This window comes from Salvelinus alpinus, chromosome 4, assembly GCF_045679555.1.
Source record: "Salvelinus alpinus chromosome 4, SLU_Salpinus.1, whole genome shotgun sequence".
Classification (NCBI taxonomy): domain Eukaryota; kingdom Metazoa; phylum Chordata; class Actinopteri; order Salmoniformes; family Salmonidae; genus Salvelinus; species Salvelinus alpinus.
In genome coordinates this window covers 14,153,020-14,225,108 of record NC_092089.1, presented here as the reverse complement: position 1 = coordinate 14,225,108, position 72,089 = coordinate 14,153,020, and the positions used below count along the sequence as shown (strand labels likewise).

Below are 72,089 nucleotides of genomic sequence, written 5' to 3'. Positions count from 1 at the left end.
CCCAGGACACAACTAATGTCATCCCAGACCACAACTACAGTCATCCCAGGACACAACTACAGTCATCCCAGGACACAACTACAGTCATCCCAGGACACAACTACAGTCATCCCAGGACACTACTACAGTCATCCCAAGACACTACTACAGTCAGACCAGGACACAACTAAGCCACGTGTGACCCACGTGGCTCAGCTCTAGTCAATATTCATCTCTCTGTTGAAGAGGTTCCAGAATCATGGTTCCAGAATCCTCTGTCAAGTCATCATGGTTCCAGAATCCTCTGTCAAGTCATCATGGTTCCAGATTCCTCTGTCAAGTCATCATGGTTCCAGAAGCCTCTGTCAAGACATCATGGTTCCAGAATCCTCTGTCAAGTCACCATGGTTCCAGAATCCTCTGTCAAGTCATCATGGTTCCAGAATCCTCTGTCAAGTCATCATGGTTCCAGAATCCTCTATTCAAGTCATCATGGTTCCAGAATCCTCTGTCAAGTCATCATGGTTCCAGAATCCTCTGTCAAGACATCATGGTTCCAGAATCCTCTGTCAAGTCATCATGGTTCCAGAATCCTCTGTCAAGTCATCATGGTTCCAGAATCCTCTGTCAAGTCATCATGGTTCCAGAATCCTCTATTCAAGTCATCATGGTTCCAGAATCCTCTGTCAAGTCATCATGGTTCCAGAATCCTCTGTCAAGACATCATGGTTCCAGAATCCTCTGTCAAGTCATCATGGATCCAGAATCCTCTGTCAAGTCATCATGGTTCCAGAATCCTCTGTCAAGTCATCATGGTTCCAGAATCCTCTGTCAAGTCATCATGGTTCCAGAATCCTCTGTCAAGTCATCATGGTTCCAGAATCCTCTGTCAAGTCATCATGGTTCCAGAATCATCTGTCAAGTCATCATGGTTCCAGGATCCTCTGTCAAGTCATCATGGTTCCAGAATCCTCTGTCAAGTCATCATTGTTCCAGAATCCTCTGTCAAGTCATCATGGTTCCAGAATCCTCTGTCAAGTCATCATGGTTCCAGAATCCTCTGTCAAGTCATCATGGTTCCAGAATACTCTGTCAAGTCATCATGGTTCCAGAATCCTCTGTCAAGTCATCATGGTTCCAGAATCCTCTGTCAAGTCATCATGGTTCCAGAATCCTCTGTCAAGTCATCATGGTTCCAGAATCCTCTGTCAAGTCATCATGGTTCCAGAATCCTCTGTCAAGTCATCATGGTTCCAGAATCCTCTGTCAAGTCATCATGGTTCCAGAATCCTCTGTCAAGTCATCATGGTTCCAGAATACTCTGTCAAGTCATCATGGTTCCAGAATCCTCTGTCAAGTCATCATGGTTCCAGAATCCTCTGTCAAGTCATCATGGTTCCAGAATCCTCTGTCAAGTCATCATGGTTCCAGAATCCTCTGTCAAGTCATCATGGTTCCAGGATCCTCTGTCAAGTCATCATGGTTCCAGAATCCTCTGTCAAGTCATCATGGTTCCAGAATCCTCTGTCAAGTCATCATGGTTCCAGAATCCTCTGTCAAGTCATCATTGTTCCAGAATCCTCTGTCAAGTCATCATGGTTCCAGAATCCTCTGTCAAGTCATCATGGTTCCAGAATCCTCTGTCAAGTCATCATGGTTCCAGAATCCTCTGTCAAGTCATCATGGTTCCAGAATCCTCTGTCAAGTCATCATGGTTTCAGAATCCTCTGTCAAGACATCATGGTTCCAGAATCCTCTGTCAAGACATCATGGTTCCAGAGTCCTCTGTCAAGACATCATGGTTCCAGAATCCTCTGTCAAGTCAGACTGAAAACCTCTGTGTTTTATTTTTCCACCTAGATACGCTGGGAGCTACACTCCACAAAACACCTTCCTTATGAGGCAGAGACCTTTCAGATACAGAGACATAACAACCCTCTGTTATCACCTTCAATGAGACTCTATTAACCCAGACATTTCTCTAGATAGGCCTACTTCAGAGTCTTCACCCTTCATTGAACCCCCATTTCCCTTTGATTTAACCCCCTCTATTTCCCTTTGATTTAACCCCCACCATTTCCCTTTGATTTAACCCCCACCATTTCCCTTTGATTTAACCCCCACCATTTCCCTTTGATTTAACCCCCTCCATTTCCCTTTGATTTAACCCCCACCATTTCCTTTTGATTTAACCCCCTCCATTCCCCTTTGATTTAACCCCCTCCATTCCCCTTTGATTTAATCCCCACCATTTCCCTTTCATTTAACCCCCTCCGTTTCCCTTTCATTTAACCAGCTATGTTTTGCCAACCAGTCCGAACACATTTGTAAGGAGCAGCATTTTCCATGGAGTGTAAATTGGCCCCGCATAAACTTCTCCTCCTCCTCCTCTAGTTTATGTATGCTGTCTGGTGGTGTGGATGGAAGCTGTCTGGCTGTGTGGATGGAAGCTGTCTGGTGGTGTGGATGGAAGCTGTCTGGCTGTGTGGATGGAAGCTGTCTGGCGGTGTGGGTGGAAGCTGTCTGGTGGTGTGGATGGAAGCTGTCTGGCTGTGTGGATGGAGCTGTCTGGCTGTGTGGATGGAGCTGTCTGGCTGTGTGGATGGAAGCTGTCTGGCTGTGTGGATGGACCTTGTCTGGTGGTGTGGATGGAAGCTGTCTGGTGGTGTGGATGGAAGCTGTCTGGCGGTGTGGATGGAAGCTGTCTGGTGATGTGGATGGAAGCTGTCTGGCTGTGTGGATGGAAGCTGTCTGGCTGTGTGGATGGAAGCTGTCTGGTGGTGTGGATGGAAGCTGTCTGGCTGTGTGGATGGAAGCTGTCTGGCAGTGTGGATGGAAGCTGTCTGGCTGTGTGGATGGAAGCTGTCTGGTGGTGTGGATGGAAGCTGTCTGGTGGTGTGGATGGAAGCTGTTTGGCGGTGTGGATGGAAGCTGTTTGGCGGTGTGGATGGAAGCTGTTTGGCTGTGTGGATGGAAGCTGTCTGGTGGTGTGGATGGAAGCTGTCTGGCTGTGTGGATGGAAGCTGTCTGGCTGTGTGGATGGAAGCTGTCTGGCGGTGTGGATGGAAGCTGTTTGGCGGTGTGGATGGAAGCTGTTTGGCTGTGTGGATGGAAGCTGTCTGGTGGTGTGGATGGAAGCTGTCTGGCTGTGTGGATGGAAGCTGTCTGGCGGTGTGGATGGAAGCTGTCTGGCTGTGTGGATGGAAGCTGTCTGGCTGTGTGGATGGAAGCTGTCTGGTGGTGTGGATGGAAGCTGTCTGGTGGTGTGGATGGAGCTGTCTGGTGGTGTGGATGGAAGCTGTTTGGTGGTGTGGATGGAAGCTGTCTGGCTGTGTGGATGGAAGCTGTCTGGAGGTGTGGATGGAAGCTGTCTGGTGGTGTAGATGGACGCTGTCTGGTGGTGTGGATGGAAGCTGTCTGGTGGTGTGGATGGAAGCTGTCTGGTGGTGTGGATGGAAGCTGTCTGGCTGTGTGGATGGAAGCTGTCTGGCGGTGTGGATGGAAGCTGTCTGGCGGTGTGGATGGAAGCTGTCTGGCTGTGTGGATGGAAGCTGTCTGGCGGTGTGGATGGAAGCTGTCTGGCGGTGTGGATGGAAGCTGTCTGGCGGTGTGGATGGAAGCTGTCTGGCGGTGTGAAATCACTGGGGTGGGGCTCAAAGAGCACTTCCAGAAGCCATGCACCTGCCCCCTGCCTCCCTTCCTCTCTGGTACTGGGCTTTACAACAGTCCAACAGGCTGCTGAGAGGGTTCCAACACACACACACACACACACACACACACACACACACACACACACACACACACACGGACACCTGAGGACACACACGGACATATGAGGACACACACGGACATATGAGGACACACACGGACACAGACGGACACACACGGACACACACGGATACACCCGGACATACACAAGGACACACAAGGACACACACGGACACACACAGACACACACAGACACACACACGTGTTATTTGATCATTAGTAATTGTTTACACCGCATAGCAGTACAGTTATGTAGGAGTTGGTAGTGGCTTATTCTTGCGCTCTCTATTTCTCCCCCCCCTCTCTCTCTCTCTCTCTCTCTCTCTCTCTCTCTCTCTCTCTCTCTCTCTCTCTCTCTCTCTCTCTCTCTCCTTCTCTCGCTCCTTCTCTCTCTCTCTCTCTCTCCTTCTCTCGCTCCTTCTCTCTCTCTCTCCTTCTCTCTCTCTCTCTCCTTCTCTCTCTCTCTCTCCTTCTCTCTCTCTCTCTCCTTCTCTCTGGCTATAATTGCTCATTTATTTGATAGGCTTAGAGGCAGTAGTCCCATCATGATAAGAGGATCTCTGGGGCTTTCTAGACAACAAAAGCATCCGGGAGCCTCTCTCTCTTTGCACCCCTCCGTTACCTTGGTAGCCATGCAGGCAGGCAGCACACACACATGGCTGGCTGCTGGGCGACATCCACTCTTGGTTTTGGCCATTCTTCTCTAATTACAGGACTGTCTGCCAGGAGGCACCATTCTCTGAAGAGATGGGGTGTCTGCCTGTCTGTCTGACTGTCTGTCTTGCCTGCCGCCTTACAAACAAAGCCAAGGATTGTGTTGCTGTTCATTGTGGGCACATGCTTGTGTTTGTGTGCCTCGCGTTGCACCTGCCTCCCCCTGCCTCCCCCTGCCTCCACCTGCCTCCCCCTGCCTCCACCTGCCTCCCCCTGCCTCCCCCTGCCTCCACCTGCCTCCCCCTGCCTCCACCTGCCTCCCCCTGCCTCTTCAGTCCCATCAGAGGATTGGAGTCTCTTTTATGTTCTATACTGTCTCATCTAACACCTGCCTTTGGGTTTCAGGACTGGACTAGCTGGACTGGACTGACTGGGCTGGACTGGGCTGGACTGGGCTGGCTGGACTGGACTGGCTGGACTGGACTGGCTGGACTGGACTGGCTGGACTAGGCTGGACTGGGCTAGACTGGACTGGGCTGGCTGGACTGGACTGGCTGGACTGGCTGGACTGGACTGGACTGGCTGGACTGGACTGGCTGGACTGGCTGGACTGGACTGGCTGGACTAGGCTGGACTGGACTGGACTGGACTGGACTGGCTGGACTGGGCTGGACTAGGCTGGGCTGGACTAGGCTGGACTGGACTGGACTGGACTGGGCTGGACTAGGCTGGACTGGACTGGACTGGCTGGACTGGGCTGGACTGGACTGGACTAGGCTGGACTGGACTGGACTGGCTGGACTGGGCTGGACTGGACTGGACTGGACTGGACTGGGCTGGGCTGGACTGGCTGGACTGGCTGGACTAGGCCAGCCAGTCCAGCAGCTACATCATCCAGCAGCTACAGTAATCATCCAACAGGTACAGTAATCATCCAAGAGGTACAGTAATCATCCAGCAGCTACAGTAATCATCCAACAGCTACAGTAATCATCCAACAGCTGCAATAATCACCCAGCTACAGTAATCATCCAGCAGCTACAGTAATCATCCAACAGGTACAGTAATCACCCAACAGCTACTGTAATCATCCAGCAGCTACAGTAATCATCCAACAGCTACAGTAATCATCCAACAGCTACAATAATCATCCAGCAACTACAGTAATCATCCAGCAGCTACAGTAATCATCCAGCAGCTACAGTAATCATCCAGCAGCTACAGTAATCATCCAGCAGCTACAGTAATCACCCAGCAGCTACAGTAATCACCCAGCAGCTACAGTAATCATCCAACAGCTACAATAATCACCCAGCTACAGTAATCATCCAGCAGCTACAGTAATCATCCAACAGGTACAGTAATCACCCAACAGCTACTGTAATCATCCAGCAGCTACAGTAATCATCCAACAGCTACAGTAATCATCCAACAGCTACAATAATCATCCAGCAACTACAGTAATCATCCAGCAGCTACAGTAATCATCCAGCAGCTACAGTAATCATCCAACAGCTACAGTAATCATCCAGCAGCTACAGTAATCACCCAGCAGCTACAGTAATCATCCAGCAGCAACAGTAATCATCCAACAGGTACAGTAATCATCCAACAGGTACAGTAATCATCCAGCAGCTACAGTAATCATCCAACAGGTACAGTAATCATCCAGCAGCTACAGTAATCATCCAGCAACTACAGTAATCATCCAGCAGCTACAGTAATCATCCAGCAGCTACAGTAATCATCCAACAGGTACAGTAATCATCCAACAGGTACAGTAATCATCCAGCAGCTACAGTAATCATCCAGCAGCTACAGTAATCATCCAACAGCTACAGTAATCATCCAGCAGCTACAGTAATCACCCAGCAGCTACAGTAATCATCCAGCAGCAACAGTAATCATCCAACAGGTACAGTAATCATCCAACAGGTACAGTAATCATCCAGCAACTACAGTAATCATCCAGCAGCTACAGTAATCATCCAGCAGCTACAGTAATCATCCAGCAGCTACAGTAATCATCCAACAGGTACAGTAATCATCCAGCAGCTACAGTAATCATCCAACAGCTGCAGTAATCATCCAGCAGCTACAGTAATCATCCAACAGGTACAGTAATCATCCAGCAGCCAAAGTAATCATCCAACAGCTGCAGTAATCATCCAGCAGCTACAGTAATCATCCAGCAGCTACAGTAATCATCCAGCAGCTACAGTAATCATCCAACAGCTAAAGTAATAATCAAACAGCTACAGCAATCATCCAGCAGCTACAGTAATCATCCAACAGCTACAGTAATCATCCAGCAGCTAGCTTTAACAATAAAGTACAGGCTAAAGAAAAACTCCTTCCTGTTTGATTTATTGTTTTGGTCCTCTTTAATAACTAATGTTCTGCCCGGTAACGCCGGAGTGGAGCAGCCTATTAGATATCACCTCTATACATCATGACTGCGTCCCAAATGGCAGGCCCGTTCCCTAAATAGTGCATAGCTTTTGACCAGGGTCCAAAAGTAGTGCACTATATAGGGAATAGGGTGCCATTTGGGACGTCAAGTCAAGTCATAGTGCTGACAGATGACCAGTCAGAAATATCATTAGAATCGCTGAAATTAAAATGGGGTTGCTTAAGGTGTTAACCTGATTACTTCATATCCTGCAGGGCTTTTCTGTCTGTTATTCAATTATTACAAGACCGTTAGGAAAGCCTCTTGAAGGCTCTCGTAACCTGATTTGTGAAGGGCAAATAAAATATATAGCCTTCAGGGTAACAATCTTTTTCTATCATTAAGAAAGGGGGGAAATACATTATGCTTATATTACGTTTTAAAAAGCTGTTTTAAATTGTTAAGTTGCTATTTCGCTTAGCCAAGGGAATGTCCACAGCTCTGAACAGCGACTCTGTGAAATGACTGGATGGCTTGTGACATTTCACAGTGTTGACTTGGGGGGTGTCAATGCCGTTTTCATGTCAGTCAATTCAGGAAGTGAATAAATGATTTCCATTCACTTCTTTCTTCAATAAACTTTTCTGAATTGACTGAAATGAAACCTGCATTGACCCCCCCAAGTAAACCCCCCTCGGTCCTCATAAACGCAGCATCAACAAACCTCTCTTCAGATATTGACAGATACACTCTGTCCTCAGTGGTGCTCTCTTCCACCGGAGGTCTGAGAACGACAGACGGGATCAATATGTTGAAGAATGAACACAACATCAGAAGGTGATGTGAAGGATAACTTTCACATGTCATGTTGCTCCCATCTATCATCCTAATGCCATCTCTTATTGAACTGTCCGGGAAAGTCATTCACAAATACATCAGTTTGGCAGGGGATAGATGGTATTATGTGTAGTGGATGTGTACACTGCAATACGGACTCTGGCCACTAGGGGTCCCCATTGGTAATAGAAAGTTTAATGACAGTTCATCTACTCCATTCACCTACCCTGTTTAAACCTACCGAATTTGTGAGTGAAATGTGATTCAGAACCATAGAAATAGGAATGAGAATAGAAATTAGAATAGTATTTAGAATGATCAATTACAATAGTAATTAGAATTGTAATTAGATTTGTAATTAGAATAGTAATTTAATATGATCTCTATGTCTGGGTCAAGCACTAGAATAATAGTCGCCGTCTCCTTCACCCTGTCTGTCTCTGACCACTAGGCCTAGCAGATGGACCAAGAGAGGCCCTCTCCTTCATCCTGTCTGTCTCTGACCACTAGGCCTATCAGTTTATCAGATGGACCAAGAGAGGCCCTCTCCTTCACCCTGCCTGTCTCTGACCACTAGGCCTATCAGATGGACCAAGAGAGGCCCTCTCCTTCACCCTGCCTGTCTCTGACCACTAGGCCTATCAGATGGACCAAGAGAGGCCCTCTCCTTCACCCTGTCTGTCTCTGACCACTAGGCCTATCAGATGGACCAAGAGAGGCCCTCTCCTTCACCCTGCCTGTCTCTGACCACTAGGCCTATCAGATGGGAAGGATGGACCAAGAGAGGCTCTGAAATATTTTATGACTTACTACCCCTACAGCCATAATCAATCACATTCAAAGGTTAATTTCCACCACTATCATTTATATTGGATCAACAAGAAGATACAATATCTGCCTTCGTAATAAAATGTGATAATAAACCAATCCAGTGGTAGTTTGTTGTTCCTTCCCAATCTAAATGAGAGAGAGAGAGAGAGAGAGAGAGAGAGAGAGAGAGAGAGAGAGAGAGAGAGAGAGAGAGAGAGAGAGAGAGAGAGAGAGAGAGAGAGAGAGAGAGAGAGAGAGAGAGAGAGAGAGAGAGAGAGAGAGAGAGAGAGAGAGAGAGAGAGAGAGAGAGAGAGAGAGAGAGAGAGAGAGAGAGAGAGAGAGAGAGAGAGAGAGAGAGAGAGAGAGAGAGAGAGAGAGAGAGAGAGAGAGAGAGAGAGAGAGAGAGAGAGAGAGAGAGAGAGAGAGAGAGAGAGAGAGAGAGAGAGAGAAGAGAGAGAGAGAGAGAGAGAGAGAGAGAGAGAGAGAGAGAGAGAGAGAGAGAGAGAGAGAGAGAGAGAGAGAGAGAGAGATTACTGCCTTTATGAGGTAGCACAACTTGTACAGAGTCTGAGCTAACAGCATAACAGCCTCCTCACGTCCCCTGGTCTAATGAGATCTTCTTTTATCAGCAATTACAGGCCAGGGTGATTCTCCTACTAGCATTCTACACACGCTCACTGAGGACTTCCTGGTAGGAGTCTGCATACACTCACTGGGAACTTCCTGAAGGTGACCTTTCCAATGGCGGTAACCATAGAAACCATCCTCACCATTCCGGGGAGCAGCTTGTACACAGAGAGGGAGAGCAAGAGAGAGAGAGAGAAATTGAGAGAGAGAGAGAGAGAGAGAGAGAGAGAGAGAGAGAGAGAGAGAGAGAGAGAGAGAGAGAGAGAGAGAGAGAGAGAGAGAGAGAGAGAGAGAGAGATTACTGCCTTTATGAGGTAGCACAACTTGTACAGAGTCTGAGCTAACAGCATAACAGCCTCCTCACGTCCCCTGGTCTAATGAGATCTTCTTTTATCAGCAATTACAGGCCAGGGTGATTCTCCTACTAGCATTCTACACACGCTCACTGAGGACTTCCTGGTAGGAGTCTGCATACACTCACTGGGAACTTCCTGAAGGTGACCTTTCCAATGGCGGTAACCATAGAAACCATCCTCACCATTCCGGGGAGCAGCTTGTACACAGAGAGGGAGAGCAAGAGAGAGAGAGAGAGGGAGAGAGAGAGAGAAATTGAGAGAGAGAGAGAGAGAGAGAGAGAGAGAGAGAGAGAGAGAGAGAGAGAGAGAGAGAGAGAGAGAGAGAGATTACTGCCTTTATGAGGTAGCACAACTTGTACAGAGTCTGAGCTAACAGCATAACAGCCTCCTCACGTCCCCTGGTCTAATGAGATCTTCTTTTATCAGCAATTACAGGCCAGGGTGATTCTCCTACTAGCATTCTACACACGCTCACTGAGGACTTCCTGGTAGGAGTCTGCATACACTCACTGGGAACTTCCTGAAGGTGACCTTTCCAATGGCGGTAACCATAGAAACCATCCTCACCATTCCGGGGAGCAGCTTGTACACAGAGAGGGAGAGCAAGAGAGAGAGAGAGAGGGAGAGAGAGAGAGAAATTGAGAGAGAGAGAGAGAGAGAGAGAGAGAGAGAGAGAGAGAGAGAGAGAGAGAGAGACAGAGAGAGAGAGAGAGAGAGAGAGAGATTAATGCCTTTATGAGGTAGCACAACTTGTACAGAGTCTGAGCTAACAGCATAACAGCCTCCTCACGTCCCCTGGTCTAATGAGATCTTCTTTTATCAGCAATTACAGGCCAGGGTGATTCTCCTACTAGCATTCTACACACGCTCACTGAGGACTTCCTGGTAGGAGTCTGCATACACTCACTGGGAACTTCCTGAAGGTGACCTTTCCAATGGCGGTAACCATAGAAACCATCCTCACCATTCCGGGGAGCAGCTTGTACACAGAGAGGGAGAGCAAGAGAGAGAGAGAGAGGGAGAGAGAGAGAGAAATTGAGAGAGAGACAATATATAAAAATATATAAAACAATTAGAGAGTGTCATTTCCCCAAATTTGAAACCCTTATTCAAGGTTGCAAAGACCTCTCTGATGAGAATAGACTACCCATCCTGTTGGGGGAAGACGCAGAGAGCTGTGGGTTGGCAGCACACCACATTGCTGCCTGCCATAAAATGAGGGACAGTGTCTGACAGACCAACCAACCTGCAAATGTCCTCTATGCTTATTGTTGTTGTTATTGCTCAATGTATGGTCATTTTGACCCTTGATTGTTGTTGTTACTGATTGTCCCGTTGACAATAGTGTTTATTCTTATTTTATTTCTGTTAATATTGTACATTTATCAGTTCATCCCCAAAGTACACTTTGGCAATATGCACATTGTTACGTCATGCCAATAAATTCAACTGAGTAGAGAGAGAGAGAGAGAGAGAGAGAGAGAGAGAGAGAGAGAGAGAGACAGAGAGAGAGACAGAGATTACTGCCTTTATGAGGTAGCACAACTTGTACAGAGAGAATCTAGGGCTATGGTCAAAAGCAATTTCTCCAGCAAACAAACAAGCTAATGTATGGGTAAACAGCCAAGCGGGTAGGATTAGAGAGAGATGAGATTGACTACAGCTCAGCGTTCAACACAATAGTGCCCTCAAAGCTCATCACTAAGCTAAGGGACTAAACCCTGGGACTAAACACCTCACTTTGCTACTGGATCCTGGACTTCCTGACGGGCCGCCCCCAGGTGGTAAGGGTAGGTAACAACACATCCGCCATGCTGATCCTCAACACAGGGGCCCCTCAGGGGTGCGTGCTCAGTCCCCTCCTGTACTCCCTGTTCAGTCATGACTGCACGGCCAGGCACGACTCCAACACCATCATTAAGTTTGCTGATGACACAACAGTGGTAGGCCTGATCACCGACAACGATGAGAGCCTATAGGGAGGATTGACACCAGACAGACAATGTGTAGTGATAGTGAGGGTGTAGTGATAGTGAGGGTGTAGTGATAGTGAGGGTGTAGTGATAGTGGGGGTGTAGTGATAGTGAGGGTGTGGTGATAGTGAGGGTGTGGTGATAGTGAGGGTGTAGTGATAGTGGGGGTGTAGTGATAGTGAGGGTGTGGTGATAGTGAGGGTGTGGTGATAGTGAGGGTGTAGTGATAGTGAGGGTGTGGTGATAGTGAGGGTGTAGTGATAGTGAGGGTGTAGTGATAGTGAGGGTGTAGTGATAGTGAGGGTGTGGTGATAGTGAGGGTGTGGTGATAGTGAGGGTGTAGTGATAGTGAGGGTGTAGTGATAGTGAGGGTGTAGTGATAGTGAGGGTGTAGTGATAGTGAGGGTGTGGTGATAGTGAGGGTGTAGTGATAGTGAGGGTGTAGTGATAGTGAGGGTGTAGTGATAGTGAGGGTGTGGTGATAGTGAGGGTGGAGTGATAGTGAGGGTGTAGTGATAGTGAGGGTGTAGTGATAGTGAGGGTGTAGTGATAGTGAGGGTGTAGTGATAGTGAGGGTGTAGTGATAGTGAGGGTGTAGTGATAGTGAGGGTGGACAAGGCTGGTAGGATAGTATTGACCCCAGACAGACAATGTGTAGTGATAGTGAGGGTGGACCAGGCTGGTAGGATAGTATTGACCCCAGACAGACAATGTGTAGTGATAGTGAGGGTGGACAAGGCTGGTAGGATAGTATTGACCCCAGACAGACAATGTGTAGGGATAGTGAGGGTGGACCAGGCTTGTAGGATAGTATTGACCCCAGACAGACAATGTGTAGTGATAGTGAGGGTGGACAAGGCTGGTAGGATAGTATTGACCCCAGACAGACAATGTGTAGTGATAGTGAGGGTGGACAAGGCTGGTAGGATAGTATTGACCCTAGACAGACAATGTGTATTGATAGTGAGGGTGGACCAGGCTGGTAGGATAGTATTGACCCTAGACAGACAATGTGTATTGATAGTGAGGGTGGACCAGGCTGGTAGGATAGTATTGACCCTAGACAGACAATGTGTAGTGATAGTGAGGGTGTAGTGATAGTGAGGGTGGACCAGGCTGGTAGGATAGTATTGACCCCAGACAGATAAGGTGTAGTGATAGTGAGTGTGGACAAGGCTGGTAGGATAGTATTGACCCCAGACAGACAATGTGTAGTGATAGTGAGGGTGTGTGATAGTGAGGGTGTAGTGATAGTGAGGGTGGAAAAGGCTGGTAGGATAGTATTGACCCCAGACAGACAATGTGTAGTGATAGTGAGGGTGTAGTGATAGTGAGGGTGTAGTAATAGTGAGGGTGTAGTAATAGTGAGGGTGTAGTGATAGTGAGGTTGTAGTGATAGTGAGGGTGGACAAGGCTGGTAGGATAGTATTGACCCCAGACAGACAATGTGTAGTGATAGTGAGGGTGGACCAGGCTGGTAGTATAGTATTGACCCCAGACAGATAAGGTGTAGTGATAGTGAGTGTGGACAAGGCTGGTAGGATAGTATTGACCCCAGACAGACAATGTGTAGTGATAGTGAGGGTGTAGTGATAGTGAGGGTGTAGTGATAGTGAGGGTGGACAAGGCTGGTAGGATAGTATTGACCCCAGACAGACAATGTGTAGTGATAGTGAGGGTGGACCAGGCTGGTAGGATAATATTGACCCCAGACAGACAATGTGTAGTGATAGTGAGGGTGGACAAGGCTGGTAGGATAGTATTGACCCCAGACAGACAATGTGTAGTGATAGTGAGGGTGTGTGATAGTGAGGGTGTAGTGATAGTGAGGGTGGACAAGGCTGGTAGGATAGTATTGACCCCAGACAGACAATGTGTAGTGATAGTGAGGGTGTAGTGATAGTGAGGGTGTAGTAATAGTGAGGGTGTAGTAATAGTGAGGGTGTAGTGATAGTGAGGGTGTAGTGATAGTGAGGGTGGACAAGGCTGGTAGGATAGTATTGACCCCAGACAGACAATGTGTAGTGATAGTGAGGGTGTAGTGATAGTGAGGGTGTAGTGATAGTGAGGGTGGACAAGGCTGGTAGGATAATATTGACCCCAGACAGACAATGTGTAGTGATAGTGAGGGTGAACCAGGCTGGTAGGATAGTATTGACCCCAGACAGACAATGTGTAGTGATAGTGAGGGTGGACCAGGCTGGTAGGATAGTATTGACCCCAGACAGATAAGGTGTAGTGATAGTGAGTGTGGACAAGGCTGGTAGGATAGTATTGACCCCAGACAGACAATGTGTAGTGATAGTGAGGGTGTGTGATAGTGAGGGTGTAGTGATAGTGAGGGTGGACAAGGCTGGTAGGATAGTATTGACCCCAGACAGACAATGTGTAGTGATAGTGAGGGTGTAGTGATAGTGAGGGTGTAGTAATAGTGAGGGTGTAGTAATAGTGAGGGTGTAGTGATAGTGAGGTTGTAGTGATAGTGAGGGTGGACAAGGCTGGTAGGATAGTATTGACCCCAGACAGACAATGTGTAGTGATAGTGAGGGTGGACCAGGCTGGTAGGATAGTATTGACCCCAGACAGATAAGGTGTAGTGATAGTGAGTGTGGACAAGGCTGGTAGGATAGTATTGACCCCAGACAGACAATGTGTAGTGATAGTGAGGGTGTAGTGATAGTGAGGGTGTAGTGATAGTGAGGGTGGACAAGGCTGGTAGGATAGTATTGACCCCAGACAGACAATGTGTAGTGATAGTGAGGGTGGACCAGGCTGGTAGGATAATATTGACCCCAGACAGACAATGTGTAGTGATGGTGAGGGTGGACAAGGCTGGTAGGATAGTATTGACCCCAGACAGACAATGTGTAGTGATAGTGAGGGTGTGTGATAGTGAGGGTGTAGTGATAGTGAGGGTGGACAAGGCTGGTAGGATAGTATTGACCCCAGACAGACAATGTGTAGTGATAGTGAGGGTGTGTGATAGTGAGGGTGTAGTGATAGTGAGGGTGGACAAGGCTGGTAGGATAATATTGACCCCAGACAGACAATGTTTAGTGATAGTGAGGGTGGACAAGGCTGGTAGGATAGTATTGACCCCAGACAGACAATGTGTAGTGATAGTGAGGGTGGACAAGGCTGGTAGGATAATATTGACCCCAGACAGACAATGTTTAGTGATAGTGAGGGTGTGGTGATAGTGAGGGTGGACCAGGCTGGTAGGATAGTATTGACCCCAGACAGACAATGTGTAGTGATAGTGAGGGTGGACCAGGCTGGTAGGATAGTATTGACCCCAGACAGACAATGTGTAGTGATAGTGAGGGTGGACCAGGCTGGTAGGATAGTATTGACCCCAGACAGACAATGTGTAGTCATAGTGAGGGTGTAGTGATAGTGAGGGTGTAGTGATATTGAGGGTGGACCAGGCTGGTAGGATAGTATTGACCCCAGACAGACAATGTGTAGTGATAGTGAGGGTGGACCAGGCTGGTAGGATAGTATTGACCCCAGACAGATAAGGTGTAGTGATAGTGAGGGTGGACAAGGCTGGTAGGATAGTATTGACCATAGACAGACAATGTGTAGTGATAGTGAGGGTGGACCAGGCTGGTAGGATAGTATTGACCCCAGACAGACAATGTGTAGTGATAGTGAGGGTGTGGTGATAGTGAGGGTGGAGTGATAGTGAGGGTATAGTGATAGTGAGGGTGTAGTGATAGTGAGGGTATAGTGATAGTGAGGGTGTAGTGATAGTGAGGGTGGAGTGATAGTGAGGGTGGACCAGGCTGGTAGGATGGTATTGACCCCAGACAGACAATGTGTAGTGATAGTGAGGGTGTAGTGATAGTGAGGGTGTGGTGATAGTGAGGGTGTAGTGATAGTGAGGGTGTAGTGATAGTGAGGGTGTAGTGATAGTGAGGGTATAGGGTTAGTGAGGGTGTAGTGATAGTGAGGGTGGAGTGATAGTGAGGGTGTGGTGATAGTGAGGGTGTAGTGATAGTGAGGGTGTAGTGATAGTGAGGGTATAGTGATAGTGAGGGTGTAGTGATAGTGAGGGTGGACCAGGCTGGTAGGATGGTATTGACACCAGACAGACAATGTGTAGTGATAGTGAGGGTGTAGTGATAGTGAGGGTATAGTGATAGTGAGGGTGGAGTGATAGTGAGGGTGTAGTGATAGTGAGGGTATAGTGATAGTGAGGGTGTAGTGATAGTGAGGGTGTAGTGATAGTGAGGGTGGACCAGGCTGGTAGGATGGTATTGACACCAGACAGACAATGTGTAGTGATAGTGAGGGTGTAGTGATAGTGAGGGTATAGTGATAGTGAGGGTGGAGTGATAGTGAGGGTGTAGTGATAGTGAGGGTATAGTGATAGTGAGGGTGTAGTGATAGTGAGGGTGTAGTGATAGTGAGGGTGGACCAGGCTGGTAGGATGGTATTGACACCAGACAGACAATGTGTAGTGATAGTGAGGGTATAGTGATAGTGAGGGTGGACCAGGCTGTCTTAGATTTGAATGACTCATCTGTATGAGTCACACTGCATCTTGGTACACTTCCAGCTTCTGTTATTAACATGTAACACTGAACAACTCTGCTGCCAGGAAGACAACACAGGCCTTTACCCACAAGGGACACACGGTGGAATACAACATCTGTTCAGGAGTATGTTAACCGGATGATGCCAGGGTCCAACATACAGTGGTCCTGTTGTGGACTTAGTGTTTTATTACTGAAGGTAGGCCTTCCATCATTGGCCAGAGAACCCAGAATCAGAAACACAACGTGGACATTTATAAAGTGATTTGATGCGTACTGGAATCTGGTCACATATTTGCTAGACAGGTTGATTCATTACAGTAATTGATTGATTTAATTGATTAGGTGTTTGTAAAAAGGAATCCTGTTTTTGGTGTTTTGGCAGTGTTCTCCTCCCTCATCTGTTACCTCCGGTAAAAAGAGAGAAATGGGAACCAGTGACTAATGCCTAAATGCTCGCTTCACATTTCATTTATGAACATTTTGAACATCTTGGCCATGTTCTGTTATAATCTCCACCCGGCACAGCCAGAAGAGGACTGGCCACCCCTCATAGCCTGGTTCCTCTCTAGGTTTCTTCCTAGGTTTTGGCCTTTCTAGGGAGTTTTTCCTAGCCACCTTGCTTCTACACCTGCATTGCTTGCTGTTTGGAGTTTTAGGCTGGGTTTCTGTACAGCACTTTGAGACATCAGCTGATGTAAGAAGGGCTATATAAATACATTTGATTTGATTTGATTCACATGCTACGTAAATGTGTGGCAGCAGTGTTGTTCAGTCTTACATGTTAATAACAGAAGCTGGAAGTGTCCCATGATGTAGTGTGACTCACACAGATGACTCATTTCAGATCTAAGACAGCCTGGTCCGCCCTCACGACGGGCGACAGGTAGCCTAGCGGTTAGAGCGTTGGGCTAGTAACCCAAAAGGTTGTTTGATCGAATCCCTGAGCTGACAAGGTAAAAATCTGTTGTTCTGCACCCGGAACAAAGCAGTTAACCCATTGTTGCTAAGTCATCATTGTAAATACGAATATGTTCTTAACTGACTTGCAAAGTTACATTTTTTTAAATGGAGCTATAAATATGCTGACGGGAATTCAATTCAGGGGGATTGGTTCTAGAATCATTGTAAGATTTCAACCGCGTAGAACGTAAGGAAAGGTTGTTGTGTGTAAAATCTTACCCTCATCGGTGGTTTAATTCCAGTCCATTCTCCTTTATAGGAGTTGTATAATTCTTACATCATTATTAGAAACATGTCCAAGATCTTGTCCAAAACAGAGAGGTGTTGCAAAGGGGATCTCACAGCTTGTTCTGTCCTGTTTCTGGGCCTCATTTAACTGTTGATATCAGCCTGCTTGTCTCGTTGGGGAGGGTTGGCACTATTACATCCCTAGTTCCTATGGAAACACACATCCAGTCAGGGCTGGTTGTACCATCTACATATTATTACTGTAGAGCCATACAGGTATATTTAATGGAGGTGGTCATTACCGTAGAGCCATACAGGTATATTTAATGGAGGTGGTCATTACTGTAGAGCCATACAGGTATATTTAATGGAGGTGGTCATTACTGTAGAGCCATACATGTATATTTAATGGAGGTGGTCATTACTGTAGAGCCATACAGGTATATTTAATGGAGGTGGTCATTACTGTAGAGCCATACAGGTATATTTAATGGAGCTGAACTTTTATTTTTTATCATTAATTTCTATTAGGCTCAGAACAATCTGAAACACAGCCAAAACGAACTGTAAATGCATCCAACCCGTTTGTAAAGTCACCAGCTTGGTGTAGTCATTGCATGTCAGCAGTATGGGACCAAATACTAAACTTTTGTCCACTTTATTTATAAGAATCTTTAGCGGTGTCAATCATTTTGACCCCTACCTTTTTGGGGGAAAAAATATTACTTGTTAATCAAAATATCTTTCTCCTTAGCAATTGTATTAGTATAAAATAATATAATTCGTCACATTTTTGGAGCATACAATATAGCTCAGTCATTATTGCTGATCTGTATCAAGGGTAATAATTTCGGAGGGCACTGCATATGTAATGGACGTCGTTCAGTGAACCATGAGGAACATAACCTTGTGTTGCAATGCAAGTCAATACCAAGACTTCAGGTCTTCAGGTTATTACAGTCAGGATAAGGCTTCAGGTCTTCAGGTTATCACAGTCAGGATAAGGCTTCAGGTCTTCAGGTTATCACAGTCAGGATAAGGCTTCAGGTCTTCAGGTTATTACAGTCAGGATAAGGCTTCAGGTCTTCAGGTTATCACAGTCAGGATAAGGCTTCAGGTCTTCAGGTTATTACAGTCAGGATAAGGCTTCAGGTCTTCAGGTTATTACAGTCAGGATAAGGCTTCAGGTCTTCAGGTTATTACAGTCAGGATAAGACTTCAGGTCTTCAGGTTATTACAGTCAGGATAAGGCTTCAGGTCTTCAGGTTATTACAGTCAGGATAAGGCTTCAGGTCTTCAGGTTATTACAGTCAGGATTCAGGTCTTCAGGTTATCACAGTCAGGATGTAGGTCTTCAGGTTATCACAGTCAGGATAAGGCTTCAGGTCTTCAGGTTATCACAGTCAGGATAAGGCTTCAGGTCTTCAGGTTATTACAGTCAGGATAAGGCTTCAGGTCTTCAGGTTATTACAGTCAGGATAAGGCTTCAGGTCTTCAGGTTATTACAGTCAGGATAAGACTTCAGGTCTTCAGGTTATTACAGTCAGGATAAGGCTTCAGGTCTTCAGGTTATCACAGTCAGGATAAGGCTTCAGGTCTTCAGGTTATCACAGTCAGGATAAGGCTTCAGGTCTTCAGGTTATCACAGTCAGGATAAGGCTTCAGGTCTTCAGGTTATCACAGTCAGGATAAGGCTTCAGGTCTTCAGGTTATTACAGTCAGGATAAGGCTTCAGGTCTTCAGGTTATCACAGTCAGGATAAGACTTCAGGTCTTCAGGTTATTACAGTCAGGATAAGGCTTCAGGTCTTCAGGTTATTACAGTCAGGATAAGGCTTCAGGTCTTCAGGTTATTACAGTCAGGATAAGGCTTCAGGTCTTCAGGTTATCACAGTCAGGATAAGGCTTCAGGTCTTCAGGTTATTACAGTCAGGATAAGGCTTCAGGTCTTCAGGTTATCACAGTCAGGATAAGACTTCAGGTCTTCAGGTTATTACAGTCAGGATAAGGCTTCAGGTCTTCAGGTTATTACAGTCAGGATAAGGCTTCAGGTCTTCAGGTTATTACAGTCAGGATAAGACTTCAGGTCTTCAGGTTATTACAGTCAGGATAAGGCTTCAGGTCTTCAGGTTATTACAGTCAGGATAAGGCTTCAGGTCTTCAGGTTATCACAGTCAGGATAAGGCTTCAGGTCTTCAGGTTATTACAGTCAGGATAAGGCTTCAGGTCTTCAGGTTATCACAGTCAGGATAAGACTTCAGGTCTTCAGGTTATCACAGTCAGGATAAGGCTTCAGGTCTTCAGGTTATCACAGTCAGGATAAGGCTTCAGGTCTTCAGGTTATTACAGTCAGGATAAGGCTTCAGGTCTTCAGGTTATTACAGTCAGGATAAGGCTTCAGGTCTTCAGGTTATCACAGTCAGGATAAGGCTTCAGGTCTTCAGGTTATTACAGTCAGGATAAGGCTTCAGGTCTTCAGGTTATCACAGTCAGGATAAGGCTTCAGGTCTTCAGGTTATCACAGTCAGGATAAGGCTTCAGGTCTTCAGGTTATTACAGTCAGGATAAGGCTTCAGGTCTTCAGGTTATTACAGTCAGGATAAGACTTCAGGTCTTCAGGTTATTACAGTCAGGATGTAGGTCTTCAGGTTATTACAGTCAGGATAAGGCTTCAGGTCTTCAGGTTATTACAGTCAGGATAAGGCTTCAGGTCTTCAGGTTATTACAGTCAGGATAAGGCTTCAGGTCTTCAGGTTATTACAGTCAGGATAAGGCTTCAGGTCTTCAGGTTATCACAGTCAGGATAAGGCTTCAGGTCTTCAGGTTATCACAGTCAGGATAAGGCTTCAGGTCTTCAGGTTATTACAGTCAGGATAAGGCTTCAGGTCTTCAGGTTATTACAGTCAGGATAAGGCTTCAGGTCTTCAGGTTATTACAGTCAGGATAAGACTTCAGGTCTTCAGGTTATTACAGTCAGGATAAGGCTTCAGGTCTTCAGGTTATTACAGTCAGGATAAGGCTTCAGGTCTTCAGGTTATTACAGTCAGGATAAGGCTTCAGGTCTTCAGGTTATTACAGTCAGGATAAGACTTCAGGTCTTCAGGTTATTACAGTCAGGATAAGGCTTCAGGTCTTCAGGTTATCACAGTCAGGATAAGACTTCAGGTCTTCAGGTTATCACAGTCAGGATAAGGCTTCAGGTCTTCAGGTTATTACAGTCAGGATAAGGCTTCAGGTCTTCAGGTTATCACAGTCAGGATAAGACTTCAGGTCTTCAGGTTATTACAGTCAGGATAAGGCTTCAGGTCTTCAGGTTATCACAGTCAGGATAAGGCTTCAGGTCTTCAGGTTATTACAGTCAGGATAAGGCTTCAGGTCTTCAGGTTATCACAGTCAGGATAAGGCTTCAGGTCTTCAGGTTATCACAGTCAGGATAAGGCTTCAGGTCTTCAGGTTATTACAGTCAGGATAAGGCTTCAGGTCTTCAGGTTATTACAGTCAGGATAAGGCTTCAGGTCTTCAGGTTATCACAGTCAGGATAAGGCTTCAGGTCTTCAGGTTATCACAGTCAGGATAAGGCTTCAGGTCTTCAGGTTATCACAGTCAGGATAAGGCTTCAGGTCTTCAGGTTATTACAGTCAGGATAAGGCTTCAGGTCTTCAGGTTATTACAGTCAGGATAAGGCTTCAGGTCTTCAGGTTATCACAGTCAGGATAAGGCTTCAGGTCTTCAGGTTATTACAGTCAGGATAATGCTTTAGGTCTTCAGGTTATTACAGTCAGGATAATGCTTCAGGTCTTCAGGTTATCACAGTCAGGATAAGGCTTCAGGTCTTCAGGTTATTACAGTCAGGATAAGACTTCAGGTCTTCAGGTTATTACAGTCAGGATAAGGCTTCAGGTCTTCAGGTTATTACAGTCAGGATAAGACTTCAGGTCTTCAGGTTATTACAGTCAGGATAAGGCTTCAGGTCTTCAGGTTATTACAGTCAGGATAAGGCTTCAGGTCTTCAGGTTATTACAGTCAGGATAAGGCTTCAGGTCTTCAGGTTATTACAGTCAGGATAAGGCTTCAGGTCTTCAGGTTATTACAGTCAGGATAAGGCTTCAGGTCTTCAGGTTATCACAGTCAGGATAAGGCTTCAGGTCTTCAGGTTATTACAGTCAGGATAAGGCTTCAGGTCTTCAGGTTATCACAGTCAGGATAAGGCTTCAGGTCTTCAGGTTATTACAGTCAGGATAAGGCTTCAGGTCTTCAGGTTATCACAGTCAGGATAAGGCTTCAGGTCTTCAGGTTATCACAGTCAGGATAAGGCTTCAGGTCTTCAGGTTATTACAGTCAGCATAAGGCTTCAGGTCTTCAGGTTATCACAGTCAGGATAAGGCTTCAGGTCTTCAGGTTATCACAGTCAGGATAAGGCTTCAGGTCTTCAGGTTATCACAGTCAGCATAAGACTGTAGGTCTTCAGGTTATCACAGTCAGGATAAGGCTTCAGGTCTTCAGGTTATTACAGTCAGGATAAGACTTCAGGTCTTCAGGTTATTACAGTCAGGATAAGGCTTCAGGTCTTCAGGTTATCACAGTCAGCATAAGACTGTAGGTCTTCAGGTTATCACAGTCAGGATAAGGCTTCAGGTCTTCAGGTTATCACAGTCAGGATAAGGCTTCAGGTCTTCAGGTTATCACAGTCAGGATAAGGCTTCAGGTCTTCAGGTTATTACAGTCAGGCTAAGGCTTCAGGTCTTCAGGTTATTACAGTCAGGATAAGGCTTCAGGTCTTCAGGTTATCACAGTCAGGATAAGGCTTCAGGTCTTCAGGTTATTACAGTCAGGATAAGGCTTCAGGTCTTCAGGTTATTACAGTCAGGATGTAGGTCTTCAGGTTATTACAGTCAGGATAAGGCTTCAGGTCTTCAGGTTATTACAGTCAGGATAAGGCTTCAGGTCTTCAGGTTATTACAGTCAGGATAAGGCTTCAGGTCTTCAGGTTATCACAGTCAGGATAAGGCTTCAGGTCTTCAGGTTATTACAGTCAGGATAAGGCTTCAGGTCTTCAGGTTATTACAGTCAGGATAAGGCTTCAGGTCTTCAGGTTATTACAGTCAGGATAAGGCTTCAGGTCTTCAGGTTATTACAGTCAGGATAAGGCTTCAGGTCTTCAGGTTATCACAGTCAGGATAAGGCTTCAGGTCTTCAGGTTATTACAGTCAGGATAAGGCTTCAGGTCTTCAGGTTATTACAGTCAGGATAAGGCTTCAGGTCTTCAGGTTATCACAGTCAGGATAAGGCTTCAGGTCTTCAGGTTATCACAGTCAGGATAAGGCTTCAGGTCTTCAGGTTATCACAGTCAGGATAAGGCTTCAGGTCTTCAGGTTATCACAGTCAGGATAAGGCTTCAGGTCTTCAGGTTATTACAGTCAGGATAAGGCTTCAGGTCTTCAGGTTATTACAGTCAGGATAAGGCTTCAGGTCTTCAGGTTATTACAGTCAGGATGTAGGTCTTCAGGTTATTACAGTCAGGATAAGGCTTCAGGTCTTCAGGTTATCACAGTCAGGATAAGGCTTCAGGTCTTCAGGTTATCACAGTCAGGATAAGGCTTCAGGTCTTCAGGTTATTACAGTCAGGATAAGGCTTCAGGTCTTCAGGTTATTACAGTCAGGATAAGGCTTCAGGTCTTCAGGTTATCACAGTCAGGATAAGGCTTCAGGTCTTCAGGTTATCACAGTCAGGATAAGGCTTCAGGTCTTCAGGTTATCACAGTCAGGATAAGGCTTCAGGTCTTCAGGTTATTACAGTCAGGATAAGGCTTCAGGTCTTCAGGTTATTACAGTCAGGATAAGGCTTCAGGTTATTACAGTCAGGATAAGGCTTCAGGTCTTCAGGTTATCACAGTCAGGATAAGGCTTCAGGTCTTCAGGTTATTACAGTCAGGATAAGGCTTCAGGTCTTCAGGTTATTACAGTCAGGATAAGGCTTCAGGTCTTCAGGTTATTACAGTCAGGATAAAGCTTCAGGTCTTCAGGTTATTACAGTCAGGATACGGCTTCAGGTCTTCAGGTTATTACAGTCAGGATAAGGATGTAGGTCTTCAGGTTATCACAGTCAGGGTAAGGCTTCAGGTCTTCAGGTTATCACAGTCAGGATAAGGCTTCAGGTCTTCAGGTTATTACAGTCAGGATAAGGCTTCAGGTCTTCAGGTTATTACAGTCAGGATGTAGGTCTTCAGGTTATTACAGTCAGGGTAAGGCTTCAGGTCTTCAGGTTATTACAGTCAGGATGTAGGTCTTCAGGTTATCACAGTCAGGATAAGGCTTCAGGTCTTCAGGTTATTACAGTCAGGATAAGGCTTCAGGTTTTCAGGTTATTACAGTCAGGATAAGGCTTCAGGTCTTCAGGTTATTACAGTCAGGATAAGGCTTCAGGTCTTCAGGTTATTACAGTCAGGATAAGGCTTCAGGTCTTCAGGTTATTACAGTCAGGATAAGGCTTCAGGTTTTCAGGTTATTACAGTCAGGATAAGGCTTCAGGTCTTCAGGTTATTACAGTCAGGATAAGGCTTCAGGTCTTCAGGTTATTACAGTCAGGATAAGGCTTCAGGTCTTCAGGTTATCACAGTCAGGATAAGGCTTCAGGTCTTCAGGTTATTACAGTCAGGATAAGGCTTCAGGTCTTCAGGTTATTACAGTCAGGATAAGGCTTCAGGTCTTCAGGTTATTACAGTCAGGATAAGGCTTCAGGTCTTCAGGTTATTACAGTCAGGATAAGGCTTCAGGTCTTCAGGTTATTACAGTCAGGATAAGGCTTCAGGTCTTCAGGTTATTACAGTCAGGATAAGGCTTCAGGTCTTCAGGTTATTACAGTCAGGATAAGGCTTCAGGTCTTCAGGTTATTACAGTCAGGATAAGGCTTCAGGTCTTCAGGTTATTACAGTCAGGATAAGGCTTCAGGTCTTCAGGTTATCACAGTCAGGATAAGGCTTCAGGTCTTCAGGTTATTACAGTCAGGATAAGGCTTCAGGTCTTCAGGTTATTACAGTCAGGATAAGGCTTCAGGTCTTCAGGTTATTACAGTCAGGATAAGGCTTCAGGTCTTCAGGTTATTACAGTCAGGATAAGGATTTAGGTCTTCAGGTTATTACAGTCAGGATAAGGCTTCAGGTCTTCAGGTTATTACAGTCAGGATAAGGCTTCAGGTCTTCAGGTTATTACAGTCAGGATAAGGCTTCAGGTCTTCAGGTTATCACAGTCAGGATAAGGCTTCAGGTCTTCAGGTTATTACAGTCAGGATAAGGCTTCAGGTCTTCAGGTTATTACAGTCAGGATAAGGCTTCAGGTCTTCAGGTTATTACAGTCAGGATAAGGCTTCAGGTCTTCAGGTTATTACAGTCAGGATAAGGCTTCAGGTCTTCAGGTTATCACAGTCAGGATAAGGCTTCAGGTCTTCAGGTTATTACAGTCAGGATAAGGCTTCAGGTCTTCAGGTTATTACAGTCAGGATAAGGCTTCAGGTCTTCAGGTTATTACAGTCAGGATAAGGCTTCAGGTCTTCAGGTTATTACAGTCAGGATAAGGCTTCAGGTCTTCAGGTTATTACAGTCAGGATAAGGCTTCAGGTCTTCAGGTTATTACAGTCAGGATAAGGCTTCAGGTCTTCAGGTTATTACAGTCAGGATAAGGCTTCAGGTCTTCAGGTTATTACAGTCAGGATAAGGCTTCAGGTCTTCAGGTTATTACAGTCAGGATAAGGATTTAGGTCTTCAGGTTATCACAGTCAGGATAAGGCTTCAGGTCTTCAGGTTATTACAGTCAGGATAAGGCTTCAGGTCTTCAGGTTATTACAGTCAGGATAAGGCTTCAGGTCTTCAGGTTATTACAGTCAGGATAAGGCTTCAGGTCTTCAGGTTATTACAGTCAGGATAAGGCTTCAGGTCTTCAGGTTATTACAGTCAGGATAAGGCTTCAGGTCTTCAGGTTATTACAGTCAGGATAAGGCTTCAGGTCTTCAGGTTATTACAGTCAGGATAAGGCTTCAGGTCTTCAGGTTATTACAGTCAGGATAAGGCTTCAGGTCTTCAGGTTATTACAGTCAGGATAAGGCTTCAGGTCTTCAGGTTATTACAGTCAGGATAAGGCTTTAGGTCTTCAGGTTATCACAGTCAGGATAAGGATTTAGGTCTTCAGGTTATTTACAGTCAGGGTAAGGCTTCAGGTCTTCAGGTTATCACAGTCAGGATAAGGATTTAGGTCTTCAGGTTATTACAGTCAGGATAAGGCTTCAGGTCTTCAGGTTATTACAGTCAGGATAAGGATGTAGGTCTTCAGGTTATCACAGTCAGGATAAGGCTTTAGGTCTTCAGGTTATCACAGTCAGGATAAGGATTTAGGTCTTCAGGTTATTTACAGTCAGGGTAAGGCTTTAGGTATTCAGGTTATCCCAGTCAGGATAAGGCTGTAGGTCTTCAGGTTATCACAGTCAGGGTAAGGATTTAGGTCTTCAGGTTATCACAGTCAGGATAAGGCTTTAGGTCTTCAGGTTATCACAGTCAGGATGTAGATCTTCAGGTTATTTACAGTCAGGGTAAGATGTCAGGTCTTCAGGTTATCACAGTCAGGATAAGGCTTTAGGTATTCAGGTTTTCACAGTCAGGGTCCACCAGATACCCAGACCCAGTCACATACAATATTTGAATATCAATTTTAGATTTGCTCCATCGTCTTCCACGTATAAGATAAGGACTGAGCTCCATGTTCTGCTGTTCCTATGAACCAACTTTTTGTTTTATCTTAAATGTAATCACTGATATCATACACACGTTGCACGTGCTTCTGCCTCTGCATTGCTTGCTCTTTGGGCTTTTAGGCTGTGTTTCTGTCGACTGCTCAAAACATCAGAATTATGAGCCCAGACTACCTCCAGTCGCAACCAACCAATCATCACGCGGCCCCACCTCTACCTGCCACGGGGCTCACCAGCTTGCAGTCCTAAAACCAGGAAATGAGTTACCTCTAGAGAAGTTAATGGGGAAAGAATAGGGTTTTGGGATAAACGCTGGAAATAAGATCTGCTTAGGCTTAGAACATCTTATAAATTATATGAGGTAATATGAGTCATCTAACATGACCTTTATGACTTATGAAGCTAGGATTCCAGTATTTATGCTGCAGTAGTTTATGTGTCGGGGGGCTAGGGTCAGTTTGTTATATAATTATAATTATTAATATAATAATAATAATTAATAATATATATTATAATTTGATTTGATTTGTATGTGCTTTATATGTTGTTATTTTTGTATTACATAAATGGTTCAAAATTCACAAAAAGTGAAGAAAACTGACGAAAACTATCTCATAGAACAAAACATTTCAGATCTCCTAAGCCTGTGTTTACCACATACCTTAGTTTCAGCGTTTATCGAAAAAAAAAAAAAAAAAAAAACGTATTTCCCATAGACTTTATCCAACGAACCATGGCGGAGTTAGTGCCTACAAAATGACGCCATTATACTGTGACCCTCTTTGAGCATGTCGACAAGACATGGATCTGACGCCTGCGCAGAAGCCAGCGTGAGTCTGAATCATCGATAGGGAGACTGTCGGAGCTAAGAATCTAGAGTGATGGGACCTGAGTGAAGGAACAGCCGCGAGTGATCACTCTCCAAGCCGGTTATGACAGGTAGATTTCAGCCTTCTATGCATTCGGATATTGTTTTAACGGTTTTTTAAAACGGGTTCATAGTGGAAACGACTGTACTAGGCTATCTGATGTGGATTACATAATAGTGGTGGAAATATGATTCATTGTATGGCATTTCAACATCTGGAAGTAACATTTAAAATGAGAAAATGTCTTGATCTACTGTGTCAACATTTAGAGTGGGATTAACTGTCGAGTTATGTATTTATTTTTGAAAGAACTAGACAGAAGACGTGTTGTCAGACTCAGATCAATAGTGTTTGTAGTTTTGTAAATAGACAGTTGACTTCCCAATCTCAACTTTATTTAGCCTATAGCATGCGCCTGGTGTGGCTCTTAGAATCCAAAAGCAAATCCGTTTACTTTGACGATAACAGCTTGTAGCCTAATCGATTACATGGTTTGATGCTATTATCTTAGATAAAAAAGATGTCTCAAGGGGACTGTGAAGGCAAGACGAAGGAAGGACGTGTGTGTCAGAGCAGTATGGCGTCATGTCTTACGTCCCTGCCCTCCTTGGGTAGAGCGGATTCACATTCAGCACCATGGACAGCGACAGCTCTCTCTCTCTCGCTCTGGTAGTCGCAGCTATAAAAGAAGGTCGCATATTTACGCTACATGTTCACCGCCCCGCAAATAGCACTGTTTCCTTCGTGTTTCGGTTTAAATGTTCATTATTTGAGATTCTAGAATGGGTTGGGTTCCAATCGGTGAGAGAACACGATCAGGTGTATTGACCACTGGCTTCCACGTGACCTTATAATTGGTATGACAGAGGTTATTGTATCGGCTACGTTGTCGTTTCTGTTGTGTTTGTTTACTTGACAACTAGGTTTGTGTTTACATGGTTATATTACTCATCAAAGCATTGGATTGAAACAAAATGACGCTGTGGGCTCTTCAGAGACATATTTATTATGTATGATAGAGATTGTCAAGGAGTACACAAACTATACATATTGCATATCTCATTATTAGCATTTTGCATAATACTAAATGCTGAATATTTAAAGTCATTATTTTTGCCATATGCACATTCGATTTTATTTGACCTTTATTTTAAAGACCAAGGTCTCTTTCACAGACAAGTCCTGCATACACATAACTTACAAAATAACAACAAATACAACTACATCATTCAACACTGACTACATGTAGACAACATAACTGTTATTCATTCAGAGAGTCTACATAACATCCTTCAACACTGACTACATATAGACAACAGCAGTGTTATTCATTCAGAGAGTCTACATAACATCCTTCAACACTGACTATATGTAGACAACAGCAGTGTTATTCATTCAGATAGTCTACATAACATCCTTCAACACTGACTACATGTAGACAACAGCAGTGTTATTCATTCAGAGAGTCTACATAACATCCTTCAACACTGACTACATATAGACAACAGCAGTGTTATTCATTCAGATAGTCTACATAACATCCTTCAACACTGACTACATGTAGACAACAGCAGTGTTTTTAATTCAGAGAGTCTACATAATATCCTTCAACACTGACTACATGTAGACAACAGCAGTGTTATTCATTCAGATAGTCTACATAACATCCTTCAACACTGACTACATGTAGACAACATAACTGTTATTCATTCAGATAGTCTACATAACATCCTTCAACACTGACTACATATAGACAACAGCAGTGTTATTCATTCAGATAGTCTACATAACATCCTTCAACACTGATTACATGTAGACAACAGCAGTGTTATTCATTCAGATAGAGTCTACATAACATCCTTCAACACTGACTACATATAGACAACAGCAGTGTTATTCATTCAGATAGTCTACATAACATCCTTCAACACTGACTATATGTAGACAACAGCAGTGTTATTCATTCAGATAGTCTACATAACATCCTTCAACACTGACTACATATAGACAACAGCAGTGTTATTCATTCAGATAGTCTACATAACATCCTTCAACACTGACTACATGTAGACAACAGCAGTGTTATTCATTCAGATAGTCTACATAACATCCTTCAACACTGATTACATGTAGACAACAGCAGTGTTATTCATTCAGATAGAGTCTACAAAACATCCAGCAGGTAGTGTAGCAGGTTGCAGGTAGCAGATAGAAGGTAATAGGCAGCAGGTAGTAGGTAGCAGGCAGCAGGTAATAGGCAGCAGGTAGTAGGTAGCAGGCAGCAGGTAATAGGCAGCAGGAAGCAGGTAGCAGGTAATAGGCAGCAGGTAGAAGGTAGCAGGTAGCAGGCAGCAGGTAATAGGCAGCAGGTAGTAGGTAGCAGGCAGCAGGTAATAGGCAGCAGGAAGCAGGTAGCAGGTAATAGGCAGCAGGTAGAAGGTAGCAGGTAGCAGGCAGCAGGTAATAGGCAGCAGGAAGCAGGCAGCAGGTAATAGGCAGCAGGAAGCAGGTAGCAGGTAATAGGCAGCAGGAAGCAGGTAGCCGGTAATAGGCAGCAGGAAGCAGGTAGAAGGTAATAGGCAGCAGGAAGCAGGTAGCAGGTAATAGGCAGCAGGAAGCAGGTAGCAGGTAATAGGCAGCAGGAAGCAGGTAGCAGGTAATAGGCAGCAGGAAGCAGGTAGCAGGTAATAGGCAGCAGGAAGCAGGTAGGAGGTAATAGGCAGCAGGAAGCAGGTAGCAGGTAATAGGCAGCAGGAAGCAGGTAGCGGGTAATAGGCAGCAGGTAGAAGGTAGCAGGTAGAAGGCAGCAGGTAATAGGCAGCAGGAAGCAGGTAGCAGGTAATAGGCAGCAGGTAGCAGGTAAAACAGGTAGAAGGTAAAACAGGTAGCAGGTAATAGGCAGCAGGCAGCAGGTAATATGCAGCAGGTAGCAGGTAATAGGCAGCAGGTAGCAGGTAATAGGCAGCAGGCAGCAGGTAATAGGCAGCAGGTAGCAGGTAATAGGCAGCAGGTAGCAAAGCAGGTAAAATGGGTAGCAGGTAGCAGGTAGAAGGTAACAGGTAGCCCTTATGTCCCATGTAACCACGATGTGATAGAAACCAGCCCTTATGTCCCATGTAACCACAACGTGATAGAAACCAGCCCCTGTGTTCCATGTAACCACAATGTGATAGAAACCAGCCCTTATGTCCCATGGAACCACAATGTGATAGAAACCAGCCCTTATGTCCCATGTAACCACGATGTGATAGAAACCAGCCCTTATGTCCCATGTAACCACAATGTGATAGAAACCAGCCCCTATGTTCCATGTAACCACAATGTGATAGAAACCAGCCCTTATGTCCCATGTAACCACATTGTGATAGAAACCAGCCCTTATGTCCCATGGAACCACAACATGATAGAAAGCATCCCTTATGTTCCAAGGAACCACAATGTGATAGAATTCAGCCCTTATGTCCCATGTAACCACAGTGTGATAGAAACCAGCCCTTATGTCCCATGGAACCACAACGTGATAGAAACCAGCCCTTATGTCCCATGGAACCACAGTGTGACAGAAACCAGCCCTTATGTCCCATGGAACCACAATGTGATAGAAACCAGCCCTTATGTCCCATGGAACCACAATGTGATAAAAACCATCCCTTATGTCCCATGGAACCACAGTGTGATAGAAACCAGCCCTTATCTCCCATGTAACCATGATGTGATATAAACCAGCCCTTATGTCCCATGGAACCACAATGTGATAGAAACCAGCCCTTATGTCCCATGGAACCACAACGTGATAGAAACCAGCCCTTATGTCCCATGGAACCACAATGTGATAGAAACCAGCCCTTATGTCCCATGGAACCACAGTGTGATAGAAACCAGCCCTTATGTCCCATGGAACCACGATGTGATAGAAACCAGCCCTTATGTCCCATGTAACCACAATGTGATAGAAACCAGCCCTTATGTCCGATGGAACCACGATGTGATAGAAACCAGCCCTTATGTCCCATGTAACCACGTTATGATAGAAACCAGCCCTTATGTCCCATGGAACCACAATGTGATAGAAACCAGCCCTTATGTCCCATGGAACCACGTTATGATAGAAACCAGCCCTTATGTCCCATGTAACCACAATGTGATAGAAACCAGCCCTTATGTCCCATGGAACCACGTTATGATAGAAACCAGCCCTTATGTCCCATGTAACCACGTTATGATAGAAACCATCCCTTATGTCCCATGGAACCACGCTGTGATAGAAACCAGCCCGTATGTCCCATGGAACCACAGCGTGATAGAAACCAGCCCTTATGTCCCATGGAACCACGTTGTGATAGAAACCAGCCCTTATGTCCCATGGAACCACGTTGTGATAGAAACCAGCCCTTATGTCCCATGGAACCACGATGTGATAGAAACCAGCCCTTATGTCCCATGTAACCACAGTGTGATAGAAACCAGCCCTTGTGTCCCATGTAACCACGTTATGATAGAAACCAGCCCTTATGTCCCATGTAACCACGTTATGATAGAAACCAGCCCTTATGTCCCATGTAACCACAATGTGATAGAAACCAGCCCTTATGTCCCATGGAACCACAATGTGATAGAAACCAGCCCTTATGTCCCATGTAACCACAGTTTGATAGAAACCAGCCCTTGTGTCCCATGTAACCACATTATGATAGAAACCAGCCCTTATGTCCCATGTAACCACGTTATGATAGAAACCAGCCCTTATGTCCCATGTAACCACGTTATGATAGAAACCAGCCCTTATGTCCCATGTAACCACGTTGTGATAGAAACCAGCCCGTATGTCCCATGGAACCACAGCGTGATAGAAACCAGCCCTTATGTCCCATGGAACCACGTTGTGATAGAAACCAGCCCTTATGTCCCATGGAACCACAGCGTGATAGAAACCAGCCCTTATGTCCCATGGAACCACGTTGTGATAGAAACCAGCCCTTATGTCCCATGGAACCACGTTGTGATAGAACCCAGCCCTTATGTCCCATGGAACCACAATGTGATAGAAACCAGCCCGTGATTGGGAGGCCCATAGGGTGGGCGTACAATTTGCCCAGCGTCGTCCGGGTTTGGCTGGGGTAGGACGTCATTGTAAGTAAGCATTTGTTCTTAACTGACTTACCTAGTTAAATAAAGGTTACATTTAAAAATATATATATAAAAAAATAATGGTTATACACCATGGACTGAGTTGATGTGGATTTGTTATTCCTGCATGTTGTTGTTTCTACATAAGCAGCAGCTTGAACATTACTATTCAGGAGGCAGAAACACAACGTGGTATCCTGAACAGGTAGCATGTAGCATGTAGCAGGCAGAAACACAGCCTAATATCCTGAACATGTAGCAGGTAGAAACACAACCTAATATCCTGAACAGGTAGCATGTAGCAGGTAGCAGGCAGCATGTAGCAGGCAGAAACACAACCTAATATCCTGAACAGGTAGCAGGCAGAAACACAACCTAATATCCTGAACAGGTAGCAGGTAGCAGGCAGAAACACAACCTAATATCCTGAACAGGTAGCAGGCAGAAACACAACCTAATATCCTGAACATGTAGCAGGTAGCAGGCAGAAACACAACCTAATATCCTGAACAGGTAGCAGGTAGCAGGCAGAAACACAACCTAATATCCTGAACAGGTAGCAGGTAGAAACACAACCTAATATCCTGAACAGGTAGCAGGTAGAAACACAACCTAATATCCTGAACAGGTAGCAGGTAGAAACACAACCTAATATCCTGAACAGGAAGCAGGTAGAAACACAACCTAATATCCTGAACAGGTAGCAGACAGCAACACAACCTAATATCCTGAACAGGTAACAGGCAGAAACACAACCTAATATCCTGAACAGGTAGCAGATAGCAGGCAGCAACACAACCTAATATCCTGAACAGGAAGCAGGTAGATACACAACCTAATATCCTGAACAGGAAACAGATGGATGATTCAAAATGGGAGCAACACTGTGACTGATCATTCAGCATTATATCTCTCTCCCATAATAAAACTGTTTATATGTGTGTGTGTGTGTGTGTGTGTGTGTGTGTGTGTGTGTGTGTGTGTGTGTGTGTGTGTGTGTGTGTGTGTGTGTGTGTGTGTGTGTGTGTGTGTGTGTGTGTGTGTGTGTGTGTGTGTGTGTGTGTGTGTGTGTGTGTGTGTGTGTGTGTTGTGTGCAGGCAGTGGCACCCGGTGTGTGTGAGGTTAGTGTGGTGCTCTCTCTCTCTCTCTCTCTCTAGACAGAGCTGAGGTGAAAGGGTCAGGATGGCATCAGCCTGTGCTGAGATCTGTGGGTCAGACCACGCTGAACAGACGACGCAGCACGACCAGCGATACGGCGTCAGATCATACCTCCACCAGTTCTACGAGGAGTGTACCGCCTCCATCTGGGAACGCGACGAAGACTTTCAGATTCAGAGATCGCCTAGTCGGTGGAGCTCTGTCCTCTGGAAGGTATGAAACGTGAGAGAAGAGATATTGGGGTATTGGGGTATTGGGATATTGGGATATTGGGATATTGGGGTATTGGGATATTGGGATTTTGGGATATTGGGATATTGGGATATTGGGATATTGGGATATTGGGATATTGGGATATTGGGGCCAAGGTGCTGACAACATCCTGACATGGTCTGGGTAGTGTATTGAGCCAGGTTACTGTGAACATCTGCCTGTTCAGGTCTGTCTAGTGTTAGGAACCCTGATCCTGTCTCTCCCTCCCCCAGGTCTGTCTAGTGTTAGGAACCCTGATCCTGTCTCTCTCTCCCCCAGGTCTGTCTAGCGTTATGAACCCTGATCCTGTCTCTCTCTCCCCCAGGTCTGTCTAGCGTTAGGAACCCTGATCCTGTCTCTCTCTCCCCCAGGTCTGTCTAGTGTTAGGAACCCTGATCCTGTCTCTCTCTCCCCCAGGTCTGTCTAGTGTTAGGAACCCTGATCCTGTCTCTCTCTCCCCCAGGTCTGTCTAGTGTTAGGAACCCTGATCCTGTCTCTCTCTCCCCCAGTCTGTCAAGTGTTAGGAACCCTGATCCTGTCTCTCCTTCCCCAGGTCTGTCCAGTGTTAGGAACCCTGATCCTGTCTCTCCCTCCACCAGGTCTGTCTAGTGTTAGGAACCCTGATCCCGTCTCTCCCTCCCCCAGGTCTGTCTAGTGTTAGGAACCCTGATCCTGTCTCTCTCTCCCCCAGGTCTGTCTAGCGTTAGGAACCCTGATCCTGTCTCTCCCTCCCCCAGGTCTGTCTAGTGTTAGGAACCCTGATCCTGTCTCTCCCTCCCCCAGGTCTGTCTAGTGTTAGGAACCCTGATCCTGTCTCTCTCTCCCCCAGGTCTGTCTAGTGTTAGGAACCCTGATCCTGTCTCTCCCTCCCCCAGGTCTGTCTAGCGTTAGGAACCCTGATCCTGTCTCTCCCTCCCCCAGGTCTGTCTAGTGTTAGGAACCCTGATCCTGTCTCTCCCTCCCCTAGGTCTGTCTAGTGTTAGGAACCCTGATCCTGTCTCTCCTTCCCCAGGTCTGTCTAGTGTTAGTAACCCTGATCCTGTCTCTCCCTCCCCCAGGTCTGTCTAGTGTTAGGAACCCTGATCCTGTCTCTCCCTCCCCAGGTCTGTCTATTGTTAGGAACCCTGATCCTGTCTCTCCCTCCCCCAGGTCTGTCTAGTGTTAGGAACCCTGATCCCGTCTCTCCCTCCCCCAGGTCTGTCTAGTGTTAGGAACCCTGATCCTGTCTCTCTCTCCCCCAGGTCTGTCTAGTGTTAGGAACCCTGATCCTGTCTCTCCCTCCCCCAGGTCTGTCTAGTGTTAGGAACCCTGATCCTGTCTCTCCCTCCCCCAGGTCTGTCTAGCGTTAGGAACCCTGATCCTGTCTCTCCCTCCTCCAGGTCTGTCTAGCGTTAGGAACCCTGATTCTGTCTCTCCCTCCCCCAGGTCTGTCTAATGTTAGGTTCCCTGATCCTGTCTCTCCCTCCCCCAGGTCTGTCTAGTGTTAGGAACCCTGATCCTGTATCTCCCTCCCCCAGGTCTGTCTAGTGTTAGGAACCCTGATCCTGTCTCTCCCTCCCCCAGGTCTGTCTAGTGTTAGGAACCCTGATCCTGTCTCTCCCTCCCCCAGGTCTGTCTAGTGTTAGGAACCCTGATCCTGTCTCTCATCCATCCTTCCCCCAGGTCTGTCTAGTGTTAGGAACCCTGATCCTGTCTCTCCCTCCCCCAGGTCTGTCTAGTGTTAGGAACCCTGATCCTGTCTCTCCCTCCCCCAGGTCTGTCTATTTTTAGGAACCCTGATCCTGTCTCTCTCTCCTCCAGGTCTGTCTAGCGTTAGGAACCCTGATCCTGTCTCTCCCTCCCCCAGGTCTGTCTAGTGTTCGGAACCCTGATCCTGTCTCTCCTTCCCCCAGGTCTGTCTAGTGTTAGGAACCCTGATCCTGTCTCTCCCTCCCCCAGGTCTGTCTAGTGTTAGGAACCCTGATCCTGTCTCTCTCTCCCCCAGGTCTGTTTAGTGTTAGGAACCCTGATCCTGTCTCTCCACCAGGTCTGTCTAGTGTTAGGAACCCTGATCCTGTCTCTCTCCCCCCCAGGTCTGTCTAGTGTTAGGAACCCTGATCCTGTCTCTCTTTCCCCCAGGTCAGTCTAGTGTTAGGAACCCTGATCCTGTCTCTCTCTCCCCCAGGTCTGTCTAGTGTTAGGAACCCTGATCCTGTCTCTCCTTCCCCAGGTCTGTCTAGTGTTAGTAACCCTGATCCTGTCTCTCCCTCCCCCAGGTCTGTCCAGTGTTAGGAACCCTGATCCTGTCTCTCCCTCCCCCAGGTCTGTCTAGCGTTAGGAACCCTGATCCCGTCTCTCCCTCCCCCAGGTCTGTCTAGTGTTAGGAACCCTGATCCTGTCTCTCTCTCCCCCAGGTCTGTCTAGCGTTAGGAACCCTGATCCTGTCTCTCCCTCCCCCAGGGCTGTCTAGTGTTAGGAACCCTGATCCTGTCTCTCCCTCCTCCAGGTCTGTCTAGTGTTAGGAACCCTGATCCTGTCTCTCCCTCCCCCAGGTCTGTCTAGTGTTAGGAACCCTGATCCTGTCTCTCTCTCCCCCAGGTCTGTCTAGTGTTAGGAACCCTGATCCTGTCTCTCCCTCCCCCAGGTCTGTCTAGCGTTAGGAACCCTGATCCTGTCTCTCCCTCCCCCAGGTCTGTCTAGTGTTAGGAACCCTGATCCTGTCTATCCCTCCCCAGGTCTGTCTAGTGTTAGGAACCCTGATCCTGTCTCTCCCTCCCCCAGGTCTGTCTAGTGTTAGGAACCCTGATCCTGTCTCTCCCTCCCCTAGGTCTGTCTAGTGTTAGGAACCCTGATCCTGTCTCTCCTTCCCCAGGTCTGTCTAGTGTTAGTAACCCTGATCCTGTCTCTCCCTCCCCCAGGTCTGTCTAGTGTTAGGAACCCTGATCCTGTCTCTCCCTCCCCAGGTCTGTCTATTGTTAGGAACCCTGATCCTGTCTCTCCCTCCCCCAGGTCTGTCTAGTGTTAGGAACCCTGATCCCGTCTCTCCCTCCCCCAGGTCTGTCTAGTGTTAGGAACCCTGATCCTGTCTCTCTCTCCCCCAGGTCTGTCTAGTGTTAGGAACCCTGATCCTGTCTCTCCCTCCCCCAGGTCTGTCTAGTGTTAGGAACCCTGATCCTGTCTCTCCCTCCCCCAGGTCTGTCTAGCGTTAGGAACCCTGATCCTGTCTCTCCCTCCTCCAGGTCTGTCTAGCGTTAGGAACCCTGATTCTGTCTCTCCCTCCCCCAGGTCTGTCTAATGTTAGGTTCCCTGATCCTGTCTCTCCCTCCCCCAGGTCTGTCTAGTGTTAGGAACCCTGATCCTGTCTCTCCCTCCCCCAGGTCTGTCTAGTGTTAGGAACCCTGATCCTGTCTCTCCCTCCCCCAGGTCTGTCTAGTGTTAGGAACCCTGATCCTGTCTCTCATCCATCCTTCCCCCAGGTCTGTCTAGTGTTAGGAACCCTGATCCTGTCTCTCCCTCCCCCAGGTCTGTCTAGTGTTAGGAACCCTGATCCTGTCTCTCCCTCCCCCAGGTCTGTCTATTTTTAGGAACCCTGATCCTGTCTCTCTCTCCTCCAGGTCTGTCTAGCGTTAGGAACCCTGATCCTGTCTCTCCCTCCCCCAGGTCTGTCTAGTGTTCGGAACCCTGATCCTGTCTCTCCCTCCCCCAGGTCTGTCTAGTGTTAGGAACCCTGATCCTGTCTCTCCCTCCCCCAGGTCTGTCTAGTGTTAGGAACCCCGATCCTGTCTCTCTCTCCCCCAGGTCTGTTTAGTGTTAGGAACCCTGATCCTGTCTCTCCACCAGGTCTGTCTAGTGTTAGGAACCCTGATCCTGTCTCTCTCCCCCCCAGGTCTGTTTAGTGTTAGGAACCCTGATCCTGTCTCTCCACCAGGTCTGTCTAGTGTTAGGAACCCTGATCCTGTCTCTCTCTCCTCCAGGTCTGTCTAGTGTTAGGAACCCTGATCCTGTCTCTCCCTCCCCCAGTTCTGTCTAGTGTTAGGAACCCTGATCCTGTCTCTCTCTCCCCCAGGTCTGTCTAGCGTTAGGAACCCTGATCCTGTCTCTCCACCAGGTCTGTCTAGTGTTAGGAACCCTGATCCTGTCTCTCTCTCCCCCAGGTCTGTCTAGCGTTAGGAACCCTGATTCTGGTGACAGGCCTCATTGTCCTACTGGTGGGCTACTCCACCCCGACTAAGATCGAAGCGTTCGGGGAAGACGAGCTCCTCTTCGTGGACAGCCACGCCGTGCGCTTCAACCGAGCCTTGGACGTGTGCAAGCTGACGGGCGCCGTGCTGTTCTGCGTGGGCGGCGGCCTGATGGCCGTAGGTCTCCTCCTCTCGGCCTTCTCTAAGAGCTACTCCAAGGAGGAGCTGTACCTGCAGCAGAAGTTCAAGGAGAGGCTGGTTGATATCCAGAATAGCGTCCATCCCATCACCAGAGCTCCTACTCCGGGGGAGAGTAAGATCCCTGTCACCCTGTCTAAAGTGCAAAGTGTCCAGCCCAACTCAGAGACATAACAGCTATCGGTGTAGTAGTGAGAGGTAGATCATCAGTGGTGTTCATGTGTCCTTGTTTCCTTACCCTTCTAAAGGTCAGCTTACATCACCTTAGTGCTTCTCCTTAAAAACAAACCCTGTATATCCAGCACTTACACTAAAGGCCGCAGGAGGAATCACACAGCTCCTTTCATGTAACGCTGTGTTATAAAGGCTGCAGGAGGTTTCACACAGCTCCTTTCATGTAACGCTGTGTAATTAAGGCTGCAGGAGGTTTCACACAGCTCCTTTCATGTAAAGCTGTGTTATAAAGGCTGCAGGAGGTTTCACACAGCTCCTTTCATGTAACGCTGTGTTATAAAGGCTGCAGGAGGTTTCACACAGCTCATTTCATGTAATGCTGTGTTATAAAGGCTGCCGGAGGTTTCACACAGCTCCTTTCATGTAACGCTGTGTTATAAAGGCTGCAGGAGGAATCACACAGCTCCTTTCATGTAACGCTGTGTTATAAAGGCTGCAGGAGGAATCACACAGCTCCTTTCATGTAACGCTGTGTTATAAAGGCAGCAGGAGGTCTCACACAGCTCATTTCATGTAACGCTGTGTTATAAAGGCTGCAGGAGGTCTCACACAGCTCCTTTCATGTAACACTGTGTTATAAAGGCTGCAGGAGGTCTCACACAGCTCCTTTCATGTAACGCTGTGTTATAAAGGCTGCAGGAGGTTTCACACAGCTCCTTTCATGTAACGCTGTGTTATAAAGGCTGCAGGAGGAATCACACAGCTCCTTTCATGTAACGCTGTGTTATAAAGGCTGCAGGAGGAATCACACAGCTCCTTTCATGTAACGCTGTGTTATAAAGGCAGCAGGAGGTCTCACACAGCTCATTTCATGTAACGCTGTGTTATAAAGGCTGCAGGAGGTCTCACACAGCTCCTTTCATGTAACACTGTGTTATAAAGGCTGCAGGAGGTCTCACACAGCTCCTTTCATGTAACGCTGTGTTATAAAGGCTGCAGGAGGTTTCACTCAGCTCCTTTCATGTAACGCTGTGTTATAAAGGCCGCAGGAGGTCTCACACAGCTCCTTTCCTGTAAATCTGTGTTAGTGTCAACTACTAGCTGGGTTACAATCAGCCTACATGATTAATGTACCTAGACCAAGAAACTAACAGACTCACTGTATAGAGCAGTGGTTCTCACCCTGGGGTATTTATCCTATCCACAGAGGGCACTTATCCTATCCACAGAGGGTACTTATCCTATCCACAGAGGGTACTTATCCTATCCACAGAGGGTACTTATCCTATCCACAGGGGGTACTTATCATATCCACAGGCAGAACGTATCATATCCACAGGGGGTACTTATCCTATCCACAGGCAGAACTTATCCTATCCACAGGGGGTACTTATCATATCCACAGAGGGTACTTATCCTATCCACAGGGGGTACTTATCCTATCCACATGGGGTACTTATCCTATCCACAGGGGGTGCTTATCCTATCCACAGGGGGTACTTATCCTATCCACAGGCAGAACGTATCCTATCCACAGGCAGAACTTATCCTATCCACAGGCAGAACTTATCCTATTCACATGGGGAACTTATCCTATCCACAGGGGGTACTTATCCTATCCACAGGCAGATCTTATCCTATCCACAGGCAGAACTTATCCTATCCACAGGCAGAACTTATCCTATCCACAGGCAGAATTATCCTATCCACAGGCAGAACTTATCCTATCCACAGGGGGTACTTGGGAAGACTCATCAGAACGTAGGCCTACTGGTCAAATGAGGGGGTACTTCTGGGGTACAGTAAACAAAGAAGGTAGCAAACCACTAATATAGAGGACATGCCCTGAGACAAAACATTAAGAACACCTGCTCTTTCCATGACATAGACTGACCAGGTGAATCCAGGTGAAAGCCATGATCCCTTATTGATGTCACTTGTTAAATCCACTTCAATCAGTGTAGATGAAGGAGAGGAGGCGGGTTAAAGAAGGATTTTTAAGCCTTGAGACAATTAGAGACATGGATTGTATACGTGTGCCATTCAGAGGGTGAACGGGGCAAGACTAAAGATTTAAGTGCCTTTGAACGTGGTCTGGTAGTAGGTGCCAGACTCACCAGTTTCAGTGTGTCAAGAACTGCAACGCTGCTGGGTTTTTCACACTCAACTGTTTCCCGTGTTTATCAAGAATGGTCCACCACCCAAAAGGACATCCAGCCCACTTGACACAACTGTGGGAAGCGTTGGAGTCAACATGGGTCAACATCACTGTGGGACGGCTTTCGAACACCTTGTAGAGTCCACGAGCCCAGACGAATGGAGGCTGTTCTGCAACTCAATATTAGGAAGGTGTTCTTAATGTTTTGTCCAACTCAGTGTCTCCACTAACGGCTGGAGGCATCACACAGCTCCTTTGAGCTAACTCTTTATCAGTGACACTCAGTCACTGTCTAGCGTAGGTTTTCCATCTTGACTGGATTTATGAGTGTCATCTTCAGCAGTGAAGAATTCAAAGAATGGGGGTCCCTTTTTCCCAAAACTATCTATATTGAGCCTAAGCAATTGCTGCCAACTGTTGTTCTATAATTGCTGTGGTGTAACTAACAGCAGCTGTGATGTAACAAGCAGCAGCTGTGATGTAACTAGCAGCAGCTGTGATGTAATTAGCAGCAGCTGTGGTGTAACTAACAGCAGCTGTGGTGTAACTAGCAGCAGCTGTGATGTAACTAGCAGCAGCTGTGATGTAACTAGCAGCAGCTGTGGTGTAACTAGCAGCAGCTGTGGTGTAACTAGCAGCAGCTGTGGTGTAACTAGCAGCAGCTGTGGTGTAACTAGCAGCAGCTGTGATGTAACTAACAGCAGCTGTGATGTAACTAGCGGCAGCTGTGATGTAACTAACAGCAGCTGTGGTGTAACTAGCAGCAGCTGGGTGTAACTAGCAGCAGCTGTGATGTAACTAGCAGCAGCTGTGATGTAACTAGCAGCAGCTGTGGTGTAACTAGCGGCAGCTGTGATGTAACTAGCAGCAGCTGTGATGTAACTAGCAGCAGCTGTGATGTAACTAGCAGCAGCTGTGGTGTAACTAGCAGCAGCTGTGGTGTAACTAGCAGCAGCTGTGATGTAACTAGCAGCAGCTGGGTGTAACTAGCAGCAGCTGTGATGTAACTAGCAGCAGCTGTGGTGTAACTAGCAGCAGCTGTGGTGTAACTAGCGGCAGCTGTGATGTAACTAGCAGCAGCTGTGGTGTAACTAGCAGCAGCTGTGGTGTAACTAGCAGCAGCTGTGGTGTAACTAGCAGCAGCTGTGGTGTAACTAGCGGCAGCTGTGATGTAACTAGCAGCAGCTGTGGTGTAACTAACAGCAGCTGTGGTGTAACTAGCAGCAGCTGTGGTGTAACTAGCAGCAGCTGTGATGTAACTAACAGCAGCTGTGGTGTAACTAGCAGCAGCTGTGGTGTAACTAGCAGCAGCTGTGGTGTAACTAGCAGCAGCTGTGGTGTAACTAGCAGCAGCTGTGATGTAACTAGCAGCAGCTGTGATGTAACTAGCAGCAGCTGTGGTGTAACTAACAGCAGCTGTGACGTAACTAACAGCAGCTGTGGTGTAACTAGCAGCAGCTGTGATGTAACTAGCAGCAGCTGTGGTGTAACTAGCAGCAGCTGTGGTGTAACTAGCAGCAGCTGTGATGTAACTAACAGCAGCTGTGACGTAACTAACAGCAGCTGTGATGTAACTAACAGCAGCTGTGATGTAACTAGCAGCAGCTGTGGTGTAACTAGCAGCAGCTGTGGTGTAACTAGCAGCAGCTGTGGTGTAACTAGCAGGAGCTGTGATGTAACTAACAGCAGCTGTGGTGTAACTAACAGCAGCTGTGATGTAACTAGCAGCAGCTGTGGTGTAACTAGCAGCAGCTGTGGTGTAACTAGCAGCAGCTGTGGTGTAACTAGCAGGAGCTGGGATGTAACTAACAGCAGCTGCGGTGTAACTAACAGCAGCTGTGATGTAACTAGCAGCAGCTGTGATGTAACTAGCAGCAGCTGTGGTGTAACTAGCAGCAGCTGTGGTGTAACTAGCAGCAGCTGTGATGTAACTAGCAGCAGCTGTGGTGTAACTAGCAGCAGCTGTGGTGTAACTAGCGGCAGCTGTGATGTAACTAGCAGCAGCTGTGGTGTAACTAGCGGCAGCTGTGGTGTAACTAGCAGCAGCTGTGGTGTAACTAGCAGCAGCTGTGGTGTAACTAGCGGCAGCTGTGATGTAACTAGTAGCAGCTGTGGTGTAACTAACAGCAGCTGTGGTGTAACTAGCAGCAGCTGTGGTGTAACTAGCAGCAGCTGTGATGTAACTAACAGCAGCTGTGGTGTAACTAGCAGCAGCTGTGGTGTAACTAGCAGCAGCTGTGGTGTAACTAGCAGCAGCTGTGGTGTAACTAGCAGCAGCTGTGATGTAACTAGCAGCAGCTGTGGTGTAACTAGCAGCAGCTGTGGTGTAACTAGCAGCAGCTGTGGTGTAACTAACAGCAGCTGTGGTGTAACTAACAGCAGCTGTGATGTAACTAACAGCAGCTGTGGTGTAACTAGCAGCAGCTGTGGTGTAACTAGCAGCAGCTGTGGTATAACTAGCAGCAGCTGTGGTGTAACTAGCAGCAGCTGTGATGTAACCAGCAGCAGCTGTGGTGTAACTAGCAGCAGCTGTGGTGTAACTAGCAGCAGCTGTGGTGTAACTAGCAGCAGCTGTGGTGTAACTAGCAGCAGCTGTGATGTAACTAGCAGCAGCTGTGGTGTAACTAGCAGCAGCTGTGGTGTAACTAGCAGCAGCTGTGATGTAACTAGCAGCAGCTGTGATGTAACTAGCAGCAGCTGTGATGTAACTAGCAGCAGCTGTGGTGTAACTAGCAGCAGCTGTGGTGTAACTAGCGGTAGCTGTGATGTAACTAGCAGCAGCTGTGGTGTAACTAGCAGCAGCTGTGATGTAACTAGCAGCAGCTGTGATGTAACTAGCAGCAGCTGTGATGTAACTAGCAGCAGCTGTGGTGTAACTAGCAGCAGCTGTGATGTAACTAGCAGCAGCTGTGGTGTAACTAGCAGCAGCTGTGATGTAACTAGCAGCAGCTGTGGTGTAACTAACAGCAGCTGTGGTGTTTGATGTGTAGTCCTGTGATTGATTTTAATTTCCTACTCAGTTCAAAGTAACATAGCTCATTGTAACAGCAGACAGGAAGCACACAGAGTGAGGAAAAGCCTTTAACACAGAGGATTTGTGTTCCACAGTGGTACAATAACAACGGGATTGCTACTGTAGTTGTGTTGTGGTTTTAATTACGTACAAATAATGTATCTTTGCAACAACAAAAAAAAGAATCCTCCTCAGTTCCCAGATAAGGTAGAAGAGATATAGGTTTTATCAAACAGTTGAAACGTCTCTAAAGGATAAATCTTATATTTACATTCTGATATGTCACTACCTCTCTTGGATTCAAACCCCTATGTCATGTTGTTATAAATCACAACATAGAATCTATAGACAGTTAGCTTTAAACCCCTATGTCATGTTGTTATAAATCACAACATAGAATCTATAGACAGTTGGCTTTAAACCACTATGTCATGTTGTTATAAATCACAACATAGAATCTATAGACAGTTAGCTTTAAACCCCTATGTCATGTTGTTATAAATCACAACATAGAATCTACAGACAGTTGGCTTTAAACCCCTATGTCATGTTGTTATAAATCACAACATAGAATCTATAGACAGTTGGCTTTAAACCACTATGTCATGTTGTTATAAATCACAACATAGAATCTATAGACAGTTAGCTTTAAACCCCTATGTCATGTTGTTATAAATCACAACATAGAATCTATAGACAGTTGGCTTTAAACCCCTATGTCATGTTGTTATAAATCACAACATAGAATCTATAGACAGTTAGCTTCAAACCCCTATGTCATGTTGTTATAAATCACAACATAGAATCTATAGACAGTTGGCTTTAAACCCCTATGTCATGTTGTTATAAATCACAACATAGAATCTATAGACAGTTGGCTTTAAACCCCTATGTCATGTTGTTATAAATCACAACATATAATCTATAGACAGTTAGCTTTAAACCCCTATGTCATGTTGTTGTAAATCACAACATAGAATCTACAGACAGTTAGCTTCAAACCCCTATGTCATGTTGTTATAAATCACAACATAGAGTCTATAGACAGTTAGCTTTAAACCCCTATGTCATGTTGTTGTAAATCACAACATAGAATCTATAGACAGTTAACTTCAAACCCCTATGTCATGTTGTTATAAATCACAACATAGAATCTGTAGACAGTTGGCTTTAAACCCCTATGTCATGTTGTTATAAATCACAACATAGAATCTATAGACAGTTAGCTTCAAACCCCTATGTCATGTTATCATAAATCACAACATAGAATCTATAGACAGTTAGCTTCAAACCCCTATGTCATGTTGTTGTAAATCACAACATAGAATCTATAGACAGTTGGCTTTAAACCCCTATGTCATGTTGTTATAAATCACAACATAGAATCTATAGACAGTTAGCTTTAAACCCCTATGTCATGTTGTTATAAATCACAACATCGAATCTATAGACAGTTGGCTTTAAACCCCTATGTCATGTTGTTATAAATCACAACATAGAATCTATAGACAGTTGGCTTTAAACCCCTATGTCATGTTATCATAAATCACAACATAGAATCTATAGACAGTTAGCTTCAAACCCCTATGTCATGTTGTTATAAATCACAACATAGAATCTATAGACAGTTAGCTTCAAACCCCTATGTCATGTTGTTATAAATCACAACATAGAATCTATAGACAGTTGGCTTTAAACCACTATGTCATGTTGTTATAAATCACAACATAGAATCTATAGACAGTTGGCTTTAAACCTCTATGTCATGTTGTTATAAATCACAACATAGAATCTATAGACAGTTGGCTTTAAACCCCTATGTCATGTTGTTATAAATCACAACATAGAATCTATAGACAGTTGGCTTTAAACCACTATGTCATGTTGTTATAAATCACAACATAGAATCTATAGACAGTTAGCTTCAAACCCCTATGTCATGTTGTTATAAATCACAACATAGAATCTATAGACAGTTGGCTTTAAACCACTATGTCATGTTGTTATAAATCACAACATAGAATCTATAGACAGTTGGCTTTAAACCCCTATGTCATGTTGTTATAAATCACAACATAGAATCTATAGACAGTTGGCTTTAAACCCCTATGTCATGTTGTTATAAATCACAACATAGAATCTATAGACAGTTGGCTTTAAACCACTATGTCATGTTGTTATAAATCACAACATAGAATCTATAGACAGTTGGCTTTAAACCCCTATGTCATGTTGTTATAAATCACAACATAGAATCTATAGACAGTTAGCTTCAAACCCCTATGTCATGTTGTTATAAATCACAACATAGAATCTATAGACAGTTAGCTTCAAACCCCTATGTCATGTTGTTATAAATCACAACATATAATCTATAGACAGTTAGCTTCAAACCCCTATGTCATGTTGTTATAAATCACAACATAGAATCTATAGACAGTTGGCTTTAAACCCCTGTCATGTTGTTATAAATCACAACATAGAATCTATAGACAGTTGGCTTTAAACCACTATGTCATGTTGTTATAAATCACAACATAGAATCTATAGACAGTTAGCTTCAAACCCCTATGTCATGTTGTTATAAATCACAACATAGAATCTATAGACAGTTGGCTTTAAACCCCTATGTCATGTTGTTATAAATCACAACATAGAATCTATAGACAGTTGGCTTTAAACCCCTATGTCATGTTGTTATAAATCACAACATAGAATCTATAGACAGTTGGCTTTAAACCACTATGTCATGTTGTTATAAATCACAACATAGAATCTATAGACAGTTAGCTTCAAACCCCTATGTCATGTTGTTATAAATCACAACATAGAATCTATAGACAGTTAGCTTCAAACCCCTATGTCATGTTGTTATAAATCACAACATAGAATCTATAGACAGTTAGCTTCAAACCCCTATGTCATGTTGTTATAAATCACAACATAGAATCTATAGACAGTTGGCTTTAAACCCCTGTCATGTTGTTATAAATCACAACATAGAATCAATAGACAGTTGGCTTTAAACCCCTATGTCATGTTGTTATAAATCACAACATAGAATCTATAGACACAAGGCAGGGTGATAAAGATACTGGGCTGCTGAGGACATCCTGATGCACCAGACGCTGGACGTGACGTTACTTTAGACTACTGTTCTGTCAGTTCAGACACAACGGAGCTCTGGCAGGGGTAGAATGGAGACTAAAAGCTGCTACGTTTTGTTTATAGGGGAAACCAGGTGATCTGGGACATAACAAGAGCCGAATATTCTGTGTTGCAGTTTTCTTTAACCTTTTGGATCAATTTCTCTTCAAATGAATATATCAGCTTTGATTTTTCATGTTTGTAAAATACCATTATTGTAAAATACCAAGTACCATAGTGTGTGATCTGATGAACTGACCTTTCACATTCGAACTGACCCCTGACCCCTTCCTTCCTTTCCTCTTTTATTTTTATAACTGTGAGATGTGACATCATCCAAACTCATCCTGTACTAGACACAACGCAGGCCAGGTGTGAAAACAGACAAAACAAGAGATCACCTGTAACTAACGATGACACCTCACCTGGAACACTGGAGGCTGGTGGGGCGGAGATATCGGAGGACGGGCTCATTGTTAACGGCTGGGAATGGAATAAACGGAGGGGTGTCAAAACACGTGACAACTTTCGTATCCGTTCCGTTCCAACCATTATGATGAGCCTGTCCTGACTACATCACCCACCCACCAGCCTCCACTGACCTGTAACCAAGGTAACCATTATGATGAGCCTGTCCTAACTACATCACCCACCCACCAGCCTCCACTGACCTGTAACCAAGGTAAACAACATGTCAATCTATAGACGACAAGTCATGGGTGTGAGATAAAGCTTACAAAAAAAAACACAGTGAGAATAACATTACAAGCTGACTAAAGAGACATATAACTATAACAGTGATTATACCAGTCACTTCTGATTGGTCAGTTTGGCTTGATGTATCCATATAGTGCCATGTTGTGAATACATTTATAGTAACATTTTAAATGGAGTAAATTGAAAACCTTTATTCATAAAACCCTGTTCCAAAATATTACAGATGAGAGTTGTGTTAAATCGAAGGGAATATTTGTTATAAAAATGGATTCTACCTATTCAGAGAAAGAAGGAACTAGCAAAGATAACTCTGTCCTATATTACATGTCTATTTTTCATATAACATAATAAATACAACTTGGAATTATCAGCTGCTTACTCCTGGTGACGATTCTGTTTTCTGATCAACTGTCTCATCTCTGTCCGCCCTTTTATGTCCTTAACCTCTTTGTTATCATAATAGTAATATATAGTATATACCCAACCACTGTTATTGTCTTACATAACATCTGTTATTATCAACATCCTGTATAGACACAGGAAGAGGACTTTTGAAGGGAAGTAGAGACATGACCTTGTTATTTCTAGCAGCTTGAAGAGGCTGGTGGGAGAGAGAGGCGCGAGGGAGAGAGAGGCGCGAGGACGAGGGAGAAAGAGACGCGAGGGAGAGAGAGGCGCGAGGGAGAGAGAGGCGCGAGCGAGAGAGAGGCTGGTGGGAGAGAGAGGCGCGAGGGAAAGAGAGGCTGGTGGGAGAGAGGCGCGAGGGAGAGAGTGGCGCGAGGGAGAGAGAGGCTGGTGGGAGAGAGGCGCGAGGGAGAGAGATGCGCGAGGGAGAGAGAGGCTGGTGGGAGAGAGGCGCGAGGGAGAGAGAGGCGCGAGGGAGAGAGAGGCTGGTGGGAGAGAGGCTCGAGGGAGAGAGAGGTGCGAGGGAGAAAGAGGCGCGAGGGAGAGAGAGGCGCGAGGGAAAGAGGCGCGAGGGAGAGAGAGGCGCGAGGGAAAGAGGTGCGAGGGAGAGAGAGGCGCGAGAGAGAGAGAGGCGCGAAGGAGAGAGAGGCGCGAGGGAGAGAGAGGCTGGTGGGAGAGAGAGGCGCGAGGGAAAGAGGCGCGAGGGAGAGAGAGGTGCGAGGGAGAGAGAGGCGCGAGGGAGAGGGACAGAGGGTATAAACGGTGCTCCTAGAAATAGAACTCGAGGACGCTCACAGCGTCTGATGACTCACCAGGTTAATGGTTTCTCTAGGCTGTGTGTGACTCTCTCTGTCTCATTCTAAACCTATGCGACTGCAGATAGGACGGGGGAAAGGGGCTGCTGCAAACGGTCTCTTACGGTAATCAATCCATGACGATTCAAAAGCAAATTTTAGACATTTTATTTTCAGGTGTTGTGTCATGTGCTCTTTCGTAATAACTCATTATACAGACCTTCCATCCTTTAACATCATGTAATAACTCATTACACAGACCTTACATCCATAACATCATGTAATAACTCATTACACAGACCTTCCATCCTTTAACATCATGTAATAACTCATTACACAGACCTTCCATCTATAACATCATGTAATAACTCATTATACAGACCTTCCATCTATAACATCATGTAATAACTCATTACACAGACCGTCCATCCTTTAACATCATGTAATAACTCATTACACAGACCTTCCATCCTTTAACATCATGTAATAACTCATTACACAGACCGTCCATCTATAACATCATGTAATAACTCATTACACAGACCTTCCATCTATAACATCATGTAATAACTCATTACACAGACCTTCCATCCTTTAACATCATGTAATAACTCATTACACAGACCTTACATCCATAACATCATGTAATAACTCATTACACAGACCTTCCATCCTTTAACATCATGTAATAACTCATTACACAGACCTTACATCCATAACATCATGTAATAACTCATTACACAGACCTTCCATCCTTTAACATCATGTAATAACTCATTACACAGACCTTCCATCTATAACATCATGTAATAACTCATTACACAGACCTTACATCCATAACATCATGTAATAACTCATTACACAGACCTTCCATCCTTTAACATCATGTAATAACTCATTACACAGACCTTCCATCCTTTAACATCATGTAATAACTCATTACACAGACCTTCCATCCTTTAACATCATGTAATAACTCATTACACAGACCTTCCATCCTTTAACATCATGTAATAACTCATTACAAAGACCTTCCATCCTTTAACATCATGTAATAACTCATTACACAGACCTTCCATCCATAACATCAACATGTATTCACAAATTTATACCACAGAAACTCACCACAGCTACTCTTCAAAGCTGTGGCAAACAGCTCATCGATAATGTAGGTCTACGTTCCTCCCTGACATCACAGAGAGGCATACAGCTCATCCATAATGTAGGTCTTCCTCCCTGACATCACAGAGAGGCATACAGCTCATCCATAATGTAGGTCTTCCTCCCTGACATCACAGAGAGGCATACAGCTCATCCATAATGTAGGTCTACCTCCCTGACATCACAGAGAGGCATACAGCTCATCCATAATGTAGGTCTTCCTCCCTGACATCACAGAGAGGCATACAGCTCATCCATAATGTAGGTCTTCCTCCCTGACATCACAGAGGCATACAGCTCATCCATAATGTAGGTCTTCCTCCCTGACATCACAGAGAGGCATACAGCTCATCCATAATGTAGGTCTACCTCCCTGACATCACGGAGAGGCATACAGCTCATCCATAATGTAGGTCTACCTCCCTGACATCACAGAGAGGCATACAGCTCATCCATAATGTAGGTCTACCTCCCTGACATCACAGAGAGGCATACAGCTCATCCATAATGTAGGTCTTCCTCCCTGACATCACAGAGAGGCATACAGCTCATCCATAATGTAGGTCTTCCTCCCTGACATCACAGAGAGGCATACAGCTCATCCATAATGTAGGTCTTCCTCCCTGACATCACAGAGAGGCATACAGCTCATCCAATAATGTAGGTCTTCCTCCCTGACATCACAGAGAGGCATACAGCTCATCCATAATGTAGGTCTACCTCCCTGACATCACAGAGAGGCATACAGCTCATCCATAATGTAGGTCTTCCTCCCTGACATCACAGAGAGGCATACAGCTCATCTATAATGTAGGTCTTCCTCCCTGACATCACAGAGGCATACAGCTCATCCATAATGTAGGTCTTCCTCCCTGACATCACAGAGAGGCATACAGCTCATCCATAATGTAGGTCTACCTCCCTGACATCACGGAGAGGCATACAGCTCATCCATAATGTAGGTCTACCTCCCTGACATCACAGAGAGGCATACAGCTCATCCATAATGTAGGTCTACCTCCCTGACATCACAGAGAGGCATACAGCTCATCCATAATGTAGGTCTTCCTCCCTGACATCACAGAGAGGCATACAGCTCATCCATAATGTAGGTCTTCCTCCCTGACATCACAGAGGCATACAGCTCATCCATAATGTAGGTCTACCTCCCTGACATCACAGAAAGGCATACAGCTCATCCATAATGTAGGTCTACCTCCCTGACATCACAGAGAGGCATACAGCTCATCCATAATGTAGGTCTACGTCCCTGACATCACAGAGAGGCATACAGCTCATCCATAATGTAGGTCTACCTCCCTGACATCACAGAGAGGCATACAGCTCATCCATAATGTAGGTCTACCTCCCTGACATCACAGAGAGGCATACAGCTCATCCATAATGTAGGTCTACCTCCCTGACATCACAGAGAGGCATACAGCTCATCCATAAGGTAGGTCTACCTCCCTGACATCACAGAGAGGCATACAGCTCATCCATAATGTAGGTCTACCTCCCTGACATCACAGAGAGGCATACAGCTCATCCATAATGGTGGTCTTCCTCCCTGACATCACAGAGAGGCATACAGCTCATCCATAATGTAGGTCTTCCTCCCTGACATCACAGGGAGGCATACAGCTCATCCATAATGTAGGTCTACGTTCCTCCCTGACATCACAGAGAGGCATACAGCTCATCCATAATGTAGGTCTACCTCCCTGACATCACAGAGAGGCATACAGCTCATCCATAATGTAGGTCTACCTCCCTGACATCACAGAGAGGCATACAGCTCATCCATAATGTAGGTCTTCCTCCCTGACATCACAGAGAGGAAGCAGCAGCATTCTCTGCAACTGTAATGATGTCTTCACATCACTGGGTCTCTGCTCACTTCTTCTGACTTCCTTCCGGTACCGAGCTGATGACTTCATTAATTCATTCACTTCCTCCCAGTGCTATTTCTTCACCAGCAGAAGTCTCCTTTCCTTACTTCTCACACAATTCATTCACTTCCTCCCAGTGCTATTTCTTTACAGGCAGTAGTCTCCTTTCCTTACTTCTCCCACAATTAATTCACTGCAGAATCATTACAGGTAACTATTACAGCATTACATTATTACAGTATTACATTATTACAGCATAACACTATTACATTATTACATTATGTCATTATTACAGCATTACATAATTACACTATTACAGCATTACATAATTACACTATTACAGCATTACATAATTACACTATTACAGCATTACATTATTACATTATTACAGCATTACATTATTACAGCATTACATTATTACATTATTACAGCATTACATTATTACATTATTACAGCATTACATTATTACAGCATTACACTATTACAGCATTAAATTATTACATTATTACAGCATTACATTATTACAGCATTACATTATTACATTATTACATTATTACAGCATTACATTATTACAGCATTACATTATTACAGCATCACATTATTACAGCATTACATTATTACAGCATTACACTATTACAGCATTACATTATTACAGCATTACATTATTACAGCATTACATTATTACATTATTACATTATTACAGCATTACATTATTACAGCATTACATTATTACAGCATTACATTATTACAGCATTACATTATTACAGCATTACAGTATTACATTATTACATTATTACAGCATTACATTATTACATTATTACAGCATTACATTATTACAGCATTACATTATTACAGCATTACATTATTACAGCATTACATTATTACAGCATTACATTATTACATTATTACAGCATTACATTATTACATTATTACAGCATTACAGTATTACAGCATTACATTATTACATTATTACAGCATTACATTATTACAGCATTACATTATTACAGCATTACATTATTACAGCATTACATTATTACAGCATTACATTATTACAGACATTTAACATTTACATTTAAGTCATTTAGCAGACGCTCTTATCCAGAGCGACTTACAAATTGGTGCATTCACCTTATGATATCCAGTGGAACAACCACTTTACAATAGTGCATCTAACTCTTTTAAGGGGGAGGGGGGGGTTAGAAGGATTACTTTATCCTATCCTAGGTATTCCTTAAAGAGGTGGGGTTTCAGGTGTCTCCGGAAGGTGGTGATTGACTCCGCTGACCTGGCGTCGTGAGGGAGTTTGTTCCACCATTGGGGTGCCAGAGCAGCGAACAGTTTTGACTGGGCTGAGCGGGAACTGTACTTCCTCAGAGGTAGGGAGGCGAGCAGGCCAGAGGTGGATGAACGCAGTGCCCTTGTTTGGGTGTAGGGCCTGATCAGAGCCTGAAGGTACGGAGGTGCCGTTCCCCTCACAGCTCCGTAGGCAAGCACCATGGTCTTGTAGCGGATGCGAGCTTCAACTGGAAGCCAGTGGAGAGAGCGGAGGATCGGGGTGACGTGAGAGAACTTGGGAAGGTTGAACACCAGACGGGCTGCGACGTTCTGGATGAGTTGTAGGGTTTTAATGGCACAGGCAGGGAGCCCAGCCAACAGCGAGTTGCAGTAGTCCAGACGGGAGATGACAAGTGCCTGGATTAGGACCTGCGCTGCTTCCTGTGTGAGGCAGGGTCGTACTCTGCGAATGTTGTAGAGCATGAACCTACAGGAACGGGTCACCGCCTTGATGTGAGTTGAGAACGACAGGGTGTTGTCCAGGATCACGCCAAGGTTCTTAGCACTCTGGGAGGAGGACACAATGGAGTTGTCAACCGTGATGGCGAGATCATGGAACGGGCAGTCCTTCCCCGGGAGGAAGAGCAGCTCCGTCTTGCCGAGGTTCAGCTTGAGGTGGTGATCCGTCATCCACACTGATATGTCTGCCAGACATGCAGAGATGCGATTCGCCACCTGGTTATCAGAGGGGGGAAAGGAGAAGATTAATTGTGTGTCGTCTGCATAGCAATGATAGGAGAGACCATGTGAGGATATGACAGAGCCAAGTGACTTGGTGTATAGCGAGAATAGGAGAGGGCCTAGAACAGAGCCCTGGGGGACACCAGTGGTGAGAGCACGTGGTGCGGAGACAGATTCTCGCCACGCCACCTGGTAGGAGCGACCTGTCAGGTAGGACGCAATCCAAGCGTGGGCGGCGCCCGAGATGCCCAGCTCGGAGAGGGTGGAGAGGAGGATCTGATGGTTCACAGTATCAAAGGCAGCCGATAGGTCTAGAAGGATGAGAGCAGAGGAGAGAGAGTTAGCTTTAGCAGTGCAGAGCGCCTCCGTGACACAGAGAAGAGCAGTCTCAGTTGAATGACTAGTCTTGAAACCTGACTGATTTGGATCAAGAAGGTCATTCTGAGAGAGATAGCAGGAGAGCTGGCCAAGGACGGCACGTTCAAGAGTTTTGGAGAGAAAAGAAAGAAGGGATACTGGTCTGTAATAATAACAGCATCACATTATTACAGCATCACATTATTACAGCATTACACTATTACAGCATCACATTATTACAGCATCACATTATTACAGCATAACACTATTACATTATTACACTATTACAGCATTACACTATTACATTATTACACTATTACATTATTACAGCATCACATTATTACAGCATTACACTATTACATTATTACAGCATCACATTATTACAGCATTACACTATTACAGCATCACATTATTACAGCATTACACTATTACAGCATTACACTATTACATTATTACACTATTACATTATTACAGCATTACATTATTACATTATTACAGCATTACATTATTACATTATTACAGCATTACATTATTACAGCGTTACATTATTACATTATTACAGCGTTACATTATTACAGCATTACATTATTACATTATTACAGCATCACATTATTACAGCATTACACTATTACATTATTACAGCATTACATTATTACAGCATTACATTATTACAGCATTACATTATTACAGCATTACATTATTACAGCATTACATTATTACAGCATTACATTATTACATTATTACAGCATTACATTATTACATTATTGCAGCATACTATTGTAGTTACAGCACCAGTCTCTAGTACAGTCAGTCACAGTAACAGAGGCTATACGTTATGAGATACACAGGGATGGTCTGACTGACTGGCTGCGTACTGAAGTCCTCTGTCCCTGGTGAATGAACAGGCTGTTCCTGGAGGAGAGTGGGAAGCTGTGAGGAAGAGTGTAGAATTGTGGGGAGATGTGAGGATTCTCTGTGACTAGGCTTTTGCAATAATGTTGTTTATCCAGACACGTCTCTCTCCGCTAGGAAAAAAACATGGTAAGTGATTGGATCAGCCTGCTATCACAAGAATTTGGATTTTATCCAGGACAACTAAATGTTTTGTCAGGTATTGCTGTGGAGAAGCCCTTTCCGGCTGTCCAATGACCTAGTGGCCTCATGGGTGGAATGTTATTAATACTTTTTATAATGAACAAACATGATTTATTTATTTTAAAAATTTTGTTATATTTCAGTATTTTTGCTATATTTCAGTATTTTTGCTATATTTCAGTATTTTGCTATATTTCAGTATTTTTGCTATATTTCAGTATTTTGCTATATTTCAGTATTTTGCTATATTTCAGTATTTTGCTATATTTCAGTATTTTGCTATATTTCAGTATTTTTGCTATATTTCAGTATTTTGCTATATTTCAGTATTTTGCTATATTTCAGTATTTTGTTATATTTCAGTATTTTGTTATGTACACTGACCTAAAATATAAATACTGAACTAAAATATATATATTGAACTAAAATCTAAATATAATGCGAACTAAAATATATATAATATATTCTGGTTAGAGCCAGTTTGCGCTGTTCTGTGAAGGGAGTAGTACAGAGCGTTGTACGAGATCTTCAGTTTCTTGGCAATTTCTCGCATGGAATAGCCTTCATTTCTCAGAACAAGAATAGACTGATGAGTTTCAGAAGAAAGTTATTTGTTTCTGGCCATTTTGAACCTGTAATCGAACCCACAAATGCTGATGCTCCAGATACTCAACTAGTCTAAAGAAGGCCAGTTTTATTGCTTCTGTAATCAGTACAACAGTTTTCAGATGTGCTAACATAATTGCAAAAGGGTTTTCTAATGATCAATTGGCCCTTTAAAATGATAAACTTGGATTAGCTAACACAATGTGCCATTGGAACACAGGAGTGATGGTTGCTGATAATGGGCCTTTGTACGCCTATGTAGATATTCCATAAGAAATCTGTCGTTTCCAGCTACAATAGTAATTTACAACATTAACAATGTCTACACTGTATTTCTGATCAATTTGATGTTATTTAAAAAAACATTTTTTTTTTCTTCTTTAAAAAACAGGGACATTTCGAAGTGACCCCAAACTTTTGAACGATAGTGTATATATTATATATATATACACAGTTGAAGTCGGAAGTTTACATACACCTTAGCCAAATACATTTAAACTCAGTTTTTCACAATTCCTGACATTTAATCGTAGTACGAAATCCCTGTCTTAGGTCAGTTAGGATCACCACTTTATTTTAAGAATGTGAAATGTCATAATAATAGTAGAGAGAATTATTTATTTCAGCTTTTATTTATTTCATCACATTCCCAGTGGGTCAGAAGTTTACATACACTCAATTAGTATTTGGTAGCATTGCCTTTAAATTGTTTAACTTGGGTCAAACGTTTCGGGTAGCTTCCCACAATAAGTTGGGTGATTTTTGGCCCATTCCTCCTGATAGAACTGGTGTAACTGTGTCAGGTTTGTAGGCCTCCTTGCTCGCACACACTTTTAAAATTCTGCCCACAAATTTTCTATGGGATTGAGGTCAGGGCTTTGTGATGGCCACTCCAATACCTTGACTTTGTTGTCCTTCAGCCATTTTGCCACAACTTTGGAAGTATGTTTGGGGTCATTGTCCATTTGGAAGATCCATTTGCGACCAAGCTTTAACTTCCTGAATGATGTCTTGAGATGTTGCTTCAATATATACACATAATTTTCCTGCCTCATGATACCATCTATTTTGTGAAGTGCACGAGTCCCCCCTGCAGCAAAGCACCCCCACAACATGATGCTGCCACCCCCGTGCTTCACGGTTGGGATGGTGTTCTTCGGCTTGCAAGCCTCCCCCTTTTTCCTCCAAACATAACGATGGTCATTATGGCCAAACAGTTCTTATTTGTTTCATCAGACCAGAGGACATTTCTCCAAAAAGTACAATCTTTGTCCCCATGTGCAGTTGCAAACCGTAGTCTGTCTTTTTTTATGGCGGTTTTGGAGCAGTGGCTTCTTCCTTGCTGAGAGGCCTTTCAGGTTATGTCGACATAGGACTCGTTTTACTGTGGATATAGATACTTTTGTACCTGTTTCCTCCAGCATCTTCACAAGGTCCTTTGCTGTTGTTCTGGGATTGATTTGCACTTTTCGCACCAAAGTACGTTCATCTCTAGGAGACAGAACGCGTCTCCTTCCTGAGCGGTATGACGGCTGCGTGGTCTCATGGTGTTTATACTTGCGTACTATTGTTTGTACTGATGAACGCGGTACTTTCAGGCGTTTGGAAATTGCTCCCAAGGATGAACCAGACTTGTCGAGGTCTGCAATTATTTTTCTGAGGTCTTGGCTGATTTCTTTTGATTTTCCGATGATGTCAAGCAAAGAGGCACTGAGTTTGAAAGTAGGCCTTGAAATACATCCACGGGTACACCTCCAATTGACTCAAATGATGTCAATTAGCCTATCAGAAGCTTCTAAAGCCATGACATAATTTTCTAGAATTTTCCAAGCTTGAAGTCACAGTCAACTTAGTGTATGTAAACTTCTGACCCAATGGAACTGTGATACAGTGAATTATAAGTGAAATAATCTGTCTGTAAACAATTGTTGGAAAAATTACTTATGTCATGCACAAAGTAGATGTCCTAACCGACTTGCCAAAACTATAGTTTTTTCACAACAAATTTGTGGAGTGGTTGAAAAACGAGTTTTAATGACTCCAACCTAAGTGTATGTAAACTTTTGACTTCAACTGTATATACTGAACTAAAATATATATATATACTGAACTAAAATATATATATATACTGAACTAAAATATATATATATACTGAACTAAAATATATATATACAGTGGGGAGAACAAGTATTTGATACACTGACAATTTTGCAGGTTTTCCTACTTACAAAGCATGTAGAGGTCTGTAATTTTTATCATAGGTACACTTCAACTGTGAGAGACGGAATCTAAAACAAAAATCCAGAAAATCACATTGTATGATTTTTAAGTAATTAATTTGCATTTTATTGCATGACATAAGTATTTGATACATCAGAAAAGCAGAACTGAATATTTGGTACAGAAACCTTAGTTTGCAATTACAGAGATCATACGTTTCCTGTAGTTCTTGACCAGGTTTGCACACACTGCAGCAGGGATTTTGGCCCACTCCTCCATACAGACCTTCTCCAGATCCTTCAGGTTTCGGGGCTGTCGCTGGGCAATACGGACTTTCGGCTCCCTCCAAAGATTTTCTATTGGGTTCAGGTCTGGAGACTGGCTAGGCCACTCCAGGACCTTGAGATGCTTCTTACGGAGCCACTCCTTAGTTGCCCTGGCTGTGTGTTTCGGGTCGTTGTCATGCTGGAAGACCCAGCCACGACCCATCTTCAATGCTCTTACTGAGGGAAGGAGGTTGTTGGTCAAGATCTCGCGATACATGGCCCCATCCATCCTCCCTTCAATACGGTGCAGTCGTCCTGTCCCCTTTGCAGAAAAGCATCCCCAAAGAATGATGTTTCCACCTCCATGCTTCACGGTTGGGATGGTGTTCTTGGGGTTGTACTCATCCTTCTATTCCTCCAAACACGGCGAGTGGAGTTTAGAGCAAAAAGCTCTATTTTTGTCTCATCAGACCACATGACCTTCTCCCATTCCTCCTCTGGATCATCCAGATGGTCATTGGCAAACTTCAGACGGGCCTGGACATGCGCTGGCTTGAGCAGGGGGACCTTGCGTGCGCTGCAGGATTTTAATCCATGACGGCGTAGTGTGTTACTAATGGTTTTCTTTGAGACTGTGGTCCCAGCTCTCTTCAGGTCATTGACCAGGTCCTGCCGTGTAGTTCTGGGCTGATCCCTCACATTCCTCATGATCATTGATGCCCCACGAGGTGAGATCTTGCATGGAGCCCCAGACCGAGGGTGATTGACCGTCATCTTGAACTTCTTCCATTTTCTAATAATTGTGCCAACAGTTGTTGCCTTCTCACCAAGATGCTTGGCTATTGTCCTGTAGCCCATCCCAGCCTTGTACAGGTCTACAATTTATCCCTGATGTCCTTACACAGCTCTCTGGTCTTGGCCATTGTGGAGAGGTTGGAGTCTGTTTGATTGAGTGTGTGGACAGGTGTCTTTTATACAGGTAACGAGTTCAAACAGGTGCAGTTAATACAGGTAATGAGTGGAGAACAGGAGGGCTTCTTAAAGAAAAACTAACAGGTCTGTGAGAGCCGGAATTCTTACTGGTTGGTAGGTGATCAAATACTTATGTCATGCAATAAAATGCAAATGAATTACTTAAAAATCATACAATGTGATTTTCTGGATTTTTGTTTTAGATTCCGTCTCTCACAGTTGAAGTGTACCTATGATAAAAATGACAGACCTCTACATGCTTTGTAAGTAGGAAAACCTGCAAAATCGGCAGTGTATCAAATACTTGTTCTCCCCACTGTATATACTGAACTAAAATATATATATACTGAACTAAAATATATATATACTGAACTAAAATATATATATATATACTGAACTAAAATATATATATACTGAACTAAAATATATATATATACTGAACTAAAATATATATATATACTGAACTAAAATATATATATATATACTGAACTAAAATATATATATACTGAACTAAAATATATATATACTGAACAAAAATATATATATACTGACCTAAAATATATATATATACTGAACTAAAATATATATATACTGACCTAAAATATATATATATACTGAACTAAAATATATATATATACTGAACTAAAATATATATATATACTGAACTAAAATATATATATACTGAACTAAAATATATATATACTGACCTAAAATATATATATATACTGAACTAAAATATATATATATACTGAACTAAAATATATATATATACTGAACTAAAATATATATATATACTGAACTAAAATATATATATACTGAACTAAAATATATATATATACTGAACTAAAATATATATATATACTGAACTAAAATATATATATACTGAACTAAAATATATATATACTGACCTAAAATATATATATATACTGAACTAAAATATATATATATACTGAACTAAAATATATATATATACTGAACTAAAATATATATATATACTGAACTAAAATATATATATATATACTGAACTAAAATATATATATACTGAACTAAAATATATATATACTGAACTAAAATATATATATACTGACCTAAAATATATATATACTGAACTAAAATATATATATATATACTGAACTAAAATATATATATATACTGACCTAAAATATATATATACTGACCTAAAATATATATATATACTGAACTAAAATATATATATATACTGAACTAAAATATATATATATATACTGAACTAAAATATATATATACTGAACTAAAATATATATATACTGAACTAAAATATATATATACTGACCTAAAATATATATATACTGAACTAAAATATATATATATATACTGAACTAAAATATATATATATACTGACCTAAAATATATATATACTGACCTAAAATATATATATACTGACCTAAAATATATATATATACTGAACTAAAATATATATATATACTGAACTAAAATATATATATACTGAACTAAAATATATATATATACTGAACTAAAATATATATATATACTGAACTAAAATATATATATATATACTGAACTAAAATATATATATACTGAACTAAAATATATATATACTGAACAAAAATATATACAGTACCATCCAAAAACGTGGACACACCTACTCATTCCAGGGTTTTTCTTTGTTTTTACTATTTTCTACATTGTAGAATAATAGTGAAGACATCAAAACTATGAAATAACACACATGGAATCATGTAGTAACCCCAAAAAAGTGTTAAACAAATCAAAATATATTTAATATTTGAGATCTTTCAAAGTAGCCACCCTTTGCCTTGATGACAGCTTTGCACACGCTTGGCATTCTCTCAACCAGCTTCATGAGGTAGTCACCTAGAATCAATTAACAGGTTGTTAAGAGTTTATTTGTGTAATTTCTTTCCTTCTTAATGCGCTTGAGCCAATCAGTTGTGTTGTGACAAGGTAGGGGGGGTATACAGAAGATAGCCCTATTTGGTAAAAGACCAAGTCCATATTATGGCAAGAACAGCTCAAATAAGCAAAGAGAAACGACAGTCCATCATTACTTTAAGACATGAAGGTCAGTCAACACGGAAAATTTCAAGAACTTTGAAAGTTTCTTCAAGTGCAGTCACAAAAACCATCAAACTCTATGATGAAACTGGCTCTCATGAGGATCACCACAGGAAAGGAAGACTCAGAATTACCTCTGCTGCAGAGGATAAGTTCATTAGAGTTACCAGACTCAGAAATTGCAACCCAAATAAATGCTTCACAGAGTTCAAGTAACAGACACATCTCAACATCAGCTGTTCAGAGGAGACTGTGACTGTGAATCAGGCCTTCATGGTCGAATTGCTGCAAAGAAACCACTACTAAAGGACAACAATAATAAGAAGAGACTTGCTTGGGCCAAGAAACACAAGCAATGGACATTAGACCGGAGGAAATCTGTCCTTTGGTCTGATGAGTCCAAATTTGAGATTTTTGGTTCCGTTGTGAGACGCAGAGTAGGTGAACAGATGATCTTCTTATGTGTGGTTCCCACCGTGAAGCATGGAGGAGGAGGTGTGATGGTGTGGGGGTGCTTTGCTGGTGACACTGTCAGTGATTTATTTAGAATTCAAGGCACACTTAACCAGCATGGCTACCACAGCATTCTGCAGCAATACGTCATCCCATCAGGTTTGTGCTTAGTGGGACTACCATTTGTTTTTCAACAGGACAATGACCCAATACACCTCCAGGCTGTGTAAGGGCTATTTGACCAAGAAGGAGAGTGATGGAGTGCTGCATCAGATGACCTGGCCTCCACAATCACCTGACCTCAACCCAATTGAGATGGTTTGGGATGAGTTGGACCGCAGAGTGAAGGAAAAGCAGCCAACAAGTGCTCAGCATATGTGGGAACTCCTTCAAGACTGTTGGAAAAGCATTCCAGGTGAAGCTGGTTGAGAGAATGCCAAGAATGTACAAAAATGTCATCAAGGCAAAGAGTGGCTACTTTGAAGAATCTCAAATATAACACTTTTTTTGGTGCTGAGGAGTATTTCTGTCTGTAAGAAATCCCTTTTGTGGGGAAAAACTCCCTTATGATTGGCTGGGTCTGGACCCCCCAGTGGCTGGGCCTATGTCCTCCCAGACCCACACATGGCTGTGCCCCTGCCGAAGTCATGTGAAATCCATAAATTAGAGCCTAATGAATTTAATTCAATTGACTGATTTCCTTATATGAACTGTAACTCAGTAAAATATTTGAAATTGTTGCAAGTTGCTTTATAATTTTGTTCAGTATAGATTACGTTTTTTTGTAAGGCCATCAAATCAAATCAAATCAAAGTTTATTTGTCACGTGCGCCAAATAGAACAGGTGTAGACCTTACAGTGAAATGCTTACTTACAGGCTCTAACCAATGGTGCGGAAAAAAGGTATTTGTGTGTGTGTGTGTTTTGTGTGTGTGTGTGTGTGTGTGTGTGTGTGTGTGTGTGTGTGTGTGTGTGTGTGTGTGTAGGTAAGTAAAGAAATAAAACAACAGTAAAAATACATTTGAAAATAAGAGTAGCAAGGCTATATACAGACACCGGTTAGTCAGGCTTATTGAGGTAGTATGTACATGTAGGTATGGTTAAAGTGACTATGCATATATGATGAACAGAGAGTAGCAGTAGCGTAAAAGGAGGGGTTGGCGGGAGGTGGGACACAATGCAGATAGCCCAGTTAGCCAATGTGCAGGAGCACTGGTTGGTCGGGCCAATTGAGGTAGTATGTACATGGATGTATGGTTAAAGTGACCATAACCATGTGTGTGAGGTTTATACTTTTATTTCAAAGTAGATGTGTTTAAGACTACCCAGAACCCCTCTGTGTGACCCTGATTAAACCCACTGCAGTAAGAAGGTTCAAAGGTGAACTAGTGTTATTTGTCAATTATAAATAATAATAATAATAATAATTCCAATATATACACATATTGTTTTTCTTAGTTTCAGTTTATTCAACTTCTGTTTACAAGACAGTTTCAGAGAACAGATGATCTTTTACAGGGTGAAGCACCACAATGTGGTACAGCATTGCAGAAACAGACACATGTACACTATTGTCTTGTTTAGTTCTTATTGCTTGATGAGGTACTGTATCGCTGGTTGTAGCTTATTCATAATACTAACTACTATATGGTAAAACATTGGCAAATCATACAGAATGTAATAGCATAAGCATACCCGTTTTCAGACGTTTTCAGACAGACAGACATAAAGAATAATCTCTCTCTCCTCTTCTCTCTCTCTCTCTCGCTCTCTCTTTCTCTCTCTCTCTTCTCTTCTCTCTCTCTCCTCTCTCCCCCCTCTCTCTCCTCTTCTCTCTTTCTCTCCCCCCTCTCTCTCTCTCTCCCTCTATCCTCTCCTCTTCTCTCTCTCTCTCCCCTCTCGCTCTCTCCTCTTCTCTCTCTCTCTCCCCTTCTCTTTCTCTCCCCCCTCTCTCTCTCTCTCCTCTCTCTGTATCTCTCTCCCCCTTCTCTCTCCTCTTCTCTCGCTCTCTCTCCTCATCTCTCTCGCCTCTTCTCTCTCTCTCCCCCCCTCTCTCTCTCCTCTTTCTCTCTCCTCTTCTCCCCCCCCCCCCTCTCTCTCTGTATCTCTCTCGCCTTCATATCATTCACAGAGTACAGAACATGATATCACATTAAAAGCCTAACAGACACATCTCTCAAAGAGAATACAGTGCTTCCTTTTAACAGTGTTTCAACAGATAATAACCACTTGGAAACTATTTGAACGTAGTCATGTATCATCACTCACTACTTATTGACCATTTCAGAATAATGAGTTAGCACAGATGTACGTGGTTATTTGATGAAGAAAGGCACTGTGTGGTTGTTATAACAGCTGTTGGATCATCGTCCCGCTGGTGATGCCGACATACATTTATACCATATAATAGAAACTCCCCTATAGCTGCGTACCCCTACGCAACTAAACAACCATTCATATATCATCCCACATATAATCCCATATGATATCCAGGGTATTCGCCAAAGAATGTAAGAGAGGCGTTTTGCTCAGCAGCAACACCTTGTTAAATAAAATCCTGTTGAGAACCCTGATATGTAATATTGTTTTGTTGTGGTGGATTATAAGGATATTGTTCTTTGTTCCCTACATGCTAGTCGTGTCACCTTTCTCCCGAAGGCTTTTCTTAAACAACACTTTAACTCTTCTTTGCTTGTTGACTTTTCTCATCAGAACCTTTTACCTGGTCTCTGTTCTCTTTCCCCGTTTCTTCTTCTTCACTGGAATCGGATTCTGATTCTCCCCATTTCTCTCCTCTTTGTCACCCCCCTCTCCTTTCTCCTTTGCAGACTTGTCTGTTTTGGTATCTTTAAAAAAAAGAAGAGTAGCTGCATCATCCTTCTCCTCCTTTTTACCTCCATCCTTCTCTCCCTTCACCTCTCTGTCTTCTCCTGTCTCTGAAGCATCACCCTCCATCTTCCTTGTCTACTTCCTCCCTCCTCTGTCTCAGTTCCAGGTTTCTTGTCTACTTCCTCCCTCCTCTGTCTCAGTTCCAGGTTCCTTGTCTACTTCCTCCCTCCTCTGTCTCAGTTCCAGGTTCCTTGTCTACTTCCTCCCTCCTCTGTCTCAGTTCCAGGTTCCTTGTCTACTTCCTCCCTCCTCTGTCTCAGAATCTGTCTCAGTTCCAGGTTCCTTGTCTACTTCCTCCCTCCTCTGTCTCAGTTCCAGGTTCCTTGTCTACTTCCTCCCTCCTCTGTCTCAGTTCCAGGTTTCTTGTCTACTTCCTCCCTCCTCTGTCTCAGTTCCAGGTTCCTTGTCTACTTCCTCCCTCCTCTGTCTCAGTTCCAGGTTCCTTGTCTACTTCCTCCCTCCTCTGTCTCAGTTCCAGGTTTCTTGTCTACTTCCTCCCTCCTCTGTCTCAGTTCCAGGTTCCTTGTCTACTTCCTCCCTCATCTGTCTCAGTTCCAGGTTCCTTGTCTACTTCCTCCCTCCTCTGTCTCAGAATCTGTCTCAGTTCCAGGTTCCTTGTCTACTTCCTCCCTCCTCTGTCTCAGAATCTGTCTCAGTTCCAGGTTCCTTGTCTACTTCCTCCTCATCTTTTTTCTCCACATGGTATGAATCATCTCGTCCTCCTCTATCCACTTTCTCTTTCTCCTCTTTTCCATCTGTTGAAGATGGGCCGTCATCCCCTGCTTCTCCAACCTCCTCAGCCTCATCCGATGCCTCCTCCTCCTTCTCCTCTCCATCCTTCATTTCTCCAGGACCAGGTTCTCCAGACTTCCCTGTTGCTTGGTCTGCAGGCTCTTCTCCCCAACCACACTGTCTGAGTCCTCCTCTGTGGTTCTAGTAGACTCTTCCTTGTTATCACCTTGTTCCTCTGTGGTCCTAGTAGACTCTTCCTTGTTATCACCTTGTTCCTCTGTGGTTTTAGTGATATCTTCCTTGTTATCACATTGTTCATCTGTGGTTTTAGTGATATCTTCCTTGTTATCACCTTGTTCCTCTGTGGTTTTAGTGATATCTTCCTTGTTATCACCTTGTTCCTCTGTGGTTTTAGTGATATCTTCCTTGTTATCACCTTGTTCCTCGGTGGTTTTAGTGATATCTTCCTTGTTATCACCTTGTTCCTCTGTGGTTTTAGTGATATCTTCCTTGTTATCACCTTGTTCCTCTGTGGTTTTAGTGATATCTTCCTTGTTATCACCTTGTTCATCTGTGGTTTTAGTGATATCTTCCTTGTTATCACCTTGTTCATCTGTGGTTTTAGTGATATCTTCCTTGTTATCACCTTGTTCCTCTGTGGTTTTAGTGATATCTTCCTTGTTATCACCTTGTTCCTCGGTGGTTTTAGTATTCTCTTCCTTGTTATCACCTTGTTCCTCGGTGGTTTTAGTGATATCTTCCTTGTTATCACCTTGTTCCTCTGTGGTCTTAGCAGACTCTTCCTTGTTATCACCTTGTTCATCTGTGGTTTTAGTATTCTCTTCCTTGTTATCACCTTGTTCCTCTGTGGTTTTAGTGATATCTTCCTTGTTATCACCTTGTTCCTCTGTGGTTTCAGTAGACTCTTCCTTGTTATCACCTTGTTCCTCGGTGGAGTTCTCAGATATTGCAGTCTCCTCCTTTTCACATTTTTCTCCCTCTGGACTCTCCTCTGTGTCAGTAGATTTACTGTCCTCTGTTGGCTTCTGAAATTAATTGTACATTAGCAAATTAATATGATTCTATTATCGTGAGCCTATCATAAGTCTTTCAGACACAATATGTTGAACATTCAAACAGTTGAAATTGTATTTGAGCTATAGATAATATAGAAAATAATGTACACTTTTTTTTAAAGCATGAAACTTGGTACACATGTACAGTAGTAAGCAATATATGTAAGTGTGAGGTTTGTCTAACCTCTTCAGTTGACAGGTCACTGTGTGGAGAGGTGTGTTTAACCTCTTCAGTGGACAGGTCACTGTGTGGAGAGGTGTGTTTAACCTCTTCAGTGGACAGGTCACTCTGTGGAGAGGTGTGTTTAACCTCATTAGTGGACAGGTCACTCTGTGGAGAGGTGTGTTTAACCTCTTCAGTGGACAGGTCACTCTGTGGAGAGGTGTGTTTAACCTCGTCAGTGTACAGGTCACTCTGTGGAGAGGTGTGTTTAACCTCGTCAGTGGACAGGTCACTCTGTGGAGAGGTGTGTTTAACCTCGTCAGTGGACAGGTCACTCTGTGGAGAGGTGTGTTTAACCTCGTCAGAGGACAGGTCACTCTGTGGAGAGGTGTGTTTAACCTCGTCAGTGGACAGGTCACTCTGTGGAGAGGTGTGTTTAACCTCGTCAGTGGACAGGTCACTCTGTGGAGAGGTGTGTTTAACCTCGTCAGAGGACAGGTCACTCTGTGGAGAGGTGTGTTTAACCTCGTCAGTGGACAGGTCACTCTGTGGAGAGGTGTGTTTAACCTCGTCAGTGGACAGGTCACTCTGTGGAGAGGTGTGTTTAACCGTCGTCAGAGGACAGGTCACTCTGTGGTAGCACTGGTACTGACAGTTCTCATAAAGGGCCTTCATCCGTCTGCACCTCCCCGTACTGCATTAGACGGAAGGAGGCGTTATTCATGGTATTAACACAGCCGCAGCACAGTACACATAGAACACTACTCATGGTGTTAACACAGACACAGACAGTACACATAAGGAACATTATTCATGGTATTAACACAGACACAGACAGTACACATAAGGAACATTATTCATGGTAGAAACAGCCCTTCAGACAGCACGGCTCATAGGAGTAGATCTCAAACAGAGTGTCAGGGCTGAAGATAAGACCCTGCAATGTGGCTTTAAAGACATAGAAATGTTACAGTTTAAAGACATAGTATTTAGATATTATCTCATTATTAACATATATTTAGCTCAGTAAAAAAAAGAACATTTGAACACAGTTTTACAATTGCGTTGACACTAATTCTGTGTTTTTGGAGTAATTTGTTTAAGATTCGTACAGAGAATAAGATTAAAGGCTCTGATAAACAATACAATAACATGCGTGTTTTAAGTACTTGATGAGCAAGGATTCTAATTATAACAGAGACATTTTAAAAAATTACCATCATAAAATGATGTTACATATTTTTGTGTTTAATAATAATAATAATATAAGTCAAAACCAGTTTGACAAAAAATTTTGCTTTGCAGATTAGACTAGATTACCAAAGGCATTTAATGCATTTTAAATGCAAAACGGATTGAAGTTTAGCAGCAAAGATGAAACAGCCACAGCAATAATGGGTCTTCTTTGAATATTTTATGGAAATGTTTTTGCATTCATTAACACTAGCTGTTCCTTCCAACCAACCACACAGACACACTGTGAGCAGAAGAGTTAACGTGACTACAAACTCTGAACATTTAAATGTGATTTAGAATGGGGAATGGAGAGGGGGGGGGGGTGTCTCATAAAAATGCAAAATCAAATTAAATACAACATTAAAAAAAATATATATCCCCTTCATTATATCCATTAGATTTGGCTGGGCATTGAAGATGACTGGATGACTAGGTACTTTGGTGTCTGCTTCCCTCAGACAGACATAGAATGCGTTCCAAACGGCACCCTATTCCCTACATAGGGCACTACTTTTGACCAGGTCCCATTGGACTCTAGTCAAGAGTAGTGAACTATGTAGGGAATAGGGTGCGAATTGGGGAAACAGCCATACGGTTCAACGACAGAGCTGCTCAGTATAGTCAAGATATCAGACCCTGGCTAATTTACATAGCTTGGCTGGGCTGGTAAAGTCATTATCTGTTTAAAGCAGGGAATACCGGACAGGAGCAATATTCTGCTATCTGCTACTCTTGTAAATTGATGTCACTGTATTTCACTATGATATGAGCTACAGGGTTAATATGCTTTTTCGAAGGAAAACCTATGATCGTACTCTCTGTCAATCCTCAGTATATTTTCACAGTTAAAGAGCAAAAAAAAAAATAGTTCACTAAAAACGAATTTCTCTGACAAACAAGGCGGTTGTGTCAACAACACTTGAAAGAGCCGTTTAATTGAGATGAACAGGAGGTGTATTCCATTCCATTTCTTTACTAGGCTTTGGTGTTACTTAAGCTTCCTTGTCTAATGCCTTTAACAACACCTGAAGACACCACCGAGACAACCACTACTCTTAACACCCCCAGGTATCAAACAAGACGGTTGAAAACACCTGAAGACACCACCGAGACAACCACTGCTCTTAACACCACCAGGTATCAAACAAGACAGTTGAAAACACCTGAAGACACCACTGAGACAACCACTGCTCTTAACACCCCCAGGTATCAAACAAGACAGTTGAAAACACCTGAAGACACCACCGAGACAACCACTACTCTTAACACCCCCAGGTAGCAAACAAGACGGTTGAAAACACCTGAAGACACCACTGAGACAACCACTGCTCTTAACACCACCAGGTAGCAAACAAGACGGTTGAAAACACCTGAAGGAACCACCGAGACAACCACTACTCTTAACACCCTCAGGTATCAAACAAGACGGTTGAAAACACCTGAAGACACAAACCACCGAGACAACCACTACTCTTAACACCCCCAGGTATCAAACAAGACGGTTGAAAACACCTGAAGACATCACCGAGACAACCACTGCTCTTAACACCCCCAGGTATTAAACAAGACGGTTGAAAACACCTGAAGGCACCACCGAGACAACAACTGCTCTTAACACCACCAGGTAGCAAACAAGACGGTTGAAAACACCTGAAGACACCACTGAGACAACCACTGCTCTTAACACCCCCAGGTATCAAACAAGACAGTTGAAAGCACCTGAAGACACCACTGAGACAACCACTACTCTTAACACCCCCAGGTATCAAACAAGACGGTTGAAAACACCTGAAGACACGAACCACCGAGACAACCACTACTCTTAACACCCCCAGGTATCAAACAAGACGGTTGAAAACACCTGAAGACATCACCGAGACAACCACTGCTCTTAACACCCCCAGCTATTAAACAAGACGGTTGAAAACACCTGAAGGCACCACCGAGACAACAACTGCTCTTAACACCACCAGGTAGCAAACAAGACGGTTGAAAACACCTGAAGACACCACCGAGACAACCACTGCTCTTAACACCACCAGGTATCAAACAAGACAGTTGAAAACACCTGAAGACACCACTGAGACAACCACTGCTCTTAACACCCCCAGGTATCAAACAAGACAGTTGAAAACACCTGAAGACACCACCGAGACAACCACTACTCTTAACACCCCCAGGTAGCAAACAAGACGGTTGAAAACACCTGAAGACACCACTGAGACAACCACTGCTCTTAACACCACCAGGTATCAAACAAGACGGTTGAAAACACCTGAAGGAACCACCGAGACAACCACTACTCTTAACACCCCCAGGTATCAAACAAGACGGTTGAAAACACCTGAAGATGGATCGTTAAGGTATACTAGTGTATGTCGTCCAGGCAGGTGCTTTAGTATGATTTGTCCAATCCCTGTAAATCAAGAAGAAGAACATACACAGCTCTTAACACCAGGTATCAACATAGTCACAACGTGGTAACAACACGCTAACGACACACACCAACAACACGTTGCCATGGGTATTTCTGGATTAGAGTTACAGCCTCCTGTGGCTCAGTGAAGTCCAACTGAACGTCCATCTGCATTATACAGTCAACAACACAACACGATAGACGGTGTAGGCTGAATCAGACCTGGGTTCAAATACTATCTGAAATCTTTCAAATACTTCCAAGCGTTTCCTCTATCTTGCCTGGAGGGCCAAGTAGGTTGGGTTTGACGTTTTGGGATTTTTTTCTATTGGTCCATTACGTCAAGAAAGCTAAATCAAGACCAGCTAAAGAATTTGAAATTATTTCAAATAATATTTAAACCCAGTTTTGATGTAAATAATGAAATGTGAAGTCCTCTCTCTCCCTCTCTCTGCTCTGGGAGGATGACACAGTAGACTGGGTAATGTCACCACAGGGAATTATTCTACTATCTGACTAGACTGGCTAATGACACCACAGGGAATTACTCTACTAGCTGCCTAGACTGGGTAATGACACCACAGGGAATTATTCTACTATCTGCCTAGACTGGGTAATGACACCACAGGGAATTACTCTACTAGCTGCCTAGACTGGGTAATGACACCACAGGGAATGATTCTACTATCTGACTAGACTGGGTAATGACACCACAGGGAATTATTCTACTATCTGCCTAGACTGGGTAATGTCACCACAGGGAATTACTCTACTATCTGACTAGACTGGGTAATGACACCACACGGAATTATTCTACTATCTGACTAGACTGGGTATTGACACCACAGGGAATTATACTACTATCTGCCTAGACTGGGTAATGACACCACAGGGAATTATTCTACTATCTGACTAGACTGGGTAATGTCACCACAGGGAATTATTCTACTATCTGCCCAGACTGGGTAATGTCACCACAGGGAATTATTACACTATCTGACTAGACTGGGTAATGTCACCACAGGGAATTATTACACTATCTGACTAGACTGGGTAATGACACCACAGGGAATTACTCTACTATCTGACTAGACTGGGTAATGACACCACAGGGAATTATTACACTATCTGACTAGACTGGGTAATGACACCAAAGGCAATTATTCTACTATCTGCTTGGATGTGTCTTTCAGTGCAGCAGAGTGGAGTGATTTTGAAACGTAACTACAGAAATATGTTAATAAAGTTACGCAAATGTCTTTGATAAAATGTGCCAATGTCTCGTTCAACTAAAACCCCTTCACTTCCTGTATAGAATCATTACTGTTAAAACCCCTTCACTTCCTCACCTCTGACTGTATAGAATCATCACTGTTAAAACCCCTTCACTTCCTCACCTCTGACTGTATAGAATCATTACTGTTAAAACCCCTTCACTTCCTCACCTCTGACTGTATAGAATCATTACTGCTAAAACCTCTTCACTTCCTCACCTCTGACTGTATAGAATCATCACTGTTAAAACCCCTTCACTTCCTCACCTCTGACTGTATAGAATCATCACTACTAAAACCCCTTCACTTCCTCACCTCTGACTGTATAGAATCATTACTGTTATAACCCCTTCACTTCCTCACCTCTGACTGTATAGAATCATCACTGTTATAACCCCTTCACTTCCTCACCTCTGACTGTATAGAATCATTACTACTAAAACCCCTTCACTTCCTGTATAGAATCATTACTGTTAAAACCCCTTCACTTCCTCACCTCTGACTGTATAGAATCATTACTACTAAAACCCCTTCACTTCCTGTATAGAATCATTACTGTTAAAACCCCTTCACTTCCTCACCTCTGACTGTATAGAATCATCACTGTTAAAACCCCTTCACTTCCTCACCTCTGACTGTATAGAATCATCACTACTAAAACCTCTTCACTTCCTCACCTCTGACTGTATAGAGTCATTACTGTTAAAACCCCTTCACTTCCTCACCTCTGACTGTATAGAATCATCACTGCTACAGTACTGACTTAATGCATAAGGAGGAAATATGAATACCAGATACTACTCTGTATAATGTCAATATGAATACCAGATACTACTCTGTATAATGTCAATATGAATACCAGGTACTACTCTGTATAATGTCAATATGAATACTAGATACTACTCTGTATAATGTCAATATGAATACCAGATACTACTCTGTATAATGTCAATATGAATACTAGATATTACTCTGTATAATGTCAATATGAATACTAGATACTACTCTGTATAATGTCAATATGAATACCAGATATTACTCTGTATAATGTCAATATGAATACTAGATACTACTCTGTATAATGTCAATATGAATACTAGATACTACTCTGCATTTTGGCAACATATACTACTCCATAGTATGTAATTTCACC

The 72,089-nt window shown here is 43.8% G+C and overlaps 2 protein-coding genes across 3 annotated transcripts in view; one reads left to right on the top strand and one right to left on the bottom strand.

Moving 5' to 3' along the window:
- Positions 1-26,690: 26,690 nt before the first annotated feature.
- LOC139572857 (neurensin-1-like) lies at positions 26,691-38,814 on the top strand. Of its 2 annotated transcripts, none has more exons than XM_071395667.1 (3): positions 26,691-26,803; positions 32,958-33,231; positions 37,404-38,814. In XM_071395667.1, exons 2-3 carry the CDS (start codon positions 33,043-33,045, stop codon positions 37,800-37,802), a joined length of 588 nt encoding a protein of 195 aa, XP_071251768.1. In that variant the 5' UTR covers positions 26,691-26,803; positions 32,958-33,042; the 3' UTR covers positions 37,803-38,814. The 2 variants fall into 2 exon arrangements, with proteins under 2 accessions (XP_071251768.1, XP_071251769.1); XM_071395668.1 differs by having other exon boundaries at positions 26,702-26,803; positions 33,018-33,231.
- A 26,064-nt stretch (positions 38,815-64,878) lies between these two features.
- The window catches only part of LOC139572423 (uncharacterized protein DDB_G0286299-like), a 39,641-nt gene continuing 32,430 nt past the window's right edge, over positions 64,879-72,089 (bottom strand). The window contains exons 8-10 of the mRNA XM_071395173.1: positions 66,898-66,958; positions 66,074-66,704; positions 64,879-65,817 (exon numbers count right to left, since the gene is read on the bottom strand). Coding sequence (XP_071251274.1) covers positions 64,879-65,817; positions 66,074-66,704; positions 66,898-66,958 — 1,631 coding nt within the window. The remainder of the gene's footprint in view (positions 65,818-66,073; positions 66,705-66,897; positions 66,959-72,089) is intronic.

Bases quoted from the DNA above. Each gene is read 5' to 3' on its own strand.
- LOC139572857 (XM_071395667.1), top strand. From the start codon at position 33,043: ATGGCATCAGCCTGTGCTGAGATCTGTGGGTCAGACCACGCTGAACAG. The intron at 33,232-37,403 runs GTATGAAACGTG...TCTCTCCCCCAG, and splicing joins GGAGCTCTGTCCTCTGGAAG to GTCTGTCTAGCGTTAGGAAC.